General features: G+C 41.8%; 2 protein-coding genes across 3 annotated transcripts; one reads left to right on the plus strand and one right to left on the minus strand.

The window, feature by feature from the left end:
• Positions 1-5,801: 5,801 nt before the first annotated feature.
• On the minus strand, positions 5,802-21,889 carry plk3 (polo like kinase 3). The gene is made up of 15 exons (XM_033028745.1): positions 21,656-21,889; positions 18,754-18,861; positions 18,288-18,404; positions 17,878-18,007; positions 16,547-16,634; positions 16,081-16,176; positions 15,207-15,405; positions 14,646-14,772; positions 13,766-13,860; positions 12,716-12,818; positions 11,686-11,769; positions 9,945-10,113; positions 8,766-8,895; positions 8,395-8,511; positions 5,802-7,640 (listed from the first exon to the last, which is right to left on the minus strand). Exons 1-15 carry the CDS (start codon positions 21,791-21,793, stop codon positions 7,443-7,445), a joined length of 1,899 nt encoding a protein of 632 aa, XP_032884636.1. The 5' UTR covers positions 21,794-21,889; the 3' UTR covers positions 5,802-7,442.
• A 14,750-nt stretch (positions 21,890-36,639) lies between these two features.
• LOC116977884 (leucine-rich repeat-containing G-protein coupled receptor 4-like) lies at positions 36,640-52,285 on the plus strand. Of its 2 annotated transcripts, none has more exons than XM_033028746.1 (2): positions 36,640-36,981; positions 49,698-52,285. In XM_033028746.1, the coding sequence occupies exons 1-2, from the start codon at positions 36,933-36,935 to the stop codon at positions 50,927-50,929; spliced, it is 1,281 nt and encodes a 426-aa protein (XP_032884637.1). In that variant the 5' UTR covers positions 36,640-36,932; the 3' UTR covers positions 50,930-52,285. The 2 variants fall into 2 exon arrangements, with proteins under 2 accessions (XP_032884637.1, XP_032884638.1); XM_033028747.1 differs by having other exon boundaries at positions 36,640-36,960.
• Positions 52,286-72,089: the final 19,804 nt, after the last annotated feature.

Here is a 72,089-nt window from a genome sequence, read left to right on the forward strand (position 1 = left end):
ACAAGTAGAAAGGACAATTTTAATTTAGAGCAATGTCAAATTGACAGCCCATTATTCCAGGAATCAGATTTGTTTTCCAGTTAAGGGAGCACAAGGAAAAAAAAAAGTCAAGTTGACTCATAACATTGGCAGCCATTTCACACCATCCCCCAAACCAAACTTCTATTAGTTCTGACATGTGAAGAGCTGGCATCAGAATAAATTAGTAGCTGATTGAATGGTGGGTGTATGGAACAAGCTGCCAGAGAAGATAGTTGAGGCAAAGACGATCCCAACATTTAAGCATTTAGGCAGGTACATGGATAGGACAGGTTTGGAGGTATATGGACCAAATGCTGGCAGGTGGGACTAGTGTAGCTGGGACATTGTTGGCAGGTGTGAGGAAGTTGGGCCGTAGCGCTTGTTCCCACACTATCATTCCAAGTCTCCCCCCCCCCCCCAGGACATTGAGGCTGTAAGTCTAAGATATTTAGGTTCCATGCCGGATTATGAAGGGTCTCAACCCAAAACGTCACCCATTCAATTTTTCCCAGAGATGCTGCCTGTCCCGCTGAGTTAATCCAGCTTTTTACTCTATCTTCGGTTTAAACCAGCACCTGCAGTTCCTTCTTACACATTAATATGAAGGAATCTGGTTAGATTTCCTCTTAAAGTCAGTGTTAGATAGCATGTTCAGGCATGACTTCAGTAATTGGCCAGCAATCTCAAAATATTTAATTCTCCAGGAAACAGCTCTGGGAGGTCATTTTAGTTATGTCTCTGCTATTACATTACATTGAGTCTTCATTTATCTTCTGTATAGCTTGAAACTAGTTATACATTCCTGCATCAGTGAACATGAACACATACTATACAACTTGTGTTGAGTGCCATTAATCCTCTAGTATACTGATACACAGAGGCAGCAGAATAACTTCTCATTTGGAACTTCTCCAAATGTGTAGATTCAGTAGAGATTGCCTGGCACTCTGCAGCAGAATTAAGATGGACACAAACATTATGGGGATTCATTACTGCATGCATGTTATCCAACTGAAGCTTTCTGAGAAAGACTGTCCGAAACATAGTTTATTAGGAAAAAACCACCCTGATTTATAGAAAGGTTTTCCTCTCAATTTGCATTGATGCCCAAATCAATACTGTGTTGACAAATACTACAAACTGAATGTGGGGGTGTCTTACATGAGACCCATGGGTAATATAAAAGAATCACAGATTGTGTGGCTGGCACAGCGGTAGAGACCCGGGTTCAATTCCGGCCTCGAGTGCTGTCTGTGCAGAGTTTGCACGCTCGCCTTGTGACCAGGTGAGTAGGCTGTGGGAAAGTAGGATAACATTGAACTAGTGTGAACGGATGATAAATGGTCAGCATGGACTCGGTGGGCCAAAGGGCCTGTTTCCATGCCGTTTCACTGGAAAACTAAAATTAAATGAATGGCACAGAAGGAAACATTTGGCCCATTACACCCATACCAGCCCAATATCCCACTTAGTCCTTAGTGTTGTACCATATGGATTTTCCAGTATTCAAGGATATAGATATATATATATTTTTTTTTTAATGTGGCTAGAATGTTTCCAATCTTTCAGGCAGTGAGTTCCAGATCCCCCAAATTAAGGTATTTTTCTCATTCCTCTAAACTTTATCCAAAATAACTTAAATAACCACACACTAATTTCTGACCTTTCTACCAAATGAAATGGATCTTTTCTGTTTACCCTTTTTAGTCATACTACAAGTAAACAGGCCCTTCAGCCCTCATCAATGCAAACTAAGATACCTTCCTAAACTAGTTCCATTTGACTGGATTACTCATCTCTCTGAACCTTTCCTAACCCTGTACCTATCTAAATGCATTTTTCAAACTTTGCAATTGTACCCAATTTCTACCACTTCCTCTGGCAGCTCATTCTATATACCCACCATAGAGTATGAAAACCTGTCTCTTCAGTGCCCTTTCAATCTTTCCCCTCTCCCCTTCAAACTATGTATCCACCTATAGACTCCATTACCCTGGGAAAACTGACCATCTACATTGCATATACTTTTACAAATCTCAATGAGGCCATCCCTCAGCTTTTATTACTCAAGAAAAAACAATCCCATTCTCTCGTTATAATTCAAGCCCTTCAGTGCTGTCAACATTGTTGTGAATTTTTTTTGCACCTTTTCTAGCCTGATAGACAATAGACAATAGGTGCAGGAGTAGGTCATTCGGCCTTTCGAGCCAGCACCGCCATTCAATGTGATCATTCTCTCAGCATATGACAATCCCGGGAATTAACCTTGTAAACCTACGCTGCACTCCCTCAATAGCAAGAATGTCCATCCTCAAATTAGGGGACCAAAACTGCACACAATACTCCAGGTGTGGTCTCGCTAGGGCTCTATACAACTGCAGAAGGACCTCTTTGCTCCTATATTCGATTCCTCTTGTTATAAAGGCCAACATTCCATTCGCTTCTTCACTGCTGTACCTGCATGCTTACTTTAATAGACTGATGTACTAGGACCTCCTGATCCCATTGTACTTCCCCTTTTCCCAACTTGACACCATTTAGATAGTAATCTGCCTTCCTGTTTTTGCTAGCAAAGTGGGTAACCTCACATTTATCCGCATTAAACTTAATCTTCCATGTATCTGCCCACTCCTCCAACCTGTCCAAGTCACCCTGCATTCTCATAGCATCCTCCTCACAGTTCACACTGCCACCCAGCTTTGTCATCTGCAAATTTGCTAATGTTACTTTGAATCCCTTCATCCAAATCATTGATGTATATTGTAAATAGTTGCATTCCCAGCACCCAGCACTGCCTGCCATTCTGAAAGGGACCCGTTAATCCCTACTCTTTGTTTCCTGTCTGCCAACTACTTCTCTATCCATGTCAGCACTCTACCCCCACTACCATGTACCCTAATTTTGCCCACTAATCTCCTATGTGGGACCTTTCTTTCTAAGTGTGGCCCCACCAATATCTTGTACAACTGAAATATGACAAGCCAACTTAAACTCAATACCCCTTCAAATATAGGCAAGTGTGCAGTACACTTTCATCCCATCTACCCGTGTTGCCATTTTGATTCCAATTGATTTGTTTGAGGATAGGTGCACTCTACAGATGCATTATGCTTTGCGCAATCATACTTTAATGATTGTCATTCTAAACAAGTCAAATTTTCTGATAGGAACCAAACTGAGCAGTTATCTTACATGTGGATTCTCAAACAAACAAAATAACAATCACTAGATTAACAAAAACATGATTAGGTTGAAGAGCCCCTCGTCATCCATTGCAGAATTTAAGGGGTCAAATGCAATGGTGCACCATTATTTTTGCTATCTGCAGTTTTAACTTCTACTGAAATCATTGTTCCAAATGTGGAGCAGCACCACCTTACTAATGCTCATCAGCTTTAGTGCTCTAATCCTGATATTCAAGTTGCCTTCCTTCCTGACTTTAGCACAGAGTCCTACATTTCTGTTTAACTTGCAAGTCAGCCAGGCAGAATGAGCACACAATGACATTAAGCCAGGCTCAATGATATCCAATTGAAAATGGTAGAGCCCTGGCACTTAAATATTACACCATTGCAAGGAGAGATAATAGGAATGCAAACAAAAGCAGAACGCGTTGCATTCAGCATGTTAGATAACATCTATGGAGAGCCCAGAAATAGACCATTTATCAAAACAGATATGATTGACCAACATTCTGGAAATATTCATGCAGAAATTACATCAGCATTAATTAACATGGTTTCTGAATTGATCCCAGTGGAAATTTACTTAATTGTGGAAGTTTGATATTGACAGTGCACAAAAGAAAAAATTAACACAATACAAGACTTTTTTTTTTTTTTTTTAAATGGCTTATGTAGATACATTATTCATAGTAAGAATAATTAAGCTTGAAATAACTTTGCAATTCACTCTAGATATTCACTGCAATGGGTAATTAAGGCATATAACGTAACACAAAACTAAGCTGCTATTCAGACCAAATTATACCAGTGTGGATAATAAACTGCCTGTGATAAAATCCTAAATGAAACAAATACAAGTATCTGGTGTGCAAATATAAAGTAATTAAATATTACCATAATGTCCAAAGGTTTGAAACATTGCTTTCTAAATAGTCACTAAACAAGTTTCCTATTTACATTATATCACAGGGGTTGGAACTTGATATCATTGCCAACTTCTAAATGGCACTGTGAATAAAGCTGCTGCCTCACTGCTCCGTGATCCATGTTCAAGTGTGGAGTTTGTACATTCTCCATGGCTGCATCGGTTTCACAGGTTTTGTGTCATGCCCCAAAATGATGCAGATTGGTAGATCAGTTAGCCAGCAGAAATTAATCCCAATGTGTAGAATCTGAAAGGGGCCAAGTTTTTAAATGGCACCTGCTCTGCCCTAGACTTCAAGAAATTGGGAGTGGTAAACACAGCACAGTACATGAAGCAAACCAGCCACCTCCGACCCCGCAAAAATAAAATGTATTGACATGTCAATGCCTCAGGAAACCAGCCAACATAAAGGACCACTCACCCCAGTTGTTCTCTCTTCTCCTGTTAGGCAGAAGATAATGGCTTGAATGTATATGCCACTAGGCTCAAGAACAGCTTGTTCCCTGCTGTTATGGGCCTGGTAAGGATGCTTTCCAAATCTCCTAAACTAACTCATGGTGACCCTGGCACTTCAATGGCACTTTGTCTAACTATTACAATTCTGCACCGTTTCTTTTGCACTACCTTGATGCACTTGCAAATTGCATTTGCCTAGATAGTTGCAATTGCATTTGCAAAAACACATTTTCACTATATCTTGGTCCGTGACATGAAACAAATACCAAATGCTCGACAAGGAAATACCTTTGTTCTCCCCCATCCCAATTGTGCAAAAAGATGCCAGTGGTTCAAATGGTATTTCAGTCACTTAATTCTAAGTGACTAAAAGACTGGACCTTGTACAAACTAAGACTTGCTATTGAGGGAGTTCAGCGTAGGTTCAAGGTTAATTCCCGGGATGGTGGGACTGTCATATGCTGAGAGAATGGAGCGGCTGGGCTTGTATATTCTGGAATTTAGAAGGATGAGAGGATATCTTATTGAAACATAAGATTAGGGGTTTGGACACGCTAGAGGCAGGAAACATGTTCCTGATGTTGAGGAGTCCAGAACCAGGGGCCACAGTTTAAGAATAATGGGCAAGTCATTTAGAACAGAGATGAGGAAACACTTTTTCACAGAGAGTTGGGAGTCTGTGGAATTCTCTGCTTCAGAGGGCAGTCGAGGCCAGTTCTCTGGATACTTTCAAGAGAGAGCTAGATAGGGCTCTTGAAGATAGCAGAATCAGGGGATATTGGGAGAAGGCAGGAACGGGGTACTGATTGTGGATGATCAGCCATGATCACAATGAATGGTGATGCTGACTTGAAGGGCCGAATGGCCTACTCCTGCACCTATTGTCCATTGGAAGCATCTGGAAAATTGTAAATTTAACAAACCAATTTGGTGCATTAAAAGGTTATTGGAGATTGTCAAACTGAAAGTTTCCCCTGAGAGTTAGAACTAGAGTTTTAGGATTTTCCCACTGCTAGTCCTAAGCCTTCAGTGCTTTAACCACTGAAGTGGCAGCAGACACATGGCTAGGTAGGGTGCAAAGGTAAATTCTTGCTCAGCCATTTTACCCACTGCAATCCATTACAAAATAAACTGTCCATTTACCTTTAGGCATGGGTCTTTCCCTCTCCCCCCCACACACACACACAATCTGCATCAAGCAAAGAGAACACTAGTGATTTACATGAAGCTTTATTTTGATAAAAAATATTGTACACTCAGAATTCCTCAGCATTCTGGTATCCTTAAAAATGGCAAAGAAATAAATAATAAATACAAAAATAAATTAGGCACACTGAATACTTGCATAAACATAAATAAGACCAAATTTATTAAATACTAAGGAATCTAGAGCCATCACACCTAAAGGTGCAGATAAATAGGAATCTCGATTTTGGATTAACACTTCAGTTGTACCAGTTGAAATGCAACTTTTCCCCACTAATATTCCCCTCTCAAACCAATGACTACAAAATGGCTTTCTTGATACTCAAGTTTCAGACTCAGCCAACCATCTACCAATTTGGAGCAAGACTTTGTCATGCCATTTGGGAAGAGCAAAATATTCTCCAGATCAACCCACATCAGAAGGCAGTCTTGTTTCCAACAAACATATGTTCAATCCCCAAGATCTGGCTTTAAATACAAGTTTAATGTCTGGTCCTCTATATTACAGTTTCTAGGGTAACAAAATAGTCTGTCCACAAATGCACTTATGTCCTTTGATTGACTCAGAATTCATAATACGCCAAGGCAGTTTAACATTTGGCAATAAAGGCCTGAATTGTTGCACAACTGAACATCTAGAACAAGATGTTAAACAACAAGCTGCAAATAATCCAATATTGCTCAAATGCTCCCAATGTAGAGAGATCACAGTGGAAAATTTGTTTCCAATCAATAGCAGGCAGTGGAAAAAGATGTTCCATCTCAGAACAACCACCATAAATACAGACCCAGCAATTGTAACATGTCAGAATTTCGATTTGGAACAAGCTAAAGTAATGTGTCAGTGAACTTTGCCTGTACTCCTTTAAACAGGGACCTAGGCAAAATTAGAGTTTGCATTGATTAGTTTATAACATGCCTAACGCCAAGTCTGAATTATAAGCAGCTAAACGCTTAGCTTATTTGAACGTGCAAACGTCAATCCTGGCAAAATCGGATATAATGACCAGCAACATTTGCTCAATTATAAATGCAAACTTACATCAGTTCTTGCATTACAAACAGTCTAAGTTCAAGATTTTTCTGACATCAACCTGGCAAGATTGGAAGTGCATTTATTAACCATCAAATTGGATCATCCTTTGGGCCTAGGCAAAAGCAGTCATTCTCAGGAACGACGAGGATGTTATAACTATTTGAACATGTGCATTTTCACGTGTCAAATTAGCCATCACGTCTAGTTTTCTGGACCAACTTAAGCCTCAATGCCAAAGTTTCAAATTTTTAGGGTGGTAACAATTTATCCTTATTAATATAAACTAAAGTCAAAAACATTTGTCATCCCAGAAACCGTCAAGTACCAAAGGAGAGGAGAAACAAACAAGTTTGATAACTGTTGTGTTCACATCCAGTTTGAATAGTGATACTCCTTAAAAAAAAATTTAAAAATAAAAATCATGAACAAAACTACCAAGAGCAAGATTTTAGGTTCTATACCATAGTCTCCCCCACCACCCAAAACAGCAGCAAATTTTAGCCAAACACTGGCTAATTTCATAGTGATGTTCAATCAGCTCAGTCTCTTGCACCCGGTTTAAAAACTCCATAGTAGAAGCTTGTGGCCCTCTCCTGAAGGTTTCAAATCACATTTAAATATCAGTCTTCTGTTGCTGTAGCAGTTTCAAAGTGTAGGCTAGACGATGGTGGAGCTCTTGTGAACATCCCAGTTCCATTATGGTGCTCAGTTTGTATGTGCAGGCAACACGGTCCTTGTTGATGTATGTAAGCAGGTAAGACTGATCAGCTTTGCAGAGAATGAGCTTCGTATGATCCTGATAAAAGTTCACCTGAGAAAGAGAAAGGAGAAAGTTTAGCACCTTTGTTTCAAGAGAAGGGGCGACAGTGCTCGAGTTGCTGCCCTACAGTGCCAGACACCCAGGATAGATCCTGATTATCTATGTACAGTTTGTATGTTCATCCTGTGATTGCATGGGGTTTTCACCGGGTGCTCTGGTTTCCTCCCACATCCAAAAGATGTGCAGATATGGAGGTTAATTGGCTTCTGTTGATTGCAAAATTGTCCCTACTGTATGTAGGATAGAAACATAGAAAATAGGTGCAGGAGTAGGCCATTCGGCCCTTCGAGCCTGCACCGCCATTCAATATGATCATGGCTGATCATCCAACTCAGTATCCTGTACCTGCCTTCTCTCCATATCCCCTGATCCCTTTAGCCACAAGGGCCACATCTAACTCCCTCTTAAATATAGCCAATGAACTGGCCTCAACTACCTTCTGTGGCAGAGAATTCCAGAGATTCACCACTCTCTGTGTGAAAAATGTTTTCCTCATCTCGGTCCTAAAAGATTTCCTCCTTATCCTTAAACTGTGACCCCTTGTTCTGGACTTCTGGATAGGGTTAGTATGTGGGGATTGCTGGTCTGTGCAGATATGGTGGGCCGAAGGCTTTCTTGCTCATAAAAGTCCATAATGAACAATGATCTACGATCGAGATACTAGAGTAGAACCATGCACAGGACTAGAAAGCAAAAGTGGGAAAAGTAACAGTATCTGGCAAGTAACAGTATTGACCACATTTACCTGTAAAGTGCCATTGTTGAACAACATCAATAAGGAATGATCAGTTTTCACCCACTGCAACAGGAACAAAGATGGATCTTGACAATCTTCAAGGAATGTCCTGGGCAAGTCACCTCCCTGCAACAGAGAAAAAAAAACTTTCAGAAATCTATTCTTAATGTTTCAAGTGCTCAACTATAATAATTCAAAAACTACTCGGGTTCAGGGATCAAGCAAGCTTTTTTTTTTTTTTTTTTTTTTTTTTTTTTTTAACACTATGGTTGGAGAAAATTTAAATTCACCCATTGCATCCAATGTTAACAGCTCTACAATTCTCAAAGTATTGAAGTGTGAAAAGCTAAGGGTGAAATGAAATTTGTTGCATGACTTACATCCATTAGATTGTCCTCCATATAGTTGGCAAAATAACTGACAATTATCATCTGTTTGGTCAGCCACTCTGGGATTGCAGTGGCAGGGAAGGAATAGTGTTGGTTGTTATTGAGGTAATAATACACATTTCTGTTGAAAGAATTGGATAGAAGTTTAGTCTGGGAACATACCCTGGTTTACATCACATGAATAAGAGATAAACACAACTGCGTAAAAACAATTTTTCTAGTCTAAGAAAATTGATGCCTTTGTTACTGTTTTAGAACAAAGTTGCATGCAGATCTAAACTCAACAGGGAGGGTCTGATGTCAGTATGTTTATAGCAAACATTGGTCATGTATTGGACATGTCTACCTTAATGCAGAAGTGCCCATTTTCAATCTCCTCTGGGAGAGGTGGCCAACTCAGATCTGATGACCTGGTTTTAAGCTTAACCTTGTGTAGCTCTCCCTGCAATTGCGTGGGATATTCAGCAATATTGATGATCCAGCAGTTTCAGAACTTTGTTAGTTTAGAGATACAATGCAGGAGCAGGCCATTCGGCCCACCAAGTCCGTGCCGACCAGCGATCCCTGCACACTAGCACTTTCCTACACACGAGACAATTTACAACCTTTGCCGAAGCCAATTAACTTATAAACCTGTATGTCCTTGGAGTGTGGGAGGAAACCAGAGCACCCAGGGAAAAAACCCACGTGGTCAAAGGGAGAATTTACAAACTCCGTACAGACAGCACCCATGATCAGGATCGAACCCAGATCTCTGGCACTATAATGCAGCAGAACTACCGCTACACCACTGTGGCATTGTACTTGTGAAATAACACTCAAATCTATGCCCATTGCAGTATATATTTATTTTAAGTGGTTTTATGTGGCGCCTTTGAGGAATGTAATCCCTGCACCAAACGCAAGATGTGGACAATGAATGAATCAGTTACCGGTCTATCAAGATTTCTCATTCACATGTTGCATTATTTGATTTAGTGTGTTAGTTGTTAAACAGGCTTTAGTAAATTAATTATTCTGTAGGCGAGGGACAGAGTAGTTAGGACGAAGGAATGCAAGAGGACAGGCTATAGAGAAACTGTAGAATGGAAGCAACTGTTCAAAGACTATAATCTCAGATTCACAAAAGTAGTCTATTTGGAAGATTCTCATTTGCTGAAAAAAACTCACCTTCTGTCAGCGGAGATACTCATATGGGTTCCATCATTGAACAGGACACCTATGCTGCGATTGGACAATTGATATCCAAAGCCGTATTTATTGGAGTAGTCAACCCATTTGGTGACCCACAAAAAAGGTTTGGACCGATGGAGGCCTTGTCCTATTGGGTTCTTTCTAGCTGTTTAAAAGAAACAGAACAATATTTACTCACTCTATTATACACAGATTAAAATATTTAGATTTTAGAGGTACAGTTTGGAAACGGGTCCTACGGCCCACCGAGTCTGTACTGACCAGCAATCACCCCGTACACCAGCACAATCCTACACTAGGCACAATTTACAGAAGTCAATTAACCTACAAACCAGCAAGTCTTAGGAGTGTGGGTGGAAATCAAGCAGCCGGAGAAAACCCACAATTACAGAGAGAACTTAAACTCCGTACAGACAGCACCCATAGTCAGGATCAAACATGTGTCCCTGGTGCTGGTGCTGCACTACCATCAGGGGCAGAATTTAAGTTATCTTTAAAGACACTGGGCACATTTCTGCTTCAGGTCATTGCCAGCACTGCCACGCATACAACAGCACCAGAGAGACTGATGCAACTCCAAAATTGCCATATGGAAATACGTAACTCGATTCAGTTTATATCCACAGGCTGTGCTGTTTTAGAACCTCCCAATGGCGTCTGGCAAAAATCAGTTTGAAAATTAAATGTTCATGAAATATTATGAAAACATTAAACGTATACATTAGTCTTGCTGCAAGGCATCTTTAAAATATTATGCTGTGTTCAAGGTTTAGAGATAACAATGACCAAATATTATGGATTTTTAAATTAAAGGATTAATATGTCTACTTCAAATCTTTAAGTGTTTTAAGTGGGTTTATAGCTGAGAATTTTTGTTTGGCTGCCGAGTCACTTTAACAAGATTGTTTAGTGCCATTTCAATGGGATATAATCAAGTTCATATAGAAGATAGACACAAAATGCTGGAGTAACTCAGCCAGACAGGCAGCATCTCTGGAGAGAAGGAATGGGTGACGTTTCAGGTAGAGACCATTCTTCAGACTCCCGTTTCGGGTCAAGACCCTCCTTCACACTGAAGGGTCTCGACCCAAAACCTCACCCATTCCTTCTCTCCAGAGATGCAACCTACCTCGCCGAGTTACACTAGCATCCTGCGTCTATCTTCAGTTTAAACCAGCATCTGCAGTTCCTTCCTACACAATGAAGTTCATATAATTGGACATGTTTCTAACCACATTCAGTGCACAGGAATTAAACCCCACAGATTTTAGATCGCTCAGCTTTGCACAATCCCTTTAACATCTCATCTGCAAGAAGGCACCATATGCCTGAAGAATCCCTTTTGTATTGTACAGTCAAATATGCCATATTACAGATGAGATATTCTAGGGTGGTTATAAAAATGATCCATTGGCTTTTGCAAGAATGAACCAGTTCTTCAACTAACATTCAATTCATTCAGGCTGAGAAAACAGCCTGGTTGATCACATCATTATTGTATATACATTATCCAGTACATTTATAAAAAATGAAAATTGTCAATTGCTTCAGACTCCACAAACATGACCAAGCTTTCTCATTCGGAGAACTAACAAGATCCATGGAAAACCGTGGAAGTTCAAAACAGGACTAAGATTCAAATATGAAGATTGATTTCTCACTCATGACCCTGCACCTCCACTTAAATTCAAAATCTAAATACCATAGAGACATGTACCTGATGGCATAGCTGTAAGACAACTTTTGAGAACACAGGTAGCAGCGTCTGTCATTTGCTGAGCTGCGGGTCCCTCGTCAGCAGCTGTAAAAATATAAAGTATGCAAATTTTGAGAATAGTGTTCAATTTACAATCCAGCTGGCAGCTCTGACCATCATTGGTATCACAGGACATTTGGCAAGAATCAGGCAGCTTTAAGGAATTAATTATTTTGACTGCTGCCATGGAAGAAAATCTCAGATTGTTAATGGTAGAATGATTAAGATGTGATCAAAATGAGGTTAAATAAAAGTTGCTAGGTTGAGATTCAAAGACAAGGATTTGAAATCAAGGGCAAGTAAAAAGAGATTATTGCATTGGGTGCCACAATACTATGAAAGGTCAGAACACAAGTGAAAATTGGGCACTTTGCAAGTTAAGATGGAGGCAAGAGTTTTTGCAGGACCCAGTGCAAGATAATTTTGTAACAATAACAATACAAGCTAGTAAAAAAATGTGGAAAATCTAATAATGACAACTCTACGGTAATCTAGAGAAACAGATGCAAGACTGGTCCCACTACCTGAAGAATAAGTGAATAATGTTGGAATAAAATATTCTCGTCAGACCCCGACATAGATGCAGAGAGGATGTGCTGGCCAGGGAAACTAGATGTAGGGGTTAAAGGCTCGGTATCAAGCAAACATATTAGATTAAAAAAAAAATTTAAACAAATTAGCGGTCAGGAATCTTCAGAATTCATCACGCAGGCAACTAAAGTAGCTCCATCACCATGTTGAAGATGGATTGACATTTGGATGTTAAGGGCATCAAAGAATATGGTGTTAGCACAGGAAAATGGTGCCAAGAGAATATATTTTTCTTATCTTACAACCAGTACAATAGGCAAAGTGTTAAAGAGGCCTACATCTGCTTTAATATTCTAATGCAGCACAAGACTTTGTCCCAGCTATACAGTTTCAGATTATGTTCCAATTCAAAGTCAATGACATTTGTGTTTAAAATATCCATAGAAGTGATCCAACTCACAATTGGCACTGGATCCTTTACATGGCTCGTTAACGGTTTTTGATTGCGTAGCAATTTTCTCCTTCCGAAGAGAGTTTGTCATGTGTCCAGAAGGAAGTGTAAGCTAAAGAGAATAGATGGATAAAAATATTAGGGTACATCAGAAGGAAAAAAGATTATGGCAAAAGGAAATTAGTTCTTGATGTACTGCTGTGCTTCATTGCCATGTTTAAATGTAATTAGTGGGATAAAAGCTAGATCTGAAAAATGAACACAGCAATACCTACAAAGCTACAGTTTCCCTAGACTTACATATAGATTAGATACTGTTCAAAGCACAAACTGTTTGCAATACAATGATTAGCAAAAGTAGGTTACGTGCACATCCTGGAAACCAAGAAACAAACATTTCACCTCTCACTTTGCATGCACTTGTTGTTCACCGCTCATTCTGACTCTAGTAGAACAGAATGGTCAGTATTAATATGTACAGGGCCACTTTTGCAACAGCCCATTTGATATTTTGTCTTTAACTCTTCAATCCTTATAATAGAAATATTGATGGCCTGCATTATGTCATGCAAGTACAACAATCTTCCATTTCACATCTTCAAATTGAAAACATGTCAATGAACGTGTCAAGTTTGGGGGTGGAGGGATTCAAATGAGTGCAAGGCACTCAATTTGAGGCATGGGAGAGTTTATGTTAATTCAATCCATTATGTTTTACTATTTTATTCCAAGGTAATTAAGGAGACCAGCTACTGTAACCACTAACAATTACAAAAACGAGTATATTTGCTCAAGGGAGGAAAGGAAATTAAGTTTCCATAGTGTAAGGATTGTGGGCCTGTATTCAGTGCAGAAAGAGCATGCAATTATTAAAACTTAACACCACTTGAAACACTCAGCAGGCAGCACCCAAGGAGAAAACAGCGTTTTCATGTCAATGGTCTTTCAGCGTTTATGAAGTGGGCTATGGACACTGACTGGGTTAAAGGAGGATAGGAAAAACAATGGAAAACATTCATACAAGATGAGAAAGTGGAGTATTCTCAATGTTATAGCTACCTCAGATAATTTTTCAGTCTTGTAGCTTGTCTGCCTATGGATGGAGGCCTTCATAAAATCAGCAGCAAGTTTAGAGATCTCATCCTTCTCCATACCTGTAGTCAAAAGAAATGGAACATTTAGAGAACAGCTACACCAGCAGATCTTAAGAGCAAGAGCAAAACTGCAGGAGATTAGTTGTCTGATAATGCCTCCGCAAAACCATTTTTACTTTGCTTTCAGGAAGAGGTCACACTATTTTTAGATCTTCTAGATGGAAAAACGTTTGCTGGCTTACTAATTTGTATGCAACTCACATCAAATCTGATAAGGGATCAGAGCGGCCAAGGATTGAAGGTCACATTCAGCATGTACATTTTTCAATTGTTTTAGAAGTGACAGTAATTCTAACTCCCAGGTTAAGCATCAGCATTTGGCAAATAAATTCAATGAACCTGGAATAGCATTCAAATACATGTAAAGAAAAGTAATAAAAAGCTTTCTGCTCGATGGAGAACTGCATTACCATCAAAATGCATATCAAGTCCCATCTCCCGATTCCTATACTGTTCAGATTTCCATTGATCTTGGCCTCAAATATATTGGCTAGCTGAGCATCCATAGCCCTCTGGGGAGGTAGGAAAATTAAGTCGGTGCTCTACATTCAGACCACTGCATCAATGCCCTAGATGCCTAGGCTACAGCCCCCATTTCCACCCTTTTTCTGGAATTAAGCCTCTCAACCTAACACAATGCTGAAAGTGGTTTGCGATCAACTTATATTCTTAAAACAACTGAAAGCTCCGATGGCAATAGGGGAGTGATCCAGTATAAAGAAAGTTCTACACAACAGACTTGAAGGTTACTTGGACATCGGGTACATTAAAGATAAGTAACTAACCGATTGCTTTCTTTTTCCCAAAGAACGCTTCTGTAAACTTTTGGAAGAAGTTTTTTGTTGGAGTTGGGCCGTTGAGCTCAGGTGGCGTTGTACAGCTGCTTGGGTGAAGCACATCAGGTGTAAAACCCTGAAAAGCAGAGGCACATTATTTACTCATGCAGAAATAAATCATCTTAAGCAGATTAGAATGGATACCCTATCTGATTCAAAAAGATACGTCTATACACTTTACTGGTAAAAGATGTATTATTTTTGTAAAATACTTAAACAAATATCTATTTGGCAAAAGACCAACTGTCTTTAAAAAAAAAAAAACACTACACAGAAGCAGACATTGTGGCTTGTGGAGTTAAAGTTTGATTGTTACTTCAAATGACAGTGGGTACTCCCATGACAAGTTAGACAACCATTGAAATATTCCACAGATTCACTTTCAAATGCTTCATTAGGTTTAAAATTATTCAATTTAATATTTTTAATCAATTCTTGTTCCTACCAGCAACACCAAAAGCATTCCAAATCTCACTTCACACAGCCATGCTAAACCAGGTGCATTCTTACTTTTGCAAAAAAGTCATGATTCAAAATTGCGTCTAGTGTGGGCCGCTGTTCTGGACTCTTCTTCAAGATGCTACCAATAAGGTCCTTTGCAGCAACAGAGAAGGTCGAAGGCATGGAGTACTCAGCTGCTCGGATACATCTGTAAGTGTCTTTCAGGTCAGCAGTCTCAAAAGGTGGCCGGCCAAACAACATTGTGTACCTGAAATAGACAACATTATCCTTGACAATCTCATAGAGAACAAAATCTTTTAAGTACTTGCAAAATTATATCATACCCTCTATATGCAGGCATGTTTTGTACATACAAGTAGGCCTGGTTTTGGCTCAGCCCATCATTAACCAAGTGCTGAACATTTAAACAGCAACCCAACTGTTCAATGGTGCAAGACATGTAACAATGTGATGCAAACTGCAATTTTTGACAAGTTCCTTCAAAAAGCAAATGTAACAGTTACATATGTCTCCCTTTCCCCCCTTCTCTCTTCCCCCCCCCCCCCGCAAAAAAAACCCCACTGGTTTGCAAAGTTAATTTCTCTTCAAGGACAAATTGGCAAAAGGCAGCAACATTAGCGTGTTCCTTTAATATGAACCATTGCACAGACTCGGAAATGCACCTATGCAAATTCAGATAAGTTATTCCACAAGTGACGTTATTATGACCAGAAAGATTTGGCTTGCTGAACCTTCAGTGGCACGTTGACATTTTAACTGAACGACAATGCAAGCAGCAAAATTATTGCAGAGGAAGTAGTGGTTTGAGTGTTGATGCAAATAAACATGCTGACTCTGAAAACTGATCAAAATCTTCATTAAAAAGTCAGCTTTACAATGGTTTGTCACTTATCCCATGGATATCAGTGCATTAAGAACTTACATTACGCAGCCTAAGGACCAGATGTCAGCCTCGGGTCCGTGACCTTGTTTATTTAGTACCTCTGGTGCCAAGTAGTTTGGAGTACCACAGATGGTCCTAAAAAGAAAATTAAAATCAGCTCAAAGGAATTCCTAATAAATTCAAACTCTGGTCTTAAAAAGTCAGGAATTCTCAGTAGCTAAACCTCCCTATACTATTGAACAGTTCTTGGTCTGAAAGCAGCCATGGTCAGAACTGTGTTCCATTAAATCCAAATTCATTACAACAAATTTTGACAATTAAGAAATTTCAATTCCCCCATCCTATTTTCCCTTTTACAATCTGTAGAATAGCACAATAGCAGATCAATAAGTTACCCAAGAACTACTTTGAGAGATCACTAAAGACAGTATACAAAAGCAAACTTTCTTCTATCAGTTTGCCCGAATTCAGTTCCATCCCCAATATGTGTGCATAACAATCATACCTTTTCCTCTGATCAACAGGTAGCAGCTTAGTTGCCAGGCCAAAGTCACCAACTTTTACTTCCATGTTACCATTTACAAAAAAGTTGCCTGTTGAAGGAAAAATGTGAAAATGACTCAAAGGTTTCATTTCATTGCATTGAAGACAAAATACAAGATCTTCTGGCCAAAGACAAGAGTTTCCCCATAGAGAATGGGAATGATGCCATTTTAGAAAGCTCTTTAGACGTCCCACTCCCCAGTTTCAAACTTTGTACCCCATGGGTTATGCTTAATGGAATGAGACTCTACTGTCCAGAGCCCGACTTCTACCAATATCGTTTCTGGACCTTTACCATGACAGTCAGGGAGAGGATATCATTTTCATAGATTACTCTATAAAGTGCAAAATGCAGACATTTCAACTGGATTTTTGAATCCAATCAAATGCATAAATATTATCATTGTGACAATTATCTTGTTAATACTCCTTGGTTTCGGTCCCTATAGAAAATAGATCCCTTCACATTCATCCTGTCAAAGATCTAAATTTGTACTTAATCTCCAATCCATAAACTCCACTCCTAAAAACCTAGACATTTTCAACCTTTAAACTCTGCCAGCCATCTTTTCCCCAATCAAATCCAGTGTGTGTAATGCAGAACCAGAAGCCACTTGCAGCAACATTGATCTGCTAAGTTACTCCAGCACTGTCATTTTTGTAAACCAGCATCTGCAGTTCCTTGCAGCTACAGAAATACACTCTGCATAAGCACTCAGAATGTAATTGAGAACCAAGGATCTTCATTGATAAGTGCCCCACGTCCTAAACAAGCCAATAACCGTAGCACAATTTAAAGTTGCTGCATTGGCCTCTCCTCAGTGGAAGTCATCCTCGGCCCAAGCCACGAAAATAGTCCATGCAAATAGAGCAACTGGAGCTTTAGAGCAAGCAGCTGCAAGTTACACCAACTCAATGTTGAAGTCAACCCCTCATCCTCAGAATGACTTCAGTTCCTCTCAAATGATCAAGCAGAATCTGGTCCATAGATTTAGTCACATTGCACTGCTTCAAACAGCTTAGTCAGGTACAAGCTGGCATGCTACTGCACTTGAAGTGTGCTCAAGTAGAGAATTGAACCCTAACCACACACTCTCCCCAATATTCAGAAATGAACACTCCCACCGTCAATCATTCTATTTTTTCTCTCCCTAATCAGGAAGAGGAAATTGCAGCGTTTTATCTTTATAATCTAACACAAGACAAAACAAGCCAACAGCAAATGCAGGAACTTGCAGTGACACAAGCTCATCCACACTCCTATGCATTAACATCTTCAAAGATGATACTAACCTAGTTTGAGGTCTCTGTGAAGAATATCCCGAACATGGAGATATCGGAGACCCAGTATAATCTGTCTGAGGTAATAGCGGACTTCAGGCTCCGTTAACGTTTTTCTTGCTTTCAAGATGTGAGCTAATGACTGAATAACACAAAAGCAAGTTGAGCAACAGTTGCAACTTTACAGGGACTTCATATTTTCAGACATGCAAGAGACGTAAACTTAAAGCAAATGGTTGTTACGTTTGTTCTTAACATCCTGTCCTTTGGGCTGCTAAATAAATCAACTTTAATACATGGCATTCAACAAAAAGATTTCAAAATGCAAGCAATTCTAATCACACATAGATCTACCCTCAAAGTAGAGTACTAGACAACAATCATCTAACCTTGCTTAATGATTGGCTGAAAATTAAACTCACCTTATGACTGCAGTGTTCTAGAAAGATATAAATATTTTCATCATCTTCAAAACTATGGTAGAATTTCACTATGTATTTATGGGATAGGGATTTGTGGAATTCAATTTCTTTTTCAATCTGAAAAATAAGGAAGGTTCCAGTAAACCAAGGCAAAGCCAATATACAAACCAAAAACACCCTACACAACCCCATTTCCTTTGGACCCATAGATAAATCATGTTACACTACCAAGATAGTGGTTTATTAGTTTGAAATACAGAAGCTTCATGGAGAAAGCTGCTGGCTGCACCATGACAAGCAGATGGACGACCATCTTAGAATGGTTATTTAGATACTGCACAGAACATTAGCCGACCAGCCAGTATTTCTTAGCTGCCAGAATGTGCAAATTTACTCTTTAAAGATAACCACAGATGTATGGCAGAGGCGGCATTAAAATAGGGAATTGACTGAATTTAGTTCTTACCTTATCTTTTTGATGAGGCTTTGATACTCTGGAATGTGGAATAACTTTAACTGCATATATTTTGTTACTGGCGAGATCAGTCATTTCATAACATCTTGCAAATCCACCCTAAAGAAAATTTGATACAAAATTATAATACTTGCAACCACCTTTTCACAACTATTTTATAACTTTAATGAAATCAAATAACCCATGTATATTTGCAAAGATGCATCTACATATTAAGCTGCCATAACAATTGCTCTAGGCTATCCGCCTCAAGTTAACAATGTCTATTCAATCTTCATACAATGCATTGCTTCATTTCCAATTAGACCACTTAAGATAATCGTTAAGCAACAGGGGGAAAAAACAAAAAGTCTTGCAGGTGTGGAAAACCCAAAATAAAGTGCTGGTAATACTCAGTTTTGATGAACAGCTTTTAACTGAAACATTTACTGTTTTTCTCATATGGTCTGACCCACAAAGTATTTCCAGCAGAGTTTTTTTAATAAGATGGATTTTTTTTAATTGAATTTGAAAGCTGCAGACTACTAAAGTTTAAAATAATATTTCTAAGTCAATTAACATGTCAGATTTGAAAGAGACTGAAATGTTATTCACCCCAGTTTACGCAGGAATCTTCCCACATGTCTCTTAAGCTATTGAGTGCAAGAATGCTCACTTAGATTTGCTTCAAATCAATATGGGAGTCAGTGTTGAAACATTGATGCCAGAAATCATATTTAAAATTACTTTACCAAACAGGTTCAACAACAACACCCAACTGCTTAATATTTGCACAAGCGTCTAACACAAACAAAGAGATAGCTGGTGCTTTGTGTAGACCAAACATTGTATTCTAATTGTGTAAGAATGAACTGCAGATGCTGGTTTAAACCGAAGGTAGACACAAAATGCTGGAGTAACTCAGCGGGACAGGCAGCATCTCTGGAGAGAAGGAATGGGTGACATTTCGGGTCGAGAGCCTTCTTCAGACACTAACGAGCAGCTTGCGTGCAGACATATATCGTCCTTCAGGACAAGTGCCATTTGCCTGGTGGCGAGGTTTTCCCATCGTGACAATTGAACATATGTGGGGGGGGGGAGACACAGAATGGAACACGTGCATGCATGCAGCCCAGTGATGGGGGAATCCATCAAAGTTACAGGGCAGACCACACGCCAACCAACTCCATCAAAAAGAAGACAGCCGAGTTTTCAAATGTAAAGTGAGTTAAGAAGATTTCACAAGCAGAATAGCGGTTCTCGTGGTTGCCCCGGAATATTGCAACACCGTCAGTACTTTGATCGGTGTTCCGATGACACACGAGTTCATGCAGCGGAAAAAATAAACTAGTTTCCGGATATTTTGGGACGTGTTATTTATATACTACATTTCATATTGTGCAATGCTGGATCATGATCAAACAACTATCTCCCCATTCGAGATATTTAAAAAAAGGAAATTCGTGGTTTCTTCAAACTCTGCAATTAACAGCTCGCCTATAGAATCCTGGGCATGACAATACTTCAGAGAAGTTCCCAGACCTCATCTACTGCATACAAGGGCGTTATATCAGTGAAGTTAGGAATAGGCAAGTTCATCCGTTACACCAAGAAATATGTAATTGTTCCCTTTCATATTCGGTGCATGATAAATAAACTATTGAATTATTTACAATACAAAGAGTATATAGTTAAATAATTGGTCAGCCCCATTATACTGGTCAAATTGCGAGTGATTAGGAGTGCAGCATTAGGTTGCTCTATTCCCATACTCAAGGTCTGATTGAGGGAGCATGCAGATTCGGCACACGTGGCAACGCCAATTCACTGATGCAACTCCGCCTCAATTGTAGGTATTTCGTGCCAATTTTTATTTTTTTTGTCTTTAAAACGCGCCCGGAATCCGAACGATGTTCGATTTGAGATGATTCTCAACACTGAAAAATCAGGGCTGGTGACTCTGCACCAAGATCATTAATGTGGTAGCAGTTGAGGTTATAGGCGACAATGATTCTACCTTCAACGGCGGAGACGAGAGGCGGTCTGTATCAAAGATACTCTCTCTCAGCTCCTACATTGGAGACCTCCGGCGGGGAAAAGATGCCCTTTCACTGGGAAATCGCCCCGCCCCCTCAATCCACTCCGATCTCAAGACTATTCCTTCTCCATTATTAAAAAGGGCATATCAGACAAAGCTCCCGACAATTAATTGTTAAACACCAGATTTGACTAGTTGTCACATATTCGTCAAATGTCGGTTAAAAAGGATTCCATATGTATCCTGCAACATTAGTACCATTCGTAGAAAATCCCACTGACCCCGGGCGGTTCCACAATTGAATGGCTTCCTATAGTCACCCGCTCTGGTGAGGTTACCATGATAGAAATGGAAAAACCGTCTTAAATCACTCGAGCCCGTTTTAGATACGCAGACTGTGAATGACTATTGTACAGTCAGAGCTTGCGAGTGTTAACGCTTAGACACAAAGCTGGAGCAACTCAGCGGGTCAGACAGCATCTCTGGAGAAAAGGAATAGGTGACATTTCGGGTCGAGACCCTTCTTCAGACTCAATGTTTTACAGAAATAAAAGCTTGCATTTACTTTCAACACAATAGCATCAGATTCTTCTTTAAATGTTAAGACTTGTCTTTTAAAAAACCCCATTAAAAGACCTTCAAAGTCGTTTCTTAATTCAATTCAGTTCAACAAGCAGTTATCATTTCATCCTTAACCCAGGCAAGGTTTAGCAAATCTTAAAACCTCAGAAAAGGCGAGGCCGCATTTAAATAGAACGCAACCCTTAACATTCTCAATCCTTCTGTTGGATTAGACACTAAATCCTCCACTGCAGCAGCCCAGCCTACATTTTCCTCAAGCAAGCTGCTATTTTTTAAAAATATAGCTAGCTGTACCTTTCCAAGAAGCCGCCCTCGACAATAACATTTGCCGTTCTTTGGCGCCGTGACCGTCCGGCACAACTCTGTCTTGTCCCGGCCGGCTTTAGGACGCAGACAGCCATCGTCTGGCGATTTCTGGACTTCCGAACTCATCGTCTCAGTGTCTGTGTAATAGAATAAATCCTCTCGGTGTCTGTGCAATAGGATTAAATCCACTCAGCGCTGCCTAGTGTCGGATTGGAGACACGTGGCTGGGGAATCCCTCCTGCGCTCTTATAGCGCTCGGCTTCGCTCCCCTGACGTCACAGAGGGATGCCCCACCCGTGGGCGGGGCTGGAATGTTTCACCGCGATCCCATTGGCCGCGTCTCCGTTCCCTCCCCTATCATTGGCTGAAGTGCTGGATCTATTTGCATGTTGAGCGCGCCTTTGCGTCGTCTCCCGGATTGCTATTGGCGGCGAAATATCACCAAGCAAACATTCGCCTGCAAGTGAAATGGAAGAAATTGAACTTTCCGCATGCAATCCTGTCCAGGTCAAGGAAGGGTGATTTTGTTTTGTTTTTCACCATTCTTAGGTATTAACCCCCCACCACCACCATCCCCGACTAACAGTCGTGCACATCAACAGCACTGAAAATGTTAATGCCCTAAATTCATCTTGACGGTTCATTCCTGTAACAAATCAGGAAACCTTAGATATGTCTGAAGAAGGGTCTCGACCCGAAACGTCACCCATTCCTTCGCTCCAGAGATGCTGCCTGCCCGCTGAGTCACGGTAGCATTTTGTGTCTATCTTCAGTGTAAACCAGCATCTGCAGTTCTTTACGACACATCAGGAAACCTTAACTGTGTGACTTTAAAAAGTTATTCGTCGACTCTTTCTCTCCCTCCCCCCATTACTAATAGATGGCCCCATTTCACTGTCAACTAGCATCTGCAGTTCTTTGTATCCCCATTTCATTGTGTTTTGGTGAGCCTGTTTTGGAAATAGCAAATTATCCCAGAAGCCGTTTTCATGGAAATATGCATTGATTGCAACTGACGTCTTCATGAGGCAGTTATCAGGTCAATCAGCCCCTGCTGTTTATCTCCTGTTAGATTTGCCTGAGGTTGGCCACTCCATGCCGAAATGCCAGAGATCAGTGTGGAAACAGGCCTATCGACCCAACTTGCCCACATCGACCAACATGTCCCATCCACAGTAGTCCCACATTTCTGCATTTGGCCCATATCCCTCTAAACCTATCCTATCCATGTACAAGTCTAAATGTTTCTTAAATGTTGCCATTGTACTTTCCTCAACTACCTCCTCTGGCAGCTCATTCCATACACCCACCACCATTTGTGTAAAAAAGTTACCACTCAGGTTCCTATTAAATCTTTCCCCTCTCACCTCAAACCTATGTCCTTTGATTCTTGAGTCTCCTACTCTACGCGAGACTCTGTGTGTTTACCTGATCTATTCCTATTAGGATATTGTACACCAAAATGTCATGCTATAATTTTGACAATGCTTCAGACCTCACCCTTTGGTTATCTTTCAATCTGAATCGAGCATGCATACAACATTAAATAAGCCATCCGGTATACATCAGTTTACCGCAGTTCGTAGCACTTTGATCTAGGAGTTAGATAATGTTAGGCTCCTGTCCACTGTATCATATAAATGACAAATCAGCCAGGGACAAGACAATATTCTAATCCCATGTTGCCCATCAGAAGGAACAGTGAGAAGTGTCAGATGGACAGGGAATGCAAGGTACTTTTTGAATAAATTCTCATATTCATGAGCTATGGGAGCAGAATTAGGCCATTCGGCCCGTCAAGTCTACTTTGCATTTCAATCATGGCTGATTTATCTTTCCCTCAACCCCATTCTCCTGCCTTCTTCCCATAACCCCTGACACCCTTATTAATGAAGTATCTATCGATCTCCGGTGCTATGCCAACTAAAATTCCACCCTTACCTAATGAAACAAAAAGTTGGACAATTGTCATTCACCCTTTACACCACCAGTGTATATGCAAAGTAGTCTAATGTGTTTTTTTAAACATAGTTATGCAGTTACGATTTCTGTAGTATTATGTTATGTAATATTATGTTATGTAGTATGTCGTTACGAGCTAGGAACAAGGCAAAATGCTATTTCTTTGGTTGACAACTGATCTCCTCAAATGTACATCTTTTCCAGTTTTGTTGCCGCCTTCCTATCCCTTCCTGAGAAACTCACATTTAGTCCAGTTTATATATTTAAATCTGGAAATGATGACATGGCTGGCAAGGAGACTATTTGTTGCTTATTTCTGATTGTTCTTGAACTAAATGGTTGCTTGGTCATTTCAAGGGCAGTTAATAGTCAATAACATCACCATATTGCTTCAATTCTAATAGAATGCTTCAGGATTCTATCATTAAATATATCTGACATTCAAAGCAATAGCCAAACCATTTCAGGCATGCATTTGGTTATTGTACTGAATCAGATGCTCACTATCCTCCTGGTGAACAGATCAATGCAAGTTGTCTAGTGCTGCAGAGCCCTCTATTGGTTGTTATTTTACTCCCTTGGGGAAACCTAATCACAAAGTTAGCATTTTGCTTTTCAAGCACTTTGCCAGTGGCAAATAATAAAACAAATTAAAACAAAGCAATATATATATATGTTAAAAAGTTAGAGCTCAAATGATTATAAAAACAGGTGTCTCTTACACATTATAGAATTTAGTTTAGTGATACAGCGTGGAAACAGGCCCTTCGAACCACCGTGTCCACGCCGACCATCGATCACCCGTACAATAGTTCACAAAGCCAATTAACCTACAACCTGCACATCTTTGGAATGTGAGAGGAATGTGATTTCTTACATGGATATAATTCAAGTTATTGTAGTAAAAGTATTGAGTGAAGGATATTTTTTCTGAAGGAAAATGACTGGAAATGTTAAAGGACATTACAAACATCTAGCTTCCAATAATGAGGTTAACTTGAGATGGACAGGGATCCTTGCCATGCTGCAGATGAGAATTCCTTAATAACACACTGGACAATCTGTGGCACGACCAACATGACAAAGACAATGCCTGTCTTGAACTGACCTGCACTGTATTTGCCGGTCTCAGGTAGAGCAACAGAAATAACAATACACTCTCATTCTGTCTCCACAGACGCACTTGGTGAATGCAGTGTGTCGTTCCCATTCACGATGAAAATGCAACAGCATTTTTGTTTCCCACAATGGGAGTCTCGAAGGACAGAGATTGAAACAACTGACCAAAAGATTCTGACAGGATGAGTGCGTTCTTACACTGGCAAGTTGAAATTGAATGAAAGTGATAGAATGTACATTGTGGCTTCCTGTGAAATGATCCAATGGGTGTTAAAATATTCAGAGCAAATGATTTCAAGCCAACCCACTCCAGACCAGGGAAACACAAAATCAACCTTGTAAATCAGTCAAGGTGATGGGGAATGTGTTGCCTCCTTGTAACCACTACTATTTCAAAGATGAGTATTATTTCCAAGAGCAGTATTAAAGAAATAGTTCACTGGAGGAACAGCACTTCATATTCCGCTTGGGTAGCTTACAACCCAAATATACGAACACTGAATTCTCCAATTTTAGGTAACCTCTAACAACAACCCCCTCCTCCTCTCCTTTCTCCTCCACACCCCTTTCCCCCCTCCCCTCCCCCTGTATCCCACCTGGACTCACACCAATTTCTCCCCTCCCCTTCCTTTCTCTGACTTCACAATGCACAATTCTTCAATTCTTTTGTCTCCTATCTTCTGCCTTTTCATCTTTGTCCTTTGTCCAACCATCTGCCTATCAAACTCCCTCCCCCCCACTCGCCTGTTCACCTTTTCACCTGCAATGCTTTGCCCTGCCTCTCCTCTCTTTATAGCATTCTTTCTCCACCCCTCCCCTTCACAAAATCAGTCTGAAGAAGGGTCCCGATCCAAAACATCATCTATCCCTGTTCACCATGGATGCGGCCTGACCTGTGGAATTACACCAGCACTTTGTGTCCTTTCTTTTTAAAAAATAGTTTTCCTGCTTGTTGGCATTTCATCGGGACAGAGGAAGCCATTCAGTTGATTGGGCCCATACCAGTTCTTTGAAGAAGCTATCCACAATGTTGCACCCATTTCCCCTTATCTCATGTCTGCCTTCTTTTTCAAGTAGACAGCTTAAATGTGTTGAAGATTACTCCCTATGAGGCCGCATATTCCAGACCCTAAAAGCATTCCCAAACTTATGGGATCTTGCCATGCAGAAATTAGGGAGTGCATTTCTTATATGGATGCCATGGGCTATACTAGGTAGAATCTCATAAGCTGGAAAGTATTTAAGAGAAGTTAATTCATAAAGAGAAGTTTTGCTTCTTTGTATAAAAACATTAAAATGCAATCGTAGAATGACAAAATACAACAATATATATAAAATGACATGATCATGTAAGATATTTTATATCTCTGTCTAATTAATATGTTTCTTTTCTCTGGTTATTTGGGGTCACCTGTTACTACTCTCTAGTGATGAATATATTGTTCCAGCTGTTGGCTTTCGACAGTAATTAAATGACATCTGCTGGTTGCAGACAAAAACAAACCCGCAGATTTAATTGGTTTCAAACTCTCATTAAATAATGTCAAACAGAATTTTAAACCTTGAATTGTGGAAACTGAGGGAGTAGGGTGGCATGGATTTCCAAGAAAATATATCAAACACGATTCTTGCTTAAATCTTTTCTTTAATGTTTGACCACATTACCTATGGTGGTAAAAATGTTTAAGAAGGAACTACAGATGCTGGAAAATCGAAGGTAGACAAAAATGCTGGAGAAACTCAGCGGATGAGGCAGCATCTATGGAGCGAAGGAAATAGGCGACATTTCGGGTCGAGACCCTTCTTCAGACTGATGTGAGGGGGGGGGGGGCAGGAAGAAGAAAGGAAGAGGCGGAGACAGTGAGTTGAGGGAGAGCTGGGGAGGGGAGGGGAAAGCAGGGACTAATGCCCCTGTCCCACTTAGGAAACCTGAATGGAAACCTCTGGAGACTTTGCGCCCCACCCAAGGTTTCCATGCAGTTCCCGGAGGTTTTTGTCAGTCTCCCTAATGGTCGAAAGTAGTTTCCGCTTCTTCTATGTTCCGGCGATTATTTCAAAAAATTCAAAACCGGCCGCGACTAAAAATAGGTTGCCGTTTTAAAAATCGGTAATTTTTTAGTCAAAGCCGGTTGCGATGCTAGTTGAAGGTGGTGGCCGGAGGTTGTAGGTAGTGGAAGGTAAGACCTCCCTGGTGGAATAAAACTGGGTGAAAAAAAGGTCATACCTTCCCCTCACTCTGGCCATGGAGGATGCCCAGGACAGAATGGTCGGATTCGGAATGAGAGGGGGAGTTGAAGTGTTGGGCCACCAGGAGATCAGGTTGGTTATTGTGAACCGAACTGAGGTGTTGGGCGAAGCGATCACCAAGCCTACGCTTGGTCTCACCGATGTAGAGCAGCTGACACCTAGAGCAGCGGATGCAATAGATGAGGTTGGAGGAGATGCAGGTGAACCTGTGCCGCACCTGGAAAGACTGCTTGGGTACTTGAATGGAGTCAAAGGGGGGGAGGTAAAGCGACCAGTGCAGCATTTTCTGCAGTTGCAAAGGAAAGTGCCAGGAGAGGGGGTGGTTTGGGTGGGAAGGGACGAATTGACCAGGGAGTTACGGAGGGAGCGGTCTCTGCGGAAAGCCGAATGGGGAGGAGATGGGAAGATGTGGCCAGTGGTGACAACCCCTTGGAGTTGGCGAAAATGCCGGAAGATTATCTGTTGTATGTGACAGCTGGTAGGGTGGAAGGTGAGGACAAGGAGGACTCTGCCCTTGTTACGAGTGGGGGCATGGGGAGTGAGAGCAGAGTTACGGGGTATAGAGCCTCACCCCCGTTCCCTGAAGAATGAGGACATCTCCGATGCCCTGGTGTGGAACACCTCATCCTGGGTGCAGATGCGGCGTAGATGGAGGAATTGGGAGTAGGGGATGGAGTCCTTACAGGAAGCAGGGTGGGAAGAAGTGTAGTCCAGATAGCCATGGGAGTTAGTGGGTTTATAGTGGATGTCGGTCAGGAGTCTATCACCTGCGATGGAGATAGTGAGGTCTAGAAATAGTAGAGAAATGGTCCAGGTGTATTTGAGTGCCGGATGGAAGTTAGTGGTGAAATGGATGAAGTCAGTGAGTTGTATATGTGTGCAGGAGGTAACATCAATGCAGTCATCGATGTAGCGGAGTTAGAGTTTGGGGATAGGGCCTTGGTACGCCTCGAACAAAGATTGTTTGACGTACCCTGCAAAGAGGCAGGCATAGCTAGGGCCCATGCGCGTGCCCATAGCTACGCCTTGTATTTGGAGGAAATGGGAGGAGTCAAACGAAAAGTTGTTAAGGGTAAGGACCAACTCCGCTAGGCCTAGTGGCAGAAGGCAACTCAAGCTGTGAGGAGAAGCTCAAGTTCTTGTGGTAGGGGCTCAAGTAACGGCTCTCCACAGCACCAGAGACCAAGATTCGATCCTGATTAAGGGTGAGGTCTGTGCGGATTTGTACCTTCTCCCTCTGACTGCGTGGGTTTTCTGCGGGTGCTTCGGTCTCTTCCCACATTCCCAAGATGTGCAGGTTTGTAGGTTAATTGGCTTCTGTAAATTGCCACTAGTGTGTAGGATGTGAAATGGTGTGACATAGAACTAGTGTACGGGTGATAAATGGTTGTTGTTAACTCGGTGCACTGAAGGGTCAGTTGCCATACAGTATCACTAAACTAAACCTAACTACACTTTAATGAGCAGCCTGTCCAAACATGATGAATTCAGACAGAACCACTTTTATGTTTTGAGACAAATCAATATGCCGAACAAAACTGTTGACAACCAAAACTGATTTTACTTCATGAAAGGGATCAGGAGTGAGATTGATGTAACTTTATCCAAATTATTCTAAGTGCTGGTGAGTGGCAAAGGTCTGAAGATGACCAGAAGAATCCATGGGCAGAGGTCCAGAAAATGTGAAATAGAGAATCAGATCAGGAATGGCCTGCTGACAACCAGCGTTCCATTCATTTTGGCCTTACAGTAATCCAGTGAATCATGTTGTATTGTTGCAAACAGTGTGGAATGACTGCTGACAGAATTAAATCTGCAGCATATTTTACTATCTCTTTCCTAGGCATTGTTAGGACATTGAGACTATGCAACTAACTCAAAACCATGAAAACCGACATGCAGAGATAATGTTCCTCTAAAGTGCACCATATAAGTTAAAATACTTGTGAAACACAGGTGGAATGTCCTTTTTTGTCCTCATTGTATTAGCAATTCTGTACAAACAAAAACAGAATGTAATAAAAAAAAGTCAAATATTGCATTCAAAAGAGAGCATAATATTTGTCCTCTTGGCTGCCTTTCAGAAATCCTTAATAATCTCAACAATGAATGTTATTGAGCCCATTTATATATTAAGTATCAATAATTTGGAAACATTTTATAATAAGGTCAACTTTTCATATTTTAGAAATTACAGCAGGATCTCCATCAGCTGGCGGAGGTATGGCTAATAGAAGGTAGACACCAAATGCTGGAGTACTTCAGCGGGACAGGCAGCATCTCTGGAGAGAAGGAATAGGTGACATTTTGGGTCAAGATCCATCACAATGGCTAATGGAGTTGAATTCAGTTAAGTGTGTCATGTTGCACATTGGGGCGGTCAAACTAGGACAGGACCTTTGTGAGTGGCAGTGCACTGGGCAGAGTTGTAGAGCAGAGGGATCTAGAAATACACGTACATAGTTTCCTGAAAGTCACATCACAGATAGATAGAGAGGTGAAGAAGGCTTTTGGCATGCTAGCCTTCATCAGAGAGGAAATTGAGTACGGAAGTTAGGGCATTATGTTACAGTTGTACAAAACATTAGCGAGGACATACTTGGAGTATTGGGTTCAATTATGGTTGCCTTGCTATAGGAAATAAGCCATTAAGCTAAGATTATGAGGATGTTGCCAGGATCTGAGGGCCTATGGTTTAGGGAACAGTTGGGCAGTGTAGGACTTTATTCCTCGAAGTGCAGGAAGCTGAGTTAATCTTATAAAGATGTACAAAATCATAAGGCGAATAGATAGGGTGAATACACAGATTATTGTTTCCAAGATAGGGGTGTCATGAACTAGAGGGCATGGGTTTAAAGACAGAGGGGAAAGATTTTATAGGAACCCGAGGAGCAACTTTTTCAAACAGAGGTTGCTGGTATATGAAATGTGCTGCCAGAGAGGGTAGTTGAGGAAGATACAATGACAACATTTAAAAGACATTTGGACAAGTTCATGGATAGGAAAGATTAAAGAGATACGGACCAAATGCAGGTAAATGGGACTAGTTTAGGTGGGGCGTTTTGGTCACCTTCGACAGGTTGTACGAAGGGCCTGTTTCCTTGCTGTATGACTCTATGAGTATGAATTATGATGGTTGGATTGAAGCAGATCAGTTTCTCCTTCCCGTTTTCTCCTTTCATACCACACATACTCCCTCCAACTTGCACAGGGCCTCAGCTTCTCTGTAAGGTATATTTATGGCTATGGTAGAGATGAGACCATCACCCATTCCCTGTTGCAAAGCCCATTTTGAGAAAGGTATGGAGAGAAATGTATTTGTATCTGTCCTGGACCAACCTTAACTGCAGCTCAAGAACAGGACAGTGTGCTGTATGGGCTGTTCCCTGAGAAACACACAGGGACAGACATTAACTCCAACTGTAGGAGGCGCTGTGGTCCACCTGAACCTTACGTTGCAGGACACAGGGAAGATCACATTTGGGGAACATTTGTCCATAACTGGACAAGACGCAAACAAGATTTATGAGGATGTTACCGGGTCTGGAGGGTTTTAGTTATAAGGAGAGGCTGAATTAGCTGGGTATATTTCCATGGAGTGTAGGAAGCTGAAGGGTGAACTTATAAAGACTTATAAAATCATCAGCGGCACTGACAAGGAGAATAGCCACAGCCTTATCGCCAGATAGGGGATTCTAAAACTAGAGGGCATAAATTTAAGATGACAGTCATAGAGTCATACAGCATGGAACCAGGCCCTTCGACCCAACTTCAGTTCAGTTTAGTTTATTGTCACGTGTACCGAGTGAAAAGCTTTTGGTGCGTACTAACCAGTCAGGGGAAAGACTATACAAGATTGCAATTGAGCCATGCACAAAGTACATATACATGATAAAGGAATTACGTTTAGTGCAAGATAAAGCCAGTAAAGTCCAATCATTGATTGTCCGAGGGTCATGCTGACAATGATGCCCCATTTATGCTAGTCCCATTACTTATGTTTAGCCCATGTCCCTCTAAACCTTTCTTATTCATGTATTGTCCAAATGTCTTTATAAATATTGTTTTTGTACCTGCCTCAACTACCTCCTCTGGCAGCATGTTTCATATCTGTATTAAAAAGTTGCTCCTCAGGTTCCTATTAATCTTTTCCCTCACGGCTTAAACCAAGTTCTTGATTTCTCTACTCCATGGAAAAGATTCTGTGCATGCACCCTATCCATTCCATTCAGAATTTAATACACCACTATAAGATCGCCCCTCCACCTCCTGTGCTCCAAGGAATAAAGTCTTGCGCTGCCCAACCTGCACCTAGCTCAGGCCCTCGAAACCTGACAACATCCTCGTAAATGTTCGCTCCACTCTTTCTAGCTTAATGACACCTTTCCTATAGCAGGGTGACCAAGCCTAATATAATACCCCATGTGTGGCCACACCAACATCTTGTAACAACGTCCCAATGTATGTACACAACTCCTTGACTGATGAAGATCCTTAGTACTCATCTTTCTACAGGGTAAAAACAGAGAAGAAATATTAATTGAGGACCTTGCCCATCTCCTGCAGCTCCATAGATAGATGACCACTTTGGTTTGTGAGGGGGCCTATTCTCTCTCTATTTATCATTTTCCCCTTAAGAAACTTTAAAAAATATTTTTGAATTCTCTTTAATCTTATCTATGTGAGCTATCTTTTTGCCCTCTTGATTTCCTTTTTAAGCATGCCTGCCAATCCCCTGGACTCCTCCATTTGTTCCCAGCTGCATATACCTGACCCATACATCCTTCTTTTTTCTGACCAGAAACACAATGTCTCCTTGGGTGGGCCAAAACTAAAACTAAAGACACATCAAAGTCCAGGTGTACTGAGGGATGTACTCAAAGAGAGAGGTAAGCTTCATGCAAAAGGCCAGTGGGATAACATATTTGTATAATGTAATCAAAGGTCCTTTGAATTCATAAGGTCAGAGCTTTAGTTGCTCATAAAGATAGGGATTGCTCCAAGTACCACTGTAATACTGCAGTGTGCAAATATATTGCCTATAAATATGTAAAACTTTGTCAATTCTTGTATGATCTTAATATAAAATGCTGTTTGGATTCCACTCCGGTTTACAATACTGACTAATTTGTCTGATGCATCATAGGACCCGTCAATGCAAATAGGAAGAAAAGGCGGGTACATATTTATTGCAAGCCTAAACATCTTCCAGGTGAGAGGTTAGGTTGACATTCGTAATGAGGGCAAGCATTAGGCAAATATAAAAAGAGAATGGGAGGGGCATTTTGGACGCCATGTTGCAGTTCTCTCTGATAGGATTGTTTACTTTAGAAGGCGAAGGCTGAGGATCCATTAACTTGTCTTCATTAACGGGTCAGTGGTGGAGAGAATAAACAACTTCAAATTCCTGGGAGTGCATATCACTGAAGATCTGTCCTGGACCCAACACATTAATGCAATCATGAAGAAAGCCCATCCATGCCTTTACTTCCTTAGAAGATTCGGTATGTTGACAAATACTCTCCTTGAATTTCTGCAGGTGTTCGGTAGAGAGCACATTGACTGGTTGCATCACAGCCTGGTTCGGCAACTCGAACACCCAGGAACAAAGGAGATTACAGAATATGGTGAACACTGCCTGGTCCATCACAGGTACTGACTTCCCCACCATCTAACGGATCTATAGAAAATAAACACAAAATGCTGGAGTAACTCAGCGGGACAGCAGCATCTCCTGAGAGAAGGAATGGATGACGTTTCAGGTCGAGACCCTTCTTCAGACCACAAAGGATCTATGGAAGACACAGTCTCAAAATGGAAGCCAGCATCATCAAGGACCCACACCACTCTGGCCATACTCTCATTTCACTCCTGGTATTGGGAAGAAGGAATAGTTATCTGAAAACTGTAATGTCGAGGTTCAGGGACAGTTTCTTCTCAACAACCATCAGGCTATTCAACACCACGAATCATAGAAACATAGAAAAATAGAAAAATAGGTGCAGGAGTAGGCCATTCGGCCCTTCGAGCCTGTACCGCCATTCAATATGATCATGGCTGATCATTCAACTCAGTATCCTGTACCTGCCTACTCTCCATACCCCCTGATCCTTTTAGCCACAAGGGCCACATCTAACTCCCTCTTAAATATAGCCAATGAACTGGCCTCAACTACCTTCTGTGGCAGAGAGTTCCAGAGATTCACCACTCTCTGTGTGAAAAATGCTTTTCTCATCTCGGTCCCAAAGGAATCCCAGCTAACCTCCACACTACAAATATCCTTGGTTGCACCAGGGACCTAGGGCTTTGTTTTGTTTTTGCACCATAATGTTTTTTTAATTTATTGAACTGTTTTTTGGTTTATTATATCATCTCTTGAGTTCTGTATGTACAAACCTGTTGTGCAGCTGCAAGTAAGAATTTCATTGTTCCATCTTGGTCTACATGTCAATATAGCACACTTGATACTTGACTCCAGGGTTCTTGCAGACTGCACTTGAGACCTGAAAGACATACAGGTTTTGTAGGTTAATTGGCTTTGGTAAAAATTGTAATTTCCCCCTAGTGTATAGTATAGTGCTAGTTCATGGGGTGAACGCTGGGCAGAAAAGCAAGTCTCCGCGTTGTATATCTAAAGTCTAAAGTAAAGATTCATCAGATGAGTGGTTTTTCCACATCAATGGTGAACCAGATGGCACAAATCATACATATTTATTTTTCTCTCTTTCAGGATAATATGCTTGAGAATCAAAGGCAGTGGGAGTTAATGGGAAGAGGTGGATGATCCTGATGACTTAATGCCCAGATCACTACTGGAATGCCTATTCCTGTGGTCAGGGACAAAGCTGAGACCTTTGATGACCCTATTTCTACCGCTATTCCTCCTTCACACAGCAAAACATTAGTGCATTATGAAGTCTGCCAGAAAGCCTTCAATGTCATTAAGAGTTCAATATCAGCTCGATACAGGGTTTTGTGCGGAAATAGTAGCCAACTCTGTTCATACACTTCTGAAACCAACTATGCTGACGCATCTGATGGCTGATGATGTAGCTTCCACTGCAGTATTAGCAGCAGGTACCCAGTGATGCAACCACGCACACTCAGACTCCTGCTACCATTCAGTGTGTGAAGGAATCTGCAATATGTCATGGAAGTGCAGAGTTCTGCAGGCCAGAGAAAGGCAGGTTAGAACAGCTAATGTTGAGATGCCTGTAGTTTGCAGTGAAATCATCTGAGGAGAGTAAAAGGCCAGAGGGAGGGCCAAGAATTCACTGAGAATTCTGCACGTGAAAGAAAGAGTCCACCATAAAAGGTGGAATGTCCCTGGCAAAAACAATGTCATACCAAACTGTATGTCTGGCCCATGTGTATGAAGCTGAGGAAGGATACATGATGGGTCAAAGAGCAAAAGGCCAAGACACAAAATAATTTATGATATTGCAGAAATTGCACATCAGGTCTCTATTCTGATGGGCTTGATCTAGCCCATCCCTGACTCCAGGATAGTCACAGAATACTGGAGTAACTCACTGGGTCAGGCAGCATCTCCGGAGAAAAGGAATAGGTGATGTTTTGGATTGAGACCCTTCTTCATACTCAGAGTCAGGGGAGAAGGAATCTAAAGGTATAAAAAGGTACATAACAAATCAGAGCTGGCACCGATGATGCAAGAAAGGCAGAGCCCACAATGGTCCATTGTTGGCTACGGAAGAGGTGTTAATGAAGGGATACAAACAGAAACTAGCAAGATGAGGGTGGGACGGAGAGAGAGGGAATGCAAGGGTTACTTGAAATTACTTGCAAGGGCCAGTAAGCGAGCGGGTAAGATCATCCCTGACCCCTCTCACCCTGGCCATGAACTCTTTGAATCACTTCCCTCTGGGAGGCGACTCTGGACTATCAAAGCCGCCACAGCCAGACATAAAAACAGCCATGAGCTGAAAATTTTTCCACGAGCAGTAGCTCTACTCAACAGCCAAAAGTCTGTAGTCTCTTTTACCTTCACATGTTTGAATTATAATGTTTGTCTGATGTATGTCGTGTTTTTACCATGTGCAAGCAAAGCACCGTCAAATTCCTTGTATGTATACATACTTGGCTAATAGATTTATTCTGACTTCTGACTGCTGAAATTAGAGAAATCAATATTCATACCGCTGGCTTGTAAACTGCCCAAGCAAAATATGAGGTGCTGTTCCTCCAATCCTGTCGCCAGGAACTCTGGCCTTCCACTTGGCCACTCCCAGAGTCTGCCATTTTCTCATCCAATCCGACTCCTGACATGTGTTTCCCAGCAAGCCCAATGAACCAAATCAATCACAGGCCAGGAGTGGAGCAGTGATTTGAACTATTGACAGAGAGTTGTGTATTGACAAAGGCCACCAACAGCTGTTAACATAAAACACTCGACAATTTACAGCAGGGTGATCTAAAAAAATACTGGTGTTTTGGTAGTTCCGGTTGTTTTCCCTATAGTGAAATATGCCTGAGGTTGTATGTGGATCACCCAACTAAACAAAATAAGAGTCATAGAATCATAAAACATAGGAACAGGCCCTTCAGCCCTACTCCTCCATACCAACCACCCATTGCCCCAGACTCGTTTGCCCACTTTAGGTCCATTTCTCTCTAAACCTTCAATCTCCAGGCACCTGTCCAAATATATTAGATCAAATTCAAATTCTTAAACTGCGGTGGTGGGATTTAAACTAGGGTTTAGGCCTTTAGGTTACTAGTCCAGCAGCTGAACCATTGCACCACTCACTGCATGGTTAATTAAATAGGACTTTTTTGCAATTTAGTCTATTTTTTTTCCAAAACTCAGCCACGTTTTTTTGAAGTTTATTCTGCAATTGAGGTACGGTTGGGGTTATCATTAGGATTGCATTACATGTCTGCCATGATTTGACTGAAAGGACACAAAGTGCTGGAGTAACTTGGCGGGTCAGGCAGCAACTCTAGAGAACATGGATAGGTGACATTTCGAGTAGGGACCCTGTTTCACACCCCATGTTGTCCTGATATGCTGCCTGACCTGCTGAGTTACTCCAGTACTTTGTGTCCATTTGTGTAAACGAGCATATGCAGTTCCTTCTTTCCACAGAAAATAGACACAAAATGCTGGAGTAACTCAGCGGGAAAGGCAGCATCTCTGGATAGAAAGAATGGGTGACGTTTTGGGTCGAGACCCTTCTTCAGGATGTGCGGGTCCTTCTCTCCAGAGATGCTGCCTGTCCTGCTGAGTTACTCTAGCATGTTATGACTAGGTAGGAGAGGAGTGTGTTATCATCATATTGATTAGGAATAGGGAAAGTTTGCAACAGGTCCTGTGTCTATCTTCAGTGTAAACCAGCATCTGCAGTTCCTTCCTACACTCCTTGTTTCCATTCTATGATTTGACTGAATTGGGAAGGCTGTTCTTGTGCCCTGGGTAACTCTATATTCCATGGCTGGGTTTCCAAGCCATCACTTGATGTTCATTGTAGGTGTGATTGAAATACATTTAGCGATATCCCTCATTTCAAACCTAGACTTTTTTAAATCTATCCCACAAATCCAACAGGACCAGTGTTATGCGACCATAGAATAACCCGGTCGGACACTAGGTGTCTCCCTAGAGCAACTGCTGTTGATGCGACGAGGAGGGGGCAGTCAAGGCTCTTTCTGGTTGTCTCAGTGAGTTGAGTGTGTTTCTTACCTGCTCACGTTCAAAGGAGTGCCAGAGAGAGGAGAGCGAGGGAACTAAAGCACTGAGCTGTCCTCACATCCTTCAACTACTTATGACCGACACACCCAAAACAACTCATCAGGAAATGCATCGGAATATATATTTAATACATAATATTGTTTTAAACCAGGATGTGAAACCTCAACCAACGGAGTAAGAACTGTTTTTTAAAGGAGACAGTTTCCTTCTACATCTGCACCAGTGGGAATGGGAGAAATCAGCAGAAGGTCTAAAGGTAAGTTTCCGAATTTACAAGGTGCGGTCGAACAACGTATAATCATGTAAATAGAGTGTAGATGTTTTGGAAAAGAGATTAACAGCGTGTGTAGAAGGTAGAAGTCCTCTCATTACAGTGGAAATAACTCTTGAAACTCGGTGTAAACACAGCTGGGCTCTGTGTTTCTTGTTTTGGTTTAGTAGTGAGTCTGTATTTCTTGCATTAGTTTAGAAGTGAGTGTGTTTCTTGTATTAGTTTAGAAGTGAGTGTGTTTCTTGCATGAGTTTAGAAGTAAGTCTGTGTTTATTGCATGAGTTTAGTAGTGAGTCTGTGTTTCTTGCATTAGTTTAGAAGTGAGTGTGTTTCTTGCATTAGTTTAGTAGTGAGATGCAGGAAACACTAATGCGAAGATTTTCACTGTGAGAGCGCGAAGCAATCAACGACAGGGAAAGTGAGTAGCCTGATAGAGTGAAGGGGAGATAGCTTGGGGGGAAAGGGTGGGCGAAGAGCTGCGAGAGAGTTGGAGGAAATCTGTACAATAAACTGGAACCAAAAGAGAGCGTTGGGTCGCGTGCTATTTTCTGAGTACCTTTCACAAGGGGACATATGCAGAACACTGGTTACTTTGACTTTCAAAGTGTAGGTCTATTCTTAATGAGTCTCATTGAATCGATAATAATGTACTGAAAAAATTTAGCTGAGTCGGGAAATCGATAGTTTCTGGGAACATATAGTTGAGTCCAGCTTTCGCTTGGACTCCTGCCCCGAGGTTTGGCTTGGCGGCACACAGCCAGGATATTAAGTGTTTTTTTTGTAGAATAAATAATATTTTGGAAAGTTAAAAGTGGAAATAACCATGTTTACCACGTAGCCCAGGAAACGGGTTGCATTTCTGCTTTGTGTGAGCTGCAGTAATCTCCGCCCACTGTTGTGATGTGAATGGGTCGAGCGGCCTGGAAGCGAGGTGTGGGCTAGATTACCAATGTGTAAACTCTCTCAAATTACACTCAGGGGGGGGAACCACTATCATCCACATTCCGCCCTGACCCCAAGAACACTTGCTTCCCCTATCTCGGCCTTGATTATTTTACAGGGCGACCTGAAAGTCGCAGCCAAAGCGTTAATTTCAAAAATAAACTTTATTCGTAATAAAACATTTGTAAAAGAACCGTGCAAAACTATACATTCAGTATTGTTCATGTTATCCCCAGTGGTGTTAGCACCTCCCTTATTTCTAGTTTAAAACTGAGCGTTGGGGACAAGGAAGAGATGTTTTTAGAAACTAACCCGGGAGAGATTGCTGTTCATAATCCTTCTCACTTCCCCTAGCGAGATGCGTGGTGGGCACCTGCGGCGATCGCTGCCAGCAGGGTGCCTCAATCCTGTTGTTTTAAGGAACAGAAGTTAGCTTGCGTTCGCAGGAGGGGAACACACGGGACAAACATTCTTGTAGGGAAGGGAGGACGAGGAGCGCCATGCAGGCACAAAGGCGAATAACAATGTCATCAGTTTCTAATTCAATGATACGTCACATGTACCCAGGTACAGTGTAATACTTTGTTTTTGCAAACAACTCCGGTAAAATCATACAGCAGACCTCACCTAGGCAGTACACAAAGTTCATCGCCAAAGTTGCAAAAGTTCACCGAACAGTCCTATCTTCTGTAGACACAAAATGCTGGAGTAACTCAGAGGGACAGGCAGCATCTCTGGAGAGAAGGAATAGGTGTCGTTTCGGGTCGAGACCCTTCTTGAGACTCCTTATCTTCTGCACCACTGGGTCCAGCCTTCATTCTCGGCGGACCCCTACTGGGTGTTCCCTCCCCCGTTCCGACAACCCCCCCCCCCCCCCCAATGTCCCCCCCAAAGAACGTGCAAACACTGTACAGACAGCACCCGTGGTCAGGTTTGAACAAGGGTCTCTGGTGCTGTAAGGCAGCAACTCTACTTCGACTTCAACATAGTCGAAGGAAGTCTTCAACATAGTCGAAGGAAGTCTTCTATATAGTCGAAGGAGGTCTTCAACATGACATTTTTCAAACTCTCCTCAACTCTTCTAAACTCGCCAATTAGGTCGCCCAAGTGGGACAGCCCCTGAACCATACTTTCGCTAAGGAAACCATTTTTCCTTGTGACCACTCGTGTGGCTAATGAAGATACAAGAATCTCCACCAGGGCCCCAGCAATTAGGGCTTCCCATAACATCCTAGGATATACTTTGAAATGAGAAGTAATTTTATTTCTCAGCATTTTAGATTGTGAGGAGAATTGACAGGGAAGAGAGTGAGAGGATGCTTCCCCTGTTTAAGGAACTGAATCCCATTTGAGACGGAGATAGGGGTGTTCCTCCATATGATGGTTCATTAATTCTTGGACTTCTCCGCCCCAGAGAGCTGAGGAGGCTGACATAGATGCCTGCGGTATTGGAAAGACGAGGTTATGAGGATCAGTGGATTGAGGTCCTCCATAATATGGGCCATGACCTTATTAAATGGCAGAACACACGTGAGGGGCCTAATGGGTCATTCCTGCTTCTATTGTTTAAGATTTTGTTAATTGGAGTTGCTGATAAAATGCACAAAATCTTGCAATTGATCTTACTACTAGCTCATTATTTTCACTGAGGTTTCAATCAGAAGGGGGTTCTCTATGCTACGACAGGAGATGCAGTGTGAAGTTTCAACAGTGCTCTTGATAGTTCCCAGAAAACTGAACTAAGTTCTCCCAATTTTAAATTCTTACTAGGCGTTAGCTAGAGTGGAAAAATCCTAATGTCCTGGAGAGGCTGCAGATGCTGGAATCTGGAGCAAAAAAAACAAGCTGCTGTAAAAATGCAGTGGGTCGAGCAGCATCTGTCAGCGGAGAGGCCTTAATGCCCGATCTTGACCCGAAACATTGACAATTCCTCTCCGCCCCCACACACACACTTGCTGCTCAACCCAATGAGTTCCTTCAATGGTCTGTTTTTTTTTTTAAAGTCATGAAGCACTATCTTCATTTGACTTTTGAAATTTTGTTGGATGATATAAATCATTTTCTACTAATGACTAATGTAATGGGCATGTTATATCCCATGACAGATAATTAGGGCGGTACAATGGCACAGCAGTAGAGTTACTGCTTTACAGTGCCAGAGACCAGGTTCAATCCTAATTACAGGTGCTGCCTGTACGGAATTTGTACGTACTCCCTGTGATCACATGGGTTTTCTCAAGTTGCTGCGGCTTCTTCCCACATCCCAAAGACGTACAATTTTGTGGGTTAATTGGCTTCTGGGGTAATTGGCTTCTGTAGATTGCCTCTAGTGTGTAAGCTAACATATAACTAATGTACGGGTGATTGTTGGTCGGTGTGGACTCGATGGGCCTGTTTCTATGCTGTATCTCAAATCTAAACTAATTCCTTATGTTCTTTGTGTCGACACATGTAAACCACCAAGAGTGCACAAGAATTGTGGCTGTTGAGTGGAAGTTCATTCAGAAGAAGCAAGGCAGACACATGAATTATGGATCGAGACAAGGAACTGCAGATGCTGATTTACAAAAAAGAGATAAAGTGCTGGAGTAATTCAGTTTGTCAGGCAGCATCTCTGGAGAAAATGGACAGGTGACATTGCAAATCGGGGTTCTTTCTTTCTGGAGCAGCGGGAGAGACAGAGTGAGGGCCTGCTGATGGCAGTCAGTGTAGAACGCAGGGCACTGGAAGGAGAACTGTTACGAGAAGCGGTGGATTGACCCGAAGGGTCCCGTTCCGATATGTCACCTATCCATGTTCTCCGGAGATGCTGCCTGACCCGCTGAGTTACTCCAGCACTTTGTGTCCTCTTGTGCATTAACCAGCATCTGTATTTGTTTGTTTCTACAGTAAGCAGTGAAGCTGTCCATGTTACATACAAACTTTACCCATCAAATTTGGAATTGAACACTTCTGATATTTGCTTGGGATTCCAGTGCAGAAGTTTAGCGACTGACGTGCAGAAGACTTGTCCATAATCAGTAGAAATGAAAGGGATCTAAAGATTAAGCTTTCTTGCCCATTAAAATGTCCAGAACAATGGTCTACTATCGAGATACTGGAGTAGAACCACGCACAGGACTAGAATTCAAAAATGGGGATAGTAATGGCATATGGCAGGCAACAAGAGTAATGAAATTTAGCATATTAGCAACTTTATAGGTACTGCCAATCTAAACACTCAATTGAATCAGCTGCTCAGTATTGTAGTTACCCAAAGTCCAAGTAAAATGTAAATCACAAAGTATGTTGTAACAAAAACTCAATCAACATTTATATTTATCATCCTTCCTCTGTTAATATATAAGAAGGCCAATTTGTTTACAATAGACCAGGCACAGGTGACACAGCCCGATTTCACCACATACCATTTGAGTACAATTATCAACCTTGCCTAAATGTGGTTACACTCTCACCTCTGAATCAGAGAGTTGTGGATTCAAGCCACACCCCTGAGAAATGTAGCAGTACAGGCAGGAGCATTGAACTGTGGCCCTGTTTTTACTCCAAGGTGAATGGCTGTCAAAGATTCTAGGAGACTGTTTGGCAAATAAAAGGAGAATTTCCCAGTGTCCTAACCAATTATATAGAAACAATGAACTGCAGATGCTGGTTTATTTTTTTTTTAAAAGACAAAGTGCTGGAGTATCACAGGGATCTGTCAGCCTGCAGAATATGGATAGGCGACATTTCAGGTCAGGACCCTTCTTTGCCTGAGGAAACATCCTGACCTAAAACTTTTCCTATCCATGTTGTCCAGAGATTCTGCCCGACTCGCTGAATTACTTTGTGAGCACTTTGTGTCCGACAAATTATTATCATTCAATGACCCCAACAAAAACATATGCATTCAATCAGTAAAATCACCTCTCTGACAATTTATTGCATTGTTGTTTGAGGGACTGTGCACATATATTGGTTACTGTATTAATTCTATATGTAAAGAGCGAAAGAAACTAGCTGCAGAGTAGTTTTGAGATGGTGTGAGGCTGTGATATCCAAGTTATTTTTCTGTTGGACATCATCTACCTTATCTCTTTTTAAATGTCAGGTTTTCGCTTGCAGGTGACAGCTAGATTGATAGCCCTGTTGGAATATAACTAGGCAAGATAAGCAAAGAATGTTTTAGACATTTGTTGATGCTGACAGTAAATTGGTTGTAGGCTGACGGGTAACATTTTGCAGACTGTAAAATCCGGCTATCTGTTTAATAAATCTGCCTCTGCTTGTTGGAGCTTAGAGAAAATAAGCTTGATTCTAAGAACCATGTGTGATTCTTAAGGGGCTTGATAAGATAAAACGCCTTCTGGAGATACGAATGAACTATTCTGATCAAGGATGAGATGAAATAACATTGGCGTGATGCAGCAATTCTTTGGGAATCCTCCAAGGCTAGAGACTGACTACATTTAATAGAGATCAATAAGTTGGTGGATATTAAGGAATCATGGAATAGGGGGTTAGCGTAGGAAAGTTATACTGAGACAACAGATCCAAGATGATCTAACTGAATGCTGGAGCAAGCATGAGGGACTGAATAGCCTGCTCCTGCTTCTATTTCTTACATCTTTATGTTAGAAAGTCTTTAGTTTAACAATGTTGTCAAAAGCAGCAACATTCTTCTGCAAAAAAAAAGAACACAAAGTGCTGGAGTAATTCAGTGGGTCAGGAAGCATCTCTGGCGAACATGGATAAGTGACATTTCACATTGGACGCTTCCTCAGATCTGAAACATCACCTATCCATGTTCTCTAGAGATGTAGCCTGACCCGTTGAGTTACTCCAGCACTTTATGTCTTTTTTTGTAAAACAGCATCTGCAGTTCCTTGTGTCTACTTTGAGTTTAGATTAGAGAGACAGGGCAGAAACAGGCCCTTCAGCCCACTGAGTCCATGCCAACCAGCAATCCCTGCACATTAACACTAGGGACAATTTACACACACACCAAGCCAATTAACCTACATCCCTGTACAATAGACAATAGGTGCAGGAGTGGGCTATTCACCCATTTGAGCCAGCACCATTCACTGTGATCATGGCTGATCATCCACAATCAGTACCCCGTTCCTGCCTTCTCCCATGTCCCTTGACCCTGCTATCTTTAAGAGCTCTATCTAACTCTCTCTTGAAAGCATCCAGAGAATTGGCCTCTACTGCCTTCTGAAACAGAGAATTCCACAGAATATCTGGCCGAAAAAGTTTTTCCTCATCTCCGTTCTAAATGCCAACCCCTTATTCTTAAACTGTGGCCCCTGGTTCTGGACTCCCCCATCATCGGGAACATTTTTCTGAAAGATAACAAAAAAAGGAATGTACGTCTTTGGAGTGTGGGAGGAAACCGAAGAGATCGTACGAACTCCGTACAGACAACACCCATAGTCAGGATCGAACCTGGGTCCTCTGTGGTAGGGAGTTGGTGGATATGTGTTAGAGAATAGGTTACAGTGAAAATAAGTGTGGCAATAGAATGGATGTAATTGCTCTGAGAGCTGCCATTGACCCGATAGACTAAATGGCATCTTTGTATGTCAATAAAAAAAAATGAAAATCTATAATATTAAAACAAGCCGAGGAAAGTTGAACAGAGCACTAAAGAGAGATAGAACATAGAACAATACAGCACAGGCCCTTTGGCCCACAATGTCTGTGTCAAACTTGATGCCAAGTAATATTAATCTCCTCTGCCTGCAATTAGGACCAGGTCCTCTGAACGCCATCTTAGTTTTTGTCTAAGAAATAACGGAGAGAACTAAAAGAGTAAAATTAAATATAATTAGAACGGTGAAAAATATGGGCCATAAATATACAGTACTGTATATTATCTACCACTCCCTCTTTAAGCCTGCATTTAAAATAACATCGAAATGAGTTTAACATAAAATAATTGAATGTAAATAATCATCTCAGTTAATGCAGAACTTTCTTGTTTTCTTCACTAGGTTATTCAAAAAGTTTATTACAGGAAATTCATACTTCAATGTATTTCTGGCACTCAGGAAAGGGTGTGGGTACAGATGGAATTCCTAATGGGAGCTGAGATAAGGAAACTTTTATTCAATATGCTCTTATTATCAGGGCTATTATCATACTTCTACTAAAGTCGGAACTCGCACAAAGGATTCGACAAACTTCAACAACATATTTTACCATAAAAGAATGCTTTTATTCTAGTTTCAGGAAAGTCCCAAAATAATTTATATTCTACTGAATGGCGTCAGTGTGTGTTGACAGCAAGTTTAATGGAAACAGCTTCACCTCTCTCCCTTCCCTTCCCTCTCCTTAATAAACCACTAATTAATCCGCAACAGATAATTCCAAATAATTAATGAATTGCGTGAGGAAAAAATAGACAGATTATGTCCACATTGTGGTCCATTCTGCTAAAATACATGTTTAAATATTTTTTAATAGCTGAAGTTATCTTGAGACTTTACTGTTCATGTGATTTTTTTTTTTTTATTGACTGAACTGGCAGCAATCCTCGAAAAACCTGTCATCAGCTGGGTGGGGAGGGAGGTGGTGATGGGGCAGTGGTGGGAACCATAGGGAGATCCAGTGACTGAGTGATATTTGGCAGAAGGGGGATTTCAGTTGCCTCAGCCCGAGGGGAGTGCTTCTGGAGTTCCACAGGAGAGCATCTACAGCCCAAACACTTCAGGCACCTTCACCAATGATTCTCCCAGCTGTCACTAATGAAGCTGCTAATATACAGTGGTACATACAGCTGGTTGCTCTGCTGGCTCACACCGCCAGAGTCCAGAATTCAATCCTGACCTCGGGTGCAGTCTGTGTGGAGTTTGTGTGCTCTCATAAGTTGGGTGGCATAGTGGTAGAGTTGCTGGCTTACAGTGCTTGCAGCGCCAGAGACCCGGGTTCGATCCTGGCTACGAGTGCTGGTCTGTACAGAGTTTGTACGTTCTCCCCGTGACCTGCGTGGGGTTTCTCCAAGAACTTTGGTTTTCGCCCACAATCTAAAGACGTACAGGTTTGTAGGCTAATTGGCTTGGTATAAATGTAAAATTGTCCCTGGCAGGGATCGCTGGTTGCCCCGGAATCGATGGGCCGAAGGGCTTGTTTCCGAGCTGTAACTCTAAACTAAATTAAGTTTGTAAATTCTTGGAGCAAAATTAGGCCATTCAGCCCATCCGCCAATCAATCATGGCTGATCTATGTTTACCTCTCAACCCCATCCTCCTGCCTCCGCCCCATAACCCCTGACACCCTCAGTAAGGTCCCTATGACTGCATGGGTTTCCTCTCGCATCCCAAAGACATGAAGGTTTGTAGGTTAATTGGGCTCTAATTGCCCTTCACATGTGGAGAGTGAATGCAAAAGTGGGGAATCAGAACGAAAGGACACAAAGTACTGTAGCAACTCATCAGGTCAAGTAGCATCTCTGCAGAACATGGATAGGGACATTTCAGGTCCCGAAAAATCCTTATCCATGTTTTCCAGAGATGCTGTTTGACCCGCTGAGTTACTCCAGTCCTTTGTGTCCTTTTAAGTAAGCCAGCATCTGCAGTTCCTTGTTTCTAAAACATAGAACTAGCATCAGCGGATGATCAATGGTTGACATAGAGTCGGTTCGCCGAAGGGTCTGTTTTCCATGCTGTATCTTTCAATTAATTTAATGAATACAACTACATGGCATTTCCAACATTATAATAATGTCAGCCAAAGGATAAACAGAAATAAAATTCAAGACTAGTTTGACAGCTGATGTAGACATTACAGAAGTGCCAGATGGTGATCCTTTTGTACGAGCCTGCCTTGCCATATCATTGCAAAGTCCCACTGTGTGTGTGTGTGTGTGTGTGTGTGTGTGTGTGTGTGTGTGTGTGTGTGTGTGTGTGTGTGTGTGTGTGTGTGTGTGTGTGTGTGTGTGTGTGTGTGTGTGTGTGTGTGTGTGTGTGTGTGTGTGTGTCTGTGTCTGTGTCTGTGTCTGTGTCTGTGTCTGTGTCTGTGTCTGTGTCTGTGTCTGTGTCTGTGTCTGTGTCTGTGTCTGTGTCTGTGTCTGTGTCTGTGTCTGATTTGCTGGGAGGGGTTGCCAGTCGGATGAGGCTTTGACAACCTAGGCCAAGGATTCAGCTGAGCACAGATAGCCAGGGACCACAGGCAGCAGAGTGTGGTGACCTTTTCATTAGTCATTGATAATTAGTCACGTGGCTATATCCACACCCAACATACGACTCGCCAGTTATTGTAAAGAAAATGGGCACAATCCTTCTAATCACGCAAATAGATACAAATGGTACTGTTTGGGATTATTTGGGTCATCACTCACAGTTATGGAATAGAAGGAGCTAGTTAATTCAAGCAAGAACCAGTCTTCAAAAGAAACCTGTCCACAATTTAACTTCCCCTGATGCCATCTAAACCAGCCATTGAGTGTGGGATATTCTAAAGGCTGGAGTTACTCAGCAGGTCAGGTAGCATCTCTGGAGAAAAAGGATGGGTGATGTTTCGGGTCGGGGCCCTTCTTCAGACATTCTAATTCTGTACCATTATAACTGCTCAGCGTAATGCAATGAATGAATGTTGACGTTAATCGGCCCTCATTGAAACTTTCATGATGAGATCAAGGAAGGCATTAAGTAGCCATTTATTGGATTAACACATTGTTACATATGTAACCCTACCGCTTAATGTACCATTCAGGACATATCTATTTTTTCAGTCATTAATCTGGCTGCTGTATAAAAACAGAGCCGTCCCTCTACATTGTAACAAGAGAAGTATATTTTGGGTGTCTGATGTTTTGTGCTCCAATCCCTCAGACTAGGGATTGAAAGGGGTTCTGCCATTATAAAAATGTAATTCTGCAAACTTACCCATCGACGCTGAAAATGTTAGTTACGTAGCCATTGAAACAGTAGTCAGTTGATTCATTTTGTCTTTCTGGTTAAAAATTATAAAACGTCACTGCACTGTTGAGCGTTGTGATCGGAGAAATAGCCCCAGAAGACCTGCTCGTGTTGAATAAAGACCTTTTTCATCCAGCAGCTTAGTCATGGTCACATCAGTACAATGGTCCACCAGAGATCGTTTATACTTTTTGAAATGTCATCTGCATTGTGGTACAAAGGCATACTGTGCTGTAGGTTGAAACAGGACTTGCACAACATCAAGGAACAAATGGCAATTTTTTCGTTTAACGTAAGAAATGATTGTAATTGGCACAAGTTATTGGCATGAGCAATGACAGATAAGATCAGCTGATGTCAAATACACTGTTGAAAGAGCACCATTATCAAAACCACTGACTATGGATATTAATAATTAAATAATTTTCTGCATGGATAATGAAGAGTTCAATGGTTTGATTGAACTACTTTGAAATAGAAATAATACTGCATCACACACACAAAAAAAAAATCACTTTTATGTTGGTCATGTGCACTTTACCACATCTCTCTGATGTGTCCCAAATCACTCTCTGTGGCTGTTGATGAATACAGAGAGAGATGTTCGCACACCATAGGGGAAAATAAAGGCAGAAAATTAGCCCCTCTTGCATTTGAAGTTGGGATCCTCACATGGGTTAAAATTAAATTATATATTTAAAACATTGCCTTCCCTTGTCCGGATTTCTTCTGTGCCAGATAGCATTTCATTGATGAGAAAGGGACAATACGGAGGGACATGAACAAATCTTTCAAAATGCAGCCCCAAGGCTAATGACTTCCTTAAGCTTGGAGATTAAGTAAATTGGAAATATGGAACACATTTGCTGGTCTACACAAAGACACAAAGAGCTGGAGTAACTTAGTGGGTCAGGCAGCATCTCCAGAGAACATGGATAGGTTTCATGGAACATTGAATTCTCCCTATTTTGTTAGCCCTTGCTGTCTCCTCCCCTTCCTCAGCCCTCGGGCTCCTCCTCCTCCTTTTTCCTTCCTTCTCCCCGCCACCCCCTATCAGTCTGAAGAAGGGTTTCGGCCCAAAATGTTGCCTATTTCCTTCGCTCCATAGATGCTGCTGCACCTGCTGAGTTTCTCCAGCATTTTTGTGTACCATGGATAGGTTTTGGGTTGGGACCCTTCTTCACATTGATTGAGGTGTTGGAAGGGGTGGGGGGGGGGGGGAGGGGGAGAAGCTGGGAGAGAGGAGTTTAATACGATTAATATGCAAGATGTCTCACGATATTTCACTGGAGAAGTGTCCAATAGAAAATTAACATCAAGTCGCTAAGGGGATTCATAGGGGCAGATGAACAAAAGCTCGGACCAAGAGACAGATTCCAAGAAGCATCTTAAAGGAGATAAAAATGAGGTGGGGTGGCAGCAGGATTTTAGAAAGAAAATTCCAAAGCTTATGGCCTTGGTAACATCAGGCAAGAATGAAGATTTTCTATTCAGAGATATTTAGGAAGACTGAATGGGAGTAGCTAGTGTTTTGTTGGGTTGTAGGGCTGGAGGAGGTTATAGAATTAGCAAGGTCATGAAAGGATTTGAAAAACAAGGGTGAGAATTTTAAATCTAGGCACTGCTTAACTAATTTGGGTAGGCAAGCAAGGGGATGTATCAATTGGATTTGATGCGAGTTAGAACACCAGAAGCAGTTGATTTTTGGATCTCACATCTGGTGGATGATGGAATGAGGGAGTCCGGCCAAGAATATTGTGGAATAGTTAAATGTTATCGATGGGATCAATAAAACTTAGCAGCAGATGAACTAACACGGGGATCTAGGGAGCTGCTGTTACAGAAGTGGAAATGAGGGGTGCTTACTGGTATCACAGGGGCCCATTTTCTTACGTAAGCTCAAGAAACAGCAGATGCTGGAAACTTGAGCTAAACACAAAGTGCTGAAGGAATGGACAGACAGCGATTCAGTTTGGGACCCTTCTTCATATTCAAGTCTGAAGAAGGGTCAGACCCAGAATGTCACCTGTCCATTCCCTCTGCAGGTGCTGCCTGACCCTCTTGAGTTCCTCCAGAACTTTGTGTTTTGCCTATTTTCTATGTTGATCTTGGCTTAAACAGGAGCCTAGATAGTTTTACCAAATGTCTGAAGAAGGGTCCCGACTTGTTCTCCAGAGATGCTGCTCGACTGACGGAGTTACAACAATACTTTGTGTGCTTTTAGCTTTACCAAAAGGCCAATTTTGCTGGGCCAAATGAAGATCAATGAGGGAAATTTGTTATTTTTGTTTTCTTAGGCTTAAATAAATATTTAATTGACTTAAAAATCGATTTTGAGCTCAAACAACAAATAGTCGGTATGAGCCATGGACTTAGCTGTTTAGTTTTAGTTTAGAGATACAGCGCGGAAATGGGCCCTTCGGCCCACCGGGTCCGCGCCGACCAGCGTTCCCCGCACATTAGCACTATCCTAAGGACAATTTTTACATTTACCAAGCCAAGTAACCTATATACCTGTACGTCTTTGGAGTGTGGGAGGAAAACGAAGATCTCGGAGAAAACCCACGTAGGTTATGGGGAAAACGTGCAAACTCCATACAGACAGCAACCGTAGTCAGATGGAACCCGGGTCTACGGGGCTGCATTCGCTGTAAGGCAGCAACTCTACAGCTGCACCACCGTGCCGCCCGATAAAGCTGTTTCTTTAACTGTGACATGGGTTATGGGGAGAAGGCAGGAAAATGGGATTAGGTGGCAGAGATTAGCCATGATTGAATGGTGGAGTAGACCCGATGGGCCGTACGGCCTAATTCCACTCCTGTAACTTGTGAACGTGATATTCCTGTCATTTGACCTTTTGCTGATTTGTTTCCTCAGGTTCAAAGTCATGGGAATCGCTTCAGCGGTGGATTTTACTCCTGGCATCATTTTGCAGCTATGAAGCTGTAAATGACGACTGCAAATGTGACGACGGTCTTGATTTCAGGACATTTAACTTCAGCAATGCTAGAGAACAATGTTGCTTAAACTTCACTGGTTCTTCCATCGGTGTTCTTCACTGGAATGTCTTCACTGGCCTGACAGGACTGCGGGTCCTCCACCTGTCAAGTTGTAATATATATGACATCTTATCTACGGATGAAAATCTGAGCTCCCTGGAAATCCTATACCTAGACCACAATCATTTAGAGAAACTACCTTCTCACTTCCTAGCAAATGCACCCAATCTAAAAGTCCTTCATCTGGAGGGAAACCATCTTCAAGATTTACCAGAGGACATTTTAGATGCATCAGACCAGATTCAGGAGCTGTACTTGGATTCTAATAATCTGGTTTCTATTCCTCTCACTGCCTTTAAACCAAACCTTGAAAAATTGTCTCTTTTCAATAACACTTTGCAGTGTACTTGTGCCTTGTACGATTCAGTAGCAAAATACAATGCAAGTGTCACTGGGTTGGAAAATGGGCCCAAGTGCTACACCACGAACCACCCAAAAGGCCTTCACATCATAGACATTCATCGCTCAGATATCTGCAGGTCCCATGGCCTCACTGCTCTCTTCATTTGCCTCCCATTTATCTTGATTATTGCTTTAGTATTGGGCTGCTTCTGCTGTAGAAGAAGGAGATCTGCTTTTAAAGCAATTAGGCAAGATAATCACATTTGTACCGTGGAGAAGTCGGGCTTTGCAAACATGGAGGACCATCACTACATAACAAGCAGGACCCCAGAATCAACTCCTACCCTCACAGGATACGAGAACAGCCTGCTGGCCAGAAACCAGCTGATGTTGCGCCCTTCAGCGGCATTGTTAGGCAGTAGCCGGGACTTGTACGAGGAGGTGGAGATAAGGCTCGGTGATTCTGTTGACTCCATTGTACTTGCTGACGACATTTACCTCAATATGTCCACTAATAAAGCGGAAGAAGATGATGCCATCGAGGAAGTCCACGCTCAGCCGGAATTGGTGAGCGCGGCAGAGGAGCTGCAAGAGGTAGATCGGCAAAGGCTCTACATGAATAAATCAGCAAATTACTATAATCTAGTTCCTGGTATTGAATTGGATGACTCCGACCATGGCGAATATGAAAATGTTGACTTGGCTTAACGAATTTAGGGCCATTTGTATAGGAAGCTACACAAAATATAGATCAAAACATTTGCAACGTGACAAACTACTGCACAAAGGTTGTGATGGTGGCAGAGGATCACATATATGCACTGATGAAGAAGGGAAATGGGATACTTGCTGGAAATGGAAACGCTACTGAGGGTAAAATGGAGGCTTATGTTTGGGGTTACGAAACTGGTTTAACGTAAGGAATGTCAAAGTCAAGCTCCCAGCTCGGTTACATTTAGATACCATCTGCTATCAGTTTCTGATGATGATAATCTAAACTCATTGGGGTAAATGCAGAGATTTTTTTTGAAATAAGAGATGAGAGATAAGATTCAACTTGGTCCCATGATGTCAATTGCGACTATTTTCTTTTCAAGGACAGTCCTGTATCAAAATGAGGGCCAAGTGGGAACTTGTTTTTAACTGTTTTTAAGACATACTCTTAATAGTCTAGAATATGAATCTGAAAGCAGATCACCAGTTTTACTCTACCTACCAGTAAGAAATAGGTGAGTTTAGCTCAGATCCTCCATTTTATATTCTAAATGAATTAACTTAATGGAGCATGATGTAAAATGTGCTTCCCGTTAGATACAACGCCTAAAGGGCCTGTCCCACTTGGGCGTCATTTCCGCGTCACGCAGGTAGCAGGCGAGGATGTTGAGAATCACAAAATCCTGGGACGCCGCGCGCTTCCATGTGTCACTGTCTATGTCACCACGCGTAATGCACGCCATGCGCACGTTATGACGCGCGTGTCGTGCGTCGAGATGCGTAAATTATGTTGCATAAATGACGCGCAAATGATGCCCAACTGTGGCAGGCCCTTAACTCATTCATCGAGTTAGGGTAAAATCAAAGCTTAAAAGTTTGATCAGGCTTCTCTTTCTGTGTTGAGCAATTGAGTATTAAATTCAAGTAATTAGAATGGAGAAGAGATTGGTTACCTTGTTGCTGTGCCCATATCTGATCTTTCTCAATCTTCCCCACTCTACCGGATGGACAGGGTGCGACAGCCAGCTATACGGGTTTGTTGAGATTTTTGCAATAGTCTCCTGGCAGCTCTTGGATTTGTTTTGCGTGCTTTGTGAATAAATGTTGTATTTATAGTGTATTAATATTCAGTAGTTCATCCAAGTGGCAATACGAATGGATGAACTATCAGTCATATTGGCCAGCATGGTGCTTAAAGCAGCAGGTAGATGGGCTTCAAGGCGTTGCGTGTTGTAATCTTTCCGTATTCAAAATCAACATGATGGTAACGCACACCTCTCCTACCTAGGCACAAAGTGCTGGAGTGACTCAGTGGGTCAGGCAGCATCTCTGGAGAAAAAGGGATGGGTGAGGTTTCGGGTCGGGATCCTTCTGCTTTAGAGTCTGAAGAAGGGTCCTGACCCAAAACCTCACCCATCCTCTTTCACCAGAGATGCTGCCTAACCTGCTGAGTTACTCCAGCACTTTGTGTCTATCTTCAGTATGTACCAGCATCTGCAGTCCCTTTTCAACACCCCTCCAACCTAGAACAGATGGGCAATAAGACAGAGCCCAGCTCCCAGCAACACACTCCAGTTACCACCCCTTCAACCCATGCCCAGCACCACCAAGTCAAGTCAAGTCAAGTTTATTTGTCACATACACATACGAGATGTGCAGTGAAATGAAAAGTGGCAACATCATCGGCCACAAGGCGGGGGTGGTAGCGCCACAGGCAGATCTGCACGCCTGTCGATACCACTTTCCTTCATATCCCCTGTTTTTGTTGGCTGCAATCTCACTGTAGCATGCCAGCAGTAGACACTCCTAGAATCCACTCAGTGCCCTGACTGAGGGATTCTCCACGGAGCAACGCTTCCACCATCTTATAAAAGATATCTCCTGCATCTTGTCATAGACACCCAGCACGGAATCCTGCCACAGGCTGTCTTAAGCTCTGGAAATTCACTGGAGATTTCCCTGCAGACCAGATGAGCCTTGTCCTGTAGTGGAGTTATGGCAACATCTGCAACTCCCTCCCCAACCCTCCTAGAACCTCCTCGAAAAAGTATAATCCAGTCTGAAAATCCGTAAAAAGGCTCAACACTCCTGAACCCAAACCTGTCCGCACCAAGCATCCCAAGCATCCCAAGAGGATTACTGTGATAAACATGGCGCGGCAGTAAGGTTGCTGCCTTACAGCGCTGGAGACCTGGGTTTGATCCCGACTACAGGTGCTATCTGGATGGAGTTTGTACGTCCCCCCCCCTTGACCGCGTGGGTTTTCTCCGAGATCTTCGGTTTCCTCCCCCACTCCAAAGATGTACAGGTTTGATGGTTAATTGGCATGATGTATGTGTAAATTGACCAGAGTGTGTGTAGGGTAGTGTTAATGTGCGGGGATCGCTGGGCGGCGCGGACTCGGTGGGCCGAAGGATCTGTTTCCGCGCTGTATCTCTAAACTAAACTAAATGTAATGAGGGAGCTTTGCCATTTGTTACGCATTCTAACCAGGAGATAACAAGCTCAAATGCAACCCGACTTTCCGGTTCCTATTTAAGGTCAGTACTGATCAAATTTTAAAACTTTTTCCCCTATTCGATGGCACATTTACACTCCGAGCCACCCTTTGGAAAAACGATTTTACAGAAATCAAAACATGTGGTTAAATGAACACCTTTGCACCCGGAACAGTGTTGTGGGATGGTTGGCAAACTATCAGCTCCCTCACTGCCTCCTCAAACAACAGTGGAAAATGCCATGAAGTGTTGGATTATGATCTGGAAGAAAAAGATTGTCTATACTTATATAGAGCCCTCATAGTTTTCAATAATTAGTTCTTTGATGATTTTATATACTGATATTTCTTCATGATTTTTAAGCAAGCCAGTGTTGTAGCTTGTATTAATAGCAATAATATAATACTTTTGTGCTTTCCAATGTATTTTATGTCCTTTGGGCTTGGAAATATTATTTAATATATTAAAACAATTGGTCATAATAATGTGCCCAGTCTCAAAATTGCTGTACAAGGAGCTGGAGACTTCCTAACTATATTAACTTCAGAAAGAGGTTTAATAATATTAAATAAAATACTCTCTGTCCATACAGTAAACTCAGTCCCATGATTTGGGCGCTTCCAGAGTTAAAAGAAACATCTAAATAACTCATGGAAAGGACAGATTTGGAGGGATATGGACCAAAGGGTGGCAGGTGGGACTAGTATAGATGGGACACGTTGGCTGATGAGGGCGAGTTGGGCCAAAGGGCCTGTTTCCACGCTGTATGACTAACTATTCAGTAAACCCTCGCAATAGCAGACGACAAGGTGGGGGGAGGGGGGGGGAAGGATGGTGTACATTATCGTCGATTGTCCTCTATAACCGGGGGAGGGGGGTAAAGTTCAAACCAAGGCCGGGAGGATAGAAACATTTCATTGGGGGGGGGGGGGGGCAGGTCAAACAAGCGGTAATTCATTGGCCGGGGAGTCGTACAGCCCCCAGCCCCACTCGTACTTGCGCTGCCTTTATGCTGCTCGCTCCACTACCGCACCGGAAATACGTCAGATGGCGCTGTCTCATTGGAAACTGGCGGGAGGGGGAAGGGGGGGGGGTGGGGGGTGGCAGGGTAATGGGAGCCTCGATCCGCTATAAGCAATATCCACTATATAGAGATAGACACAAAGTGCTGGAGTAACTCAGCGGCACAGGCAGCATCTCTAGAGAGAAGGAATGGGTGACGTTTCGGGTCGAGGCCCTTATTGTGAGGGTTTATGTACTTTCATTTTGAAGTATCCTCCAATCTACTGTTTGTTTTTCAATTAAGAATGTAAACTGTGGACTTGATCCGTGCACTGTAATTTTGAGGGTCAACGTGAGAATTTATTGTTTATTTTTTGCGATGCTCCAAAGCAATAAATGTACAATAAAAACATTTTGGATATTTGGATTTGGATAGGCACATGAATAGTAAATGAGGAATATGGGTCAAACACGTGCAAATGGGACTAGCTTAGATGGGCACAACGGTCTGCACAGACAAGTTGGGCCAAAGGAATTCCGTGCAGTAGGAATCTATGATTCCATGACTCTCAGCTTAAACTTATGCCCTCTGTTTGTAGATTTCCCTCGCCTGGGGAAAAAAACTGTTCTAAGCCTTGTATAAACCCCTCATGATGTTATAAATCTTGGAAGGTCGCTCCTCAGCTTCCTACCCTCCAGGGAAATAGTCCCAACCTATCCAGCCTCTCTTTATAACTCAACTCTCCAGATTCAATAACATCTTTATAAAATTTTTTGCACCCATTCCAGTTTAGTGACATCCTTCCATCAGCTGGGGGATCAGCATTATACCCAGCACTCCCAGTGTGGCCTTACCAACATTTGGTGCAGTTGTATCATGATGTTCAGAGGCCACAAAACCTCTGTGATTGTATGACACTAAGCAGTCTGTTCATTATTTCAGTGCTGCCATGCTGCTAATGATAGGATAACGTGCAACACCAGACACTATATCATCCCAGAATGAAGAGAAACAAATCTATATTCAGCCCTTTGGGGAACAAAAACAGTGTCTTCTAATCTTAATGTTTTGGTAGATTAGATTAAAAGTAGCCCTATTAATCTACTGACTCACAAAATCATTGTTACTCTTGTCATTAAACAGTAACATTTGAAATATTGGTTTAATAGTAATGAACACCAAGCTATGTTTTACACATTTCCTTTCAGTCTTATGAGTGATTTTATTAATAGTTTTGTGACAACACCTCTCTCCTCATTCCAGTCTGGTGTTGTGCTTGGAAAATAACCTGGTATCGCTGCTGAACCGATTCCTTTGATTAAAAAAAGGGAGCCTTAGCATTTGGCATTGTCAGAATTTTACACACTTATCATTTACCTTCTCTGTTATTGATAACCTGATCAACAGTGAGACTGATCTCTGTCATGATATTGATTTTGTAATGTATAGGTGCAATGACCTTTTGAGGAGACTATTTCCTGCCTTACTCTCATGTAGCCCATGAGAGATGAGCACCTGTTGATAATAATGGTCCCCACTCTCTTGGTTGACCTGTGACGAATACAGTTGACTCGACTTGACGAGATTACAGACTATTGGGCAGAAGGCAGTCTGAAGCTGAAGGAGGCGCAAGATTCCACTTTAGAAGCTCTCTCAGAGGTTGGGGTGCACAACCATATTTAAAGTCTGCACAGCTGCAGAGTTGCTGCCTTACAACACCAGACCACCAGGTTCAATCCTGACTATGGGATCTATCTGTATAGAGTTTGTACGTTCTCCCTGTGACCGTGTGGGTTTTCTCTGGGTGCTCTGGTTTCCTCCCACACTCAAAGACGTACAGATTAATTGGCTTCTGTAAACTCTAAATTGTCCCTAGTGTTTAGTATTAGTATACTGGTCGCCGCAGATTCGATGGGCTTGTTTCCCTGCTGTATCTCTAAAGTCTCAAGTCTCAAGTCTCATGGAAACTGTGACTTGAATGATTTTGTTTTGTCCCATTATCCACCAGAAAGCCAATGATTTTTTTAAGAACTCAAAACTCAGATGCAACACAGAGGTGTTACATAAATTGAATCCTGATTTACAGTGGAAAGATTGGATAGAGTTGTGCTACATAGGGGTTGCCAGTTTTGTAAAATTGTCATAGAGTCAACAGCACAGAACCAGGTCCTTCTGCCTAACTCGCCCATGGCGACCAAAATGGCTCATCGAAGTAAGTCCCATTTGACTGCATTTGGTCCATATTTCCTCTAAACGTTTTCTATCCATGTAACTGTCCGAGTGTCTAATTAAATGTTGTAACTATCTCCCCTGACAGCTCATTCCATATACCCATATCTTCGGAGTGAAAAAGTTGCCCCTCAGGTTTCTATTAAACCTATAACCTTAAACCTGTGTCCTCTGGTTTCTTGGTTTCTTGGTCCTCCAAAATATTCCAAATGGAATTTAAACTGAAGGTGGTACCTCATGGTGGTACCCCATCTCCCCCCCCTCCCCCACACCTCTCTCCCCCTCCCCTCTCTCCTCTCCTCCCCACCCCTCTCTCTTCCCCTTCTCCTCACCCCTCTCCCTCTCCTCCTCCTCCTCCTCCCACCCCCATCCCTCTCTCCCCCACCCCCCTTCCCTCTCTCCCCCACCCCTCTTCCCTCTCTACCACACCCCCTTCCCTCTCTCCCTCCGCCCCTTTCCCCCTACCCCTCTGTCCCTCTTCCACCTCTCCTCCTACCCCTCCCTCCCCACTCTCTCCCCTCTCCCCCCCCACCCCTCTCCCCCTCCCTCCACACTCTTCCCCCTCCCTCCCCTACCCCATCTCCCTCCTCCCCTCCCTCCCCATCCATCCCTCCCCCACACCTCTCTCTCCCATCCCTCTCTCCTCCCGTACCCCACCCCTCTCTCCTCCCCCTCTCCATCTCCCTCTCCTCACTCCTCTCCCTCTCCCTGCCTGCAGTCATACACAATAATAATAATAACATCATACACAATAATATTAAATAACAAAACAAACTCTGATTTTTTTGATTCACCTGGCCTGGGTAAAATACTCTATGCATTCATCCCATTGATTTCCTTATGGTTTTGTACATCTCTGTAATATCACCCTTAGCCTCCTATGTTCCAAGGAATAAAGTCCTAGGCTGCCTAATCTCTTTTTATAGCTCAGGTCCTCGAGTCCTGGCGACATCCTCGTAAATCGTCTCTGCACCTTTTTTAGCTTAATGACATTCTTCCTATAATATGGTGACCGAAACTGAACAGAATACTCCAAATGCCACTCTCAGATAACTGTGCACCTGTACTCGTACATCTCTCTGCTCTACAACATGGCCCTACCAATGTTGAAATCTCATTCAATGGTAATCAATGTTGAAATGTCAATCTGGAACAGCAAAACACACTGTGACAACAGGAAGAGTAGACGCAAGTTCAAAAGTAATAAATGACAAAAATAAAACCATAATGTGCTGGAAATATTAAGTAGATATCCGGAAACATCAATTCCATGTTCATGATCTTTCTACACAAATGCTTATGATTACCAGCATATCCTGTTTTAAAACCAGATTTCCAACATCTGCAAAATCTTTCATTTTTATCAAAGAGTGTTGCCTTGCTGCAAATACATGGGACCTGGTAAGATTGCACATGGACTATTGTATGCATGTTTGTCGCCCTACTGTATGAAGGATATACATGGGATAAACATAGTGAAATAAAAATTTGCTTGATTGATTCCTGGGATGTAATGATTGCCCTGTGAGGCAAGTTTAAGCTGAGTAAGAAGATATTCTCTGATGTTTAAAAGGGAAAGATTTAAGATGCTGATCTCATTAACAAGCCAGACTTGATTGGGTAGCTGCAGGAATGCAAAACAAAAACATAAGAAATGTTGTGGGTAGGGCCATCTAGACCAGAGGTCACAGTCTCACGAAATGTGCTTGTCCATTCAGCAAAGAGTCCATTCATATTTTCAGCATGCTGTGGTTTTAATTTTGTGGGTAAGGGCATCTAGAACCAGAGGTCACAGTCTCAAGATAAGTGGTTATCCATTCAGCAAATTGTCCAATTGATAAACAATGCCAAAGATTCTCCTCATTGAGCAGTTCTTTATGAAGGAGGTGGTGAATCTTTGGAATTGTCCAGCATAGGGGGCTGTGAAGGATCAGTTGTTGAATTATAATCAAGATAGGGCGGTGGGGTGGCGCAGCGGTAGAGTTGTTGCCTTACAGCGCCAGGGACCCGGGATCGATTCCGACTACGGGTGCTGTCTGTCCGGAGTTTGTATGTTCTCCAGGTGACCTGCATGGGTTTTCTCCCACATTCCAAAAACGTACAGGTTTGTAGGCTAGTTGGCTTTGTGATTTGACCCTAATGTGTTAGTGTGCTGATCGGTGGGCCGAAGGGCCTGTTTCCGCACTGTATCTTTAAACTAAACTAAACTAAACGGGGATCAATAATGTTTTGGATATTAAGGAATACAGGGTGAAGGCAGGAAAGTGGCACTGAGGTAAAAGATTAGTCATAAACATTTTGAACGGTAGAACAGGCACAAGGGCTGAATGGCCTGTTCCTACTTCAATTTCTCATGTTTTTATGTCGGGCAAAGTCTTCAAGAATAATGTGGTCAGCGGAGTATTGGCATTCTGGTTGCAGTAGCAAAGATGCAAACCGCAGAATGATTAGATGGCATTGAAACTGTGTGGACACTTGGACCAAAATTAGGTTATTGAGGAACCAAGGATAAGGAAAATTGAAGCCAATTTTACGTGAAGAATGTTAAATACTTTAAAGCACAATTATAACACAAACTAATTCCTGCCTGCAAAAACGCCACCAAATAAAGAAAAATACATGGATGAGTATTCATTTAGATTACAGTTTAAAAGAAACAAAAATGCAAGATAGTAGAGGTTGTGCTTTGACCTTTCCATTGACACATAATGAATGTACAAAAAAAAGGTTGAGCAATAAAAATGTGTTTGAGATTTGGTTCTTGTGTATTGTGCTTCTTTGACTGAAAATATTAAAAATTACTTTAACACCCTGAGAGCTACTTGTAACGCTTTCTTAGTTTCCAATGGATGTAGGGGTATTATAATTATGAGTAAAACTGAGTTTATTCCCATCAAAGGTGTGAAATACCATTCTAGCTTTCTCCAGGATGCTGGCATCTCGGACCTATCGGCGTCTTTCTGATGTGGAAATTATGGCATAACTTGTGGAGTTAGAGCAGAAATTATCTTCCCTTGCAAATATGGATGAAGCAAAATGCCTTTCCGCTAATAATATTTTATATTCTAATCATGACATTCCACATATCAGTGAGTTGAGAAATATTTAGCAAAAATGAAAAACGAACGAGATAAATGAAACAATAGAAAATGAGCCACCCTACTAATTAATTTATGAATGATAGACTATCGTCTGGAGAGATGCTCATTGATGACACCTCAACTACAATTTTATATTTATTTTTTCAATTATGTATAATTATTATATGCGTATGTTTAAGGATACAGTGTGGAAACAGGCACTTCGGCCCACTGAGCCCATGCCGACCATCGATCACCCATACACTTTTTATGTGGTCCCAGTTTTGCATCCTACACACTAGGGGCAATTTACAGATGCCAATTAACCTACAAACCTGCACATCTATGGAATGTGGGAGGAAACCGGAGCACCTGGAGAAAACCCATGAGGTCACGGGGAGAACGTACAAACTCCTAATAAGATATTCTTTTTGATAGCAGAATAATTTAATTAGTCTTGTTTCAAATAGTTTTGTTATTTCCTTTTCATAATTTATTTACATTCATGGTTACTGGAAGGATAAAGCAAGCTTGAAGAAGATTCTCAACAATGAAAGGTAAGCAGGAACAGTTGCAAATATCGATTATGAAGTATAAATTTCAACTTCATGATTATGTGAATATTATGCCCAATTGCCAATGATGTGAAAAAGGTAAAATGGAAAATTACTTCAGAACATATTTTGTCATTGGGACATAACCTCTGGGTTGAAGCTCGTTCTAAAATATGAATTTTGAATTGATTTTTATATAAAGAATGGTAGACAAAAATGCTGGAGAAATTCAGCAGGGGAGGCAGCATCTATGGAGCGGAGGAAATAGGCGACGTTTCGGGTCGAGACCCTTCTTCAGACCCTTATATAAAGAATGATCAGTACAAAGAATTGATTTACAAAATAAAAGCAAAGGTCAGGGTGAAAACCCCACAAACATTTTAAGAATCAGTGCTGAAGGCTGGTAATATGAAGTATTTCTCAATAGATTCTAATGATGTTTCCTGACTTTACACAGGCCCTGGTCCCAGACTAGGTCAAATGGCCCAGGTTTTGTATTCCCTCCGCCTGTATGTGCCACATACAGACATTTTGTGCGTGTTTGCATGGCAACCTGCTCTATGTTGCTCTCCACAGAGTAACTGTGACCTGTACGAACATGACAAGCAATATGATTAGACTTTAGAGATACAGTGTGGAAACAGGCCCTCTGGCCCACCATGTCCGTGGCTTCCAGTGATCACCACGTACACTAACCAACACACACTAGGGACTTTTTTTTACAATTTACCAAAGTCAATTAACCTACAAACCTGTATGTCTTTGGAATGTGGGAGGAAACCAGAGCTCCATGATAAAACCTATGTGGTCTCAGGAAGAACGTGCCATCTCCGTACAGACAGCACCCATAGTCAGGATCGAACCCGGGTCTCTGGTGCTGTAAGCGGTGTAAGGCAGCAACTCTGCAACTGCGCCACTGTGCCGCTGATTGCCTGGAACTTCAGTTGCATTGCAATTTTGCATGCTACATGATTCACTTGCTGTGAAAAATTGATGACTAAATATAATCAAATGTGTGTAGCAGATATTGCAATTTCCATTTGCATGTAACATACACGTGAGCACTGTATTCAAAGCACACGTGGTGACATCATCATTATGTAATGGTAATCATGCAATTCACCTGGGAAATTGTTTAATGTATATATAATTAACACCCAACTGAATTGAAGACATAACTCTTGTTTCTGTCGTATCATTTCCTGTTGACTTTACAATTAGTGGAGCGCAGGAATCACAAAGTAAGTTATTTTATCCCTTCATTAATCAATCAACAATGAACTAAAGATAATGAATGATCCATTGAAATTGTTTAGTTTAGTTTCGATATACAGCGCAAAAACAGGCCCTTCAGCACAACGAGTCCACACGGACCAACAATCCCCACAAATTAACACTATCCTACACATACTAGGGACAATTTTACAATTATACCAAGCCAATTAGCCTACAAACCTGTATGTCTTTGGAGTGTTGGATGAAACTGGAGCATGTGGCAAAAACCCACACAGAATAAGGGGAGAATCTACAAACTCCGTACAGACTCATAGTCAGGATTGAACCTGGGTCTATGGCACTGTAAGGCAGCATCTCTGCCACTGCACCATCATGCCACCTGTGTTGGGTTCCTCTGCTGCTAAATATTGGGGCATTCTTGGATTTGAATACGTGGCATTGCCCAGATTGTCGTGTACCAATTATCAGTCCTGCTGTGAATTCAGCTAAGTACGTTGACTGGTATTATTATCTAACTTCTCCTCATACTTCCGACACGTGAGGATGTCACATGCACTCGTGCCTTGCCAAACTGGTTACAATGACTCGTTGCAAAGGTGTGCGCACTGTAAAACTAGAAGCAAATTGGCTCCCGGAACACACAAAGAATAGGCTGTCAGAATGTAACTGAATATGGAGCTGCAGACTAAAGTCTTAAAATGTGACAATCAATGAGAAATCAGATATGGGAAGTTAAATATATGAGATGAAATAGCATCTGTGTCTAAAAGAGGAAGTTAAAATCATCAATTCTTAAATTACTTAAAATCTCCACGAGTATTCAAGACGTGGGAGACTGAGATACATCAGATATGTTTTTCTTCGTGTCAGAGAGGTCGTTAAAGATGGAAATATTTGCATAGACAGCCCTAGTTTTACTTGATGTCTTTCATGAGTATGTGGTGAAGAAGCATTTCCTTCTAAGATAGACACAAAATGAGGGAGTAACTCAGCCAAACAGTCAGAATCTCTGGATATGAATTGCTGCCTGTCCCGCTGAGTTACTCCTGCTTTCTGTGTATATCTTTGATGTAAACCAGCATCTTCCTCAGAGGGTGGTGGAGGCCGGTTCTCTGGATACTTTCAAGAGAGAGCTAGATAGGGCTCTTAAAGATAATGGAGTCAGGGGATATGGGGTAAAGGCAAGAACGGGGTACTGATTGTGGATGATCAGCCATGATCACATTAAATGGCGGTGCTGGCTCGATGGGCCGAATGGCCTACTCCTGCACCTATTGTCTATTGTCTATTATCTGCAGTTCCTTCCTAAGCATTTCCTTCTCGTGCCTTTCATCTGCCTGTCAACTGAGTGTTGGTGAGACACTTGCCCGTTGCAGGAGCTGGTGAAATCAAACAACTATGGTTTTGTATTTAATTAAATATCTAAATGGAAAATAATTGTTGTATAAGTTTTTCCTTAGGCAACATCTATATCAGAGGTTGAGGAAAAACCTGATGGGTGTACATGAAATTATGAAAGGCATAGACAGGGGAGACAGTCAGAACCTTTCTCCTGGGGTGGAAATATCAGACTACAAGGCACGGCTTTATGGTGAGAGGGGAATAATTTAAAGGAGATGTCTGGGGCATTTTTGTTTTTACACAGAGAGTCATAGGTGCCTGGAAACTTGCGTGGGTTTTCTCCGGGTGCTCTGGCTTCCTCCCACACTCCAAAGACGTACAGGTTTGCAAGTTAATTGGCCTTGGTAAAACTGTAAATTTTCCCGAGTGTGTAGGATAGTGCCAGTGTACGAGGAGATCGTTGGTCGGTGCGGACTCGGTTGGTCGAAGGGCCTGTTTCCATGCTGTATCTCTAAAGTCTAAAGATGCTGCTTGACCCGCTGAGTTACTCCAGTGCTGTTACTTTATGTAGGTACTTTACATTATGTAGGTACTTTATTAAATTATCTAGGACCTTCTTGTTCCTAACCAATATCATTTTGCAATGAGTGACATTACTGTTCCTTCTCGCTGGCTGTATGTATCAACCCCACTAGGCAGTTGGTAAAATGATAATCATGAAGAAAACATAGAAAATATTTGCTCAAAAAATAAACCTGATCTTTGCATACAAAGTTGAAGAAGTTATATGATTTGTAATTGAGGCCTTCTTAGTTGCTTTCTGTAACAGCATGCTGATTGTACGTGATTCCTGTACAGTTAACAGTGCTTAATTATCAAATATACCAGGAAGGCAACAATGAAATTCTTACTGCAGCTTTACAGATACATTCATGCTACAACACATCAAATAGATAAACAATAATCAATAATACGATAAATCATCAGTAATACAAGGTAACCAGACCATAACAGTGCAAACCAAACTATTTACTGTAACCTAAATGAAGGCTACAGTAGTTCATTGCTGAGGGTTGTTCATTGATGAGGTAGGGTTGTGATTAGGGTTGCGTAGCATGGTTCAAAAACTTAATGGTTGATGGGATGAAGATGTTCTTGAACCTGGCGGTCACAGTTATCAGGCTTCTCTTACTTCTATCCAATGGTAGCAATGAGATGAGAGCATGGCCAGTGTGATAGAAACATATAAAATAGATGCAGGAGTAGGCCAATCGACCCTTCGAGCCAACACCACCATTCTATATGATCATGGCTGATCACCCAACATCAGTACGCCGTACCTGCTTTCTCCCCATATCCCTTGATTCTATTAGCCCAAAGAGCTATATCTAACTCTCTCTTGAGAGTTGTGGGTCTTTGGTGATATTAGCTGCCTTCTTGAGGCAGCGCTTCCTGTAGACCCCTAAAGATGGTGGGGAGGTCGATACCTTTGATGGACCAGTCAATGTCCACCACTTTCTGGACCAATTCATTTTAATCTCGTACCATTTAAAAAAAAACATTCTGCAATTCTGTTTTACCAAAGTGGACAATCTTACATTTTTCTACATTATATTCAATCTGCCATATCCTTCCTCGTTCAATTAAGCTGTCCATATCCTTCCAAAGCCTCTCTGCATCTTCCCCTGAACAAACTAAGTACCATCAGCAAACCTGGACATGCTACAATTATGCTCTCATTAAAACAATTGATATAGATTGTGAACAGTTGGGGCACAAGACCGATACCTGCAGCACTCCACTGGTCTACTCTGTTTTCTTTCTACTTACCAAACCTTAATCCTTCTTTCCCCAGTCATAAATTCATTTTTTTCCCATTTATTTATTCTGCCAATTACCACCTCAAAAACCATGCACAGATCTTTCAAAGAGTGAATTCACTATCATTAATTAATGCTGAATCGCCCAATGCTATTATTACTTTCCAGATTTCCTCCACTTAGTGACATTCCACACCAGATTCTAATTCAGTAAATAGATTGCAACTTTTCCCTTACTACTGATATCAGGCTCACTGGTGCTGTAGTCCCTTGATATGATCAGCCATGATCATATTGAATGGCGGTGCAGGCTCAAAGGGCCGAATGGCCTACTCCTGCACCTATTTTCTATGTTTCTATGATATCTCTCTCCCTTCTTTCTTAAATAGTGAGACTAAATTGCTGCCTTCCCGTGTCTATGGGTGGACAAGAGGATGGGGACTGGACTTTGTGCCTTCCCCCACAGTGGGAATCACTGTGGGGGGATGTTTTGGTGTTGAATTTCTTTATGAATACTGTGTTGTATTTTTATTAGTGTGCTGCATGGACATCAGAATTTCCCCTGAATAAGGGGATTAATAAAGTATCTATCTATCTATCTATCTATCTATCTATCTATCTATCTATCTATCTATCTATCTATCTATCTATCTATCTATCTATCTATCTATCTATCTATCTATCTATCTATCTATCTATCTATCTATCTATCTATCTATCTATCTATCTATCTATCTATCTATCTATCTATCTATCTATCTATCTATCTATCTATCTATCTATCTATCTATCTATCTATCTATCTGATCCAGTAAAATAAAATTGCAGATCTTTCTGAGGTGAACAAGTCTCTCTGCATTCATTCATTCTCACTTGTACTAGAAACTCTGGGGGGTTAAATCTGACATAAACAGCTCTCTGTGCACCTGCTTCTGTTCAAACAGTATCACTGTTTATTACTCTGTTACAAAATGTGGGCAAAATTATTTACTGAACTAGAATCTGGTGTGGAATGTCACTAACGTTGTGTATTCTAAATTTGAAATACTTCCAATACTCATTGTGGCCCAGATAATGTTTAAAGCATAAATAGCTTAAACTTTTATTTTGCCTGAACAGTTGGTAACAGTATACATCTCATACTTCATCACACAGGTGGGTATATGGAACAAACTGCTAGAGGAAAGTACAACAGTAATAGGCAGTTGGACAATTTCATGGATAGGAATGGTCAAGAGGGATATGAGCCAAATTTGGGCAAATGGGACCAGCTTAGATGGGTCATTGTTGTCGGTCCTGTTTCCATGCTGTATGACTTTATGACTCATACTCTCCACAGTGACTTAATTTAGAACATAAAACATAGAACAGCACAGCAAAAGAGCAAGGCCTTCAGCTCACAATGTATGTGTCGACCATGATGCCAAACTAAACTCATCCCATCTGCTCACACATGAACCACATCACTCCATTCCCTGCCTGTTCATGCGGTGGGTGTATGGAACGAGCTGCCAGGGGAGGTAGTTGAGGCAGAGGCATTTAAAATAAATGTGGACAGATATATAGATAGGAAAGGTTTACAGACCAAACTCGGACTGGTAGGGTGAGAGTAGATGGTGCATCTTGATCGGAATGTGGGAGTTGGGTAGAATGGATTTTCCATGCTCTATGCCTCTATGACTATCAAAATGGTTCTTAAATATTGCTATCACAGCTGCTTCCACCATCACTATCCAACCCACCCTCCCAATCTCCCACTGCGACACACATTGCAGGTCCCTGCCTCTCTGTGTTGTCTTTAAACTTTCCACTTTTCACCTTAAACTTATTCCCTCAAGCATTTCACATTTTCACCCCCTGGGAAAAAGACTGTGACGATCTCCCCTCACTATGGCTCTCATTATTTTATATACATCTGTCAGGACCCCATCAGCCCCTCCAGAGAAAACAATTCAAATTTGTCCAATCTCCCCTTATAACTAATACAGATCAGCCAAGACAACCCTGGTGTTCACCTTCAGAATAGAGCCATTCCAGGAAGCAAACGTGGTATCGAACCCTAACTCCTAAGACCACAGGAAATTGCTGAGGATTTGGAATACAGCCCAGTCTACCACAGAAAGCAGACTCTCTCCCAACAACGCTGTGGTCACGGTGGAGCAGCAGTAGAGTTATTTCCTTACAACGAATGCAGCGCCGGAGACCCGGGTTCGATCCCGACTACAGGTGCTGTCTGTACGGAGTTTGTACGTTCTCCCCGTGAACTGCGCGGGTTTTCTCCGAGATCTTCGGTTTCCTCCCACACTCCAAAGACATGCTGGTTTGCAGGTTAATTGGCTTGGTAAATATAAAAATTGTCCCTAGGTGGTGTAGGATAGTATTAATGTGCAGGGATCGCTGGACCCAGTGGGCCAAAGGGCCTGTCTCCGTGCTGTTTCTCTAAACTAAAACTAAACTAAACTCCATCTATACTTCACACTGCCTCGGTGAAAACAGCCAACATATTGAAATCTACTGATACTCCGGTTATTCTCTCTTCAGCCCTCTCCTATCAGGCAGAAGATACAAAATCCTGCAAGCACATTACACCAGATTCAAGAACAGCTTCTACCCCGCTGTTATCAATCTCTCAACAATCTCTCATGGGCTAAGGATGAATTCCTGATATTCTATTCTCGTCGCATCATATTTTAACTGCACTTTCTCTGTAGATGCAACACGATATATTGAACTGATTATTTTCACTTTTGTACTGCCTGATGTACTCATCTATAATACGATTTACCTAAATAGCAAGCAATGCAAACTTTTTCATTGTATCTCAGTACTCATGACAATAATAATCTGACACCAATACCAATAGGTTACTAGGTAGAAAATGATGTTCTATTATGAATGCCCAATAGTTTTAGATTCATCTACCCTGGGATAAAAAAAGTGTGAAATTTCACCTTCTCTATAGGGTCAAGGAAAGAGCATTCACGGCGCGGCCCTGTTTCCACCACCACGCACAAGAAGCACAAGAAGCGACAAGACAGACACCATTGTATGCAGATGGCGAGCAGTGTGTTCAGCTCTGGCTGAACAACTTCTAATCTTGTATGTGGACTCGACAAGAAGAAGAAGACCTTATCTATGTCCCCCATTAATTTATATTCCTCTTTAAGGTCACTCCTTAGTCCCTTGAGCTCAGGGAAAAATGTCCTAGCTTATCCAGGCTTTCCTTGTAACTCAATTCCTCTTATAATGAGCAATGTGTAGGAAGGAACTGCAGATGCTGGTTTACACTGAAGATAGACACCCAGTGGATTGAATATTGATTTCTCTCATTTAAAGTAACCCTTGCATTCCCACTCTCTCTGTCCCTCCCTCAATCCTAATAATTTTGCTGGTTTCACTGTTCGTACCCTTTCGTTATCACCCTTTGCACAGCCAACAATGGACCATTGTGGGCTCCACCTTTCCTGAGTCATCGGTGCTGGGTCTGATTAGTTCTGTACCTTTTCATACCTCTAGTTTCCCTCTCCCCTGATTCTCAGTCTGAAGAAGGGTCTTGACCCGAAACGTCACCTATTCCTTTTCTCCAGAGATGCTGCCCGATCTGCTGAGTCACTACCCTCTAATAAGGAGAAGCTAGTACAACATAATGGGATGAACTCATGAGATAAAGATTACAGAACTATCTCCATTGGAACAAGATTTGGAATATAATACGCAGCCAATTTAACATTGAGGATTATGAACCTCTGCTTTTGTTGCGTAACTTCATTGTGTTCACATGGTCACAATCGGTTCATTCAAGAGCAGCAAGACGTTATTGCATAAACACTTATTTTGTTTGACTAAACAAGAATTCCATTTGCTTCGCACAATAGCCTTCTGATAGTCAGAATTCAACAACACAGCTGCACTGAGAGCTCAGCATCTTTATTCAATGACAATCACATTGCTTCCTTATTCAAGTATAAGATTCCACAAGGCACTTCACAGATGGGTCGCCAGGCAAAATCTGACACCAATTCACATAAAGAGACACCAGGACGAGTGAGAGAAAAGCTTGTGGAAGTTTGGAGCCGAGTGATTAAGGCAGACGAAAGCAGAGCCACCAAAAGTGTCATAAAGAAAGCTGAACATATGCAGGAGGACAGAGTAGGAGAAATTAGATTCTGGGCAACCATTTTGCAGAGCACCTGCGCTCGGTCTGCAATGTCTACCTTAAACTTCTGGTTACATTCACTTTAACTCTCCTTTCCAATCCAACAACAACCTATTTGTCCCTAGACAAATGCTACCACTCTCTTCAGATTCGCTGCCTTGCACATCCATCCGCAATCACCCCTCACTGTCTCCAGGTTCCCTTCCCTTCAACTGTCAGAAGTTTAACCCCTGTACCTTCACCTCCCCACTTATCATTGTTCAGGGAACTAAATAGTCCTTCAAGGCAAGGCAGAGGTTCACCTGCACCTACTACAGTCTGGTCTACTCATTAGTTGTTTACAACGTGGCATCCTCTACATGGACAAAACCAAGCACAGACTAGCTGACCATTTTGCAAAGCACTTGCTCCTTGTCTGCAACAGCCATCATGAGCTTCTGGATGCATATCATCTTAACTCTCCTTCCTACTCTCACACTGACCTGTCTGTTCTTGGCCTCCTCCAATAGTACAGAGAGGCCAAATGCAAATTAGAAGAATAACATCACATATTCCACCTGGATAGCTTACAACCCAATGGCATGAATATAGAGTTTCCAGTTTCAGGTAATGCATGCGCTCTGTGTATGCCACCAAGTATCAAGTGTGAATGGTTAGTCTCGTTGGAGATGGCCATTGCCTCCCATTATTATGATGCAGATTTTATCTGTTACTTATCTACTCCTGTCTGAATGTATTCTATGTCTTGCTGCAAAAACTGTTTTGTTTATTTTATTTTAGTTTAATTTAGAGATACAGTGTGAAAACTGGTTCTTCCACCCACTGAGTCCGCATCGACCAGCGATCCCCGCACATTAAGACTATCCAACACACACTAGGGACAATTTACAATTATACCAAGCCAATTAACCTCCAAACCTGTACACCTTTGGAGTGTGGAAGGAAACCTGAGATCCTGGGGAAAACCAATGCAGGTCATGGAGTAGAGGTAAAGCTGCTGCCTTACAACGGCAGAGACGCGGGTTTAATCCTGACTATGCGTGCTGTCTGCACGGAGCTTGTACGTTCTACCTGTGACCGCACGAGTTTTCTCTGGGTGCTCCGGTTACCTCATTACACCTCCAGAGAAGGATAAGTAACTGGAACCAAAGACGTATAGGTTTGTAGGTTAAAAACATAGAAAAATAGGTACTGGAGTCGGCCATTCAGCCCTTCGAGCCAGCACCGCCATTCAATATGATAATCGGCCTGTTTCTGCGCTGTATCTCTAAAATCAAAAGTCTGAACTCAGTGGGTCAGATTGCAACTCAAGACATGGATAGCTGATGTTTTGAACCACCCCCCTCACCTGTATCCACCTATCGCTTGCCAGACTTTGTCCAACCCCCATCTCTCTTTCTGCTTCCCCCCCCATACAATTAGCCTGAGGAAGGGTTCCAACCTGAAACATCACCTATCCATTTCTTCTGGAGATGCTGCCTGACCTGCTGAGTTATACCAACAGTTTGTATTTTATTTTAATTAAGATTCTATCTGCTTCCTCTGTTGAAAAAGAAAAAGAATTGGTGTCCTGCCCAATGTTTTCAGTCAGTTTCATCATGCGATCAGATTGCCTGACTACAACCACATTGCCATTTGTGATGCGAATGTGCAAATTGATTAAGAATGTATCTATGTATCTATGTATCTAAGAAGGAACTGCAGATGCTGGAAAATCAAAGGTAGACAAAAGTGCTGGAGAAACTCAGCGGATGCAGCAGCATCTATGGAGCGAAGGAAATAGACAACATTTAGACCGAAACCCTTCTTCAGACTGGAAATTGATTACTGTGTTTTCTTACATTTTAATATTGATGAGATTAGTAGCACGTTTTGGGACAATCCAGGCTCAATAAAAAAGCCTACATAAATGCAAAATCTTTCAGTACATGCAACTGAAGCATGCAAAATGGATAGAGTTGAGGGATTGGATGGAGGGGAGATCTACAATGATTATTGGAGAAAGAGAGTGATTCCGAGCTTTAGCAGTATTCATTAAGGTACCAACACAGACACAAGTGGGGCATTATAAAGAGCTGCCCAAGCACATTACATAACACGATGATGCTCTCACATCTAATTAACTTTCAGGCCTCATAAACAGGGACATCACACAATTAAGGAAACCTCATGTGTGGTCAGGTGTGTTGAAAAATATATGGGGAGAACCAATTGAACGTGACAGCATTGGAAATGAAATAAAACAGAAAATACTGCCAATACTAAACAGCAAGAGCACCAGTGACAAGAGAAAAGGAATTAATGTTTCACAAGAGAATGAGAGAAACTCTAGCTCTGTTTTTCTCTTTAAAAATGTTGACAGACTTGCTGAGTAGCTCAAGGATATACAGCATCTGCTGTTTTCCATTTTATGACTCAGGAGAGGCGGTTGCTGTGAAAGGAATCCGGTTACTTATCCCTCTCTGAAGGTGTAATGATTTGTGTGCGCAAAAGTGAGTTACAGTTCATTATGCTTGGCTTTTATTCAGGTATTAAAATGCAGGTGATCACACCCAGTGCAAGATGCATGCCCAATAATGCGTGTGTGGAAAGAATTTTCATGACACATATTTGTTTTGGAAGGTACTGACTATTTCACATGCATAGAAATGGGGTAAATATTACATCATATTCCACTATTAGCTCCTAGTACCAACATTAAACACCCAAGGTTAGGTATGGCACAGGTCGTAAGCACAATAAACATTCTTCGTAGGCTAAGCTTTTGTCTCTGTGCATTGCTTGAGTGCATAAGGTGAAGTCCCAAAGCTCTCAGGTCATAAGCTCGGACTGATATGTCGTGTTTGACAACATGGAAACTTGCCCAGGTGTTTCATGGAGAAGTATTGTTTCCATATTCTGATCAACCTTGTGTGCCCACCACGAGATTATCTTGCAGGTCTTTTCAAGGTTAACCCCCTCAGACATCTGGGGCAGCAGTTAGTACTGCTGCCTCACAGCTCCAGTGACAATGTTTGATCCTGATGTTGGATGCTGCTTTTCCAGGAGTTTGCACATTCTCCCTGTGACCACATGAGCTTCCCCTGGCTGCTCCGGTCCGCCCCCCCACATCCCAAGGATGTGTGGTAGGTTAACTTGTGACGGTAAACTGCCCTCAGTGAATGGAAGTTGGTGGCATGTGAGAGAGAATAAGTTGCAAGGAAATTGAAGTACAAGAACTGTTCCAGAGCCGCTGTC

The sequence above is a fragment of the Amblyraja radiata genome, chromosome 10 (assembly GCF_010909765.2).
Source record: "Amblyraja radiata isolate CabotCenter1 chromosome 10, sAmbRad1.1.pri, whole genome shotgun sequence".
In the NCBI taxonomy this organism is placed as follows: Eukaryota; Metazoa; Chordata; class Chondrichthyes; order Rajiformes; family Rajidae; genus Amblyraja; species Amblyraja radiata.

Excerpts from the sequence above, each read along its gene's own strand:
- LOC116977884 (XM_033028746.1), top strand. The coding sequence starts at position 36,933 with ATGGGAGAAATCAGCAGAAGGTCTAAAGGTAAGTTTCCGAATTTACAA. Across the intron at positions 36,982-49,697 it reads TAAGTTTCCGAATTTACAAG|GTTCAAAGTCATGGGAATCG; the intron begins GTGCGGTCGAAC and ends TTGTTTCCTCAG.
- plk3 (XM_033028745.1), bottom strand. The coding sequence starts at position 21,793 with ATGAGTTCGGAAGTCCAGAAATCGCCAGACGATGGCTGTCTGCGTCCT. Across the intron at positions 12,819-13,765 it reads AGACTGAAAAATTATCTGAG|CTTACACTTCCTTCTGGACA; the intron begins GTAGCTATAACA and ends TATTCTCTTTAG. Across the intron at positions 11,770-12,715 it reads TAAAGGATCCAGTGCCAATT|CTGCTGACGAGGGACCCGCA; the intron begins GTGAGTTGGATC and ends ATATTTTTACAG.